This window comes from Hordeum vulgare, chromosome 2H (genome assembly GCF_904849725.1).
Source record: "Hordeum vulgare subsp. vulgare chromosome 2H, MorexV3_pseudomolecules_assembly, whole genome shotgun sequence".
Classification (NCBI taxonomy): Eukaryota; Viridiplantae; Streptophyta; class Magnoliopsida; order Poales; family Poaceae; genus Hordeum; species Hordeum vulgare.
Genome location: NC_058519.1, coordinates 641,881,620 through 641,953,708, shown reverse-complemented (window position 1 = coordinate 641,953,708; position 72,089 = coordinate 641,881,620). Strand labels below are relative to the sequence as shown.

The following is a 72,089-nucleotide window of genomic DNA, read 5'->3' as shown; positions in this document are numbered from 1 at the left end:
ACGCGGCACGATGCCGGCGGAGGAGGCGGCGCGGCGCGGTGCAGTGCGGCCTATCTAGATATGTTTCAGATTCAGACAAGCTGCCCAATACGTGTCTCCTTGCGGTCCCACCCGTCAGCAAGCAACGGTCAACCGAAGACTCGGCCCCACTCGTCAGCAATTAACGGTCAATTGACGGTCAATGGACGGTCAAGACAACAAACAGCCGCTATGAGCATTTGTGAGAGTTTCAGCTAAGGAAGAGGGGAAAAGTGAGCAAAAGTTTGGAGCGTGGGGAAAAGTGAGCACAACTAAGGAACCAGGGGCACTAATTTAAATATCCCTAGTAAGAACCAACAAATCTGGCATAAACATGCCCATCGCCAGCACGACATAATACATAGGAAGGATTGAGTTTGCCGGCTGTGTTAGTAGGAATGGTTTTGCCCTTCTTGACGTTACCATCGTCCACCTTGTTCCTGTTCACCTCCTGAGTCCCTTCGCCCTCTTTGACAAAGATGTCCATGAGGGTAGGGGATCGTTTGTTCCTGTTCCTCCTTTTTCCTTTTGACTTGGAGGTAAGTCCAAGTCCCTCCTTTCCTACAACACCCTTTCGATTGCTCAAGAGGTCGTTCAGGCTCTTCTCACCTTGTATGCATGCCACAAGGCCCTTCTCAAGTTTCTCCTTTAACTTGGCATTTTCCTCCACAAGATGTACATGCTCACAACAAGGATTAGTTGTACAAGCATTATCAATTAACACAAAGGGAGGACAAGTAGAGATCTCCTTGGTAAGCTTTGCTTGGAGTTGATCATGAGACTCTTTCACAGAGAAATGAACACCTTTCAAGACCTTGTGAGCCTTGTCAAGTGTGTCAAACTCCACTTTGAGTCTCTCATGGCCAACCCCAAGAGCATACTTTTCAGACTTAAGCATACGAGTAAGAACAGTATCATGATCTAGTTTCTTTTGCATTTTAGCGCAGTCATCGTTGTATGACTCCTCAAGAGCCAAACGAAGAGTGCGCTCCTTTTCTAGAGCAATAGATAATTCAGCAATTTCATCGGCATAGTCACGACTATGTCCCTGAAGCTCGGAGATGGTCTCCTCATGAGACTCGATGAGGTCATTCGCCTCACCCAGTTGTTCCAAGAGAGTAACAAAGTGCTTCTTGGATTCTCCCTTAATAGTGCACAGAAATTTGTCAAGATCATGCTCATTAAGTTCCCCAACATCACTATCATCAACACAATTTAACAATGAAGGAGCAGTAGCGATGTTGGTCTTAATGATGGGGGTTACCTGATTGATACCTTTTGCCATGAGGCACTTGGCGATGTGGTTCTCGTTGGGGGCGTTGAAGAGAGACACCTTCTTGGGAGAGGGGGTGGCAATAGCAACAGTTGTTGTTGCCACCATATCATCATCATCATCATCATCATTGGAAGGGTACTCTTCAAGGGCCACCATGCCCTTTGGGTGGGGTTTCTTCACAAAGTTGTTCTTGATTGGGAATGACTTGGTTTTGTCTTTGCGAATGAGCCTGCCCCCGTTGTCTTCCCTTTTCTCATAGGTACATTCGGCTACGAAGTGACTCACGTTACCACAGTTATAGCATGTCCTCACTCGTTGCTTGGGTTTGAACCCACTTGAGTTGTTCTTGGTGAAGGTGGGTCTTGAGTTCCTCTTGTTGCCCCAGAATTGCCTTGACGCAAGAGCCATGTGCTTATGATAAGCATACTTCGTGTCTTCAGGGCTGCTTTCCTCTTCCTCATCCTCTTCTTCTTCTTCAAAAGTTGCTTGAGAGAACACGAACAAGTGCATTGTCAGTTTTCTCGTTCATGATTGACATTGCAATGAATTCATCCAACACCTCACTGGAAGACAAGGAGTGGAAGTCTGGTCGCTGACGAATGACATATGACATGGCTTTATTGAAAGGCATGATGGCTTTGAGAAACTTGCGCTTGACCCATGTATCATCCACATCCTTGCTCCCATGGTCCTTGAGTGCCAAAGCAATAGCAGTCACCCTCCGATAGAGATCACGAGGGTCCTCGTCTTCCTTCATCACAAACTCATCGGCCTTATCAAGTACCACTTCATAGTTGGACTGTTGAATACTTGAGCTTCCCTTGTACAACACCATAATGTGCTCCCAACAGTCCTTGGCCAAAGTGAAGGGACGCAAGTGAGGAAGATCTTCAGGTGGCACTGCGGACTGGAGAATAAACAAACTAGAGTGATTATATTGATTGTCCGCTTCTTCTCTTGGAGTGAGGTTGATTGGATCATGGGGATAATATCCTTGCTCGATGATTCTCCACAAATTTGTTGAGTTGTGATTCAAATGAGACTTAATAGAAAATACCCGGTTAGCAAAATCACCTTTTACAAGCTTAGGAGGAGGACCAACAGGATTAAGACGCGGTGTGGGAACCGGTCCTCCATAGACTAAGGGTGGTGGAACACATGCATACGTCCCATTCCCATCATTTTCGAGAGGACGGGAAGGTTGCATACCTTTAGCCGTTTCCCTAACGGAATTAGCCTCTGAATCCCTCGTGGTGGGTTTAACCACCAGTGCCGGTTCAGGAGAGTTTTTAATTCCCTCAATTAACTCTTTAAGCATGGTCTTAACCTCGTTCGTCATGGACGTCTTGAGTGCGGCCATAGCCGTATTCAAGTCGTCCCTTGTGATCGAAGTCAAGTCCATGCCCTTGGTTTGTGCACGGGGAACTCCCTCATCATCTTCCATACTCTTCGGGTGGTTAAACCCTTAATAAAGAGACGTGGCTCTGATACCAATTGAAAGGATCAATATGGTTGACTAGAGGGGGGGTGAATAGGCAATGACCACTTTTTAATTAATCTTAACAAGTTAGGGTAAGCAACATACGGATTCACTAAAATAGCAACAACGAGGTGAACCTATATGATGCTAACAACAAGAACAACTAAGACAAGTAAGAGATAGACAACAACATAAGCATACACGAAGTAAAGGTTAGAAATAACCACAAGTTGAACCAATGAAGACGAGGATGTGTTACCAAAGTTCCTTCTCTTTGACAGGAAGTACGTCTCCGTAGGAGCGGTGTGGAGGCACAATGCTCCCCAATAAGCCACTAGGGCCACCGTATTCTCTTCACGCCCTCACACGATGCAAAGTACCGTGATTCCACTATAGGTGCCCTTGAAGGCGGCGACCGAACCTTTACAAACAAGGTTGGGGCAAACTCCACACAAAGCTTTGGAGGCTCCCAACAAGACCACGAAGCTTCACCACAATGGAATGTGGCTCCGAGGTGACCTCAACCGTCTAGGGTGCTCAAATACCCAAGAGTAACAAGATCCACAAGGGATTGGTGGGGAATCAACTTTTCTCTTGGTGAAGGTGTAGATCTAGGCCTTCTCAACAAATCCCTAAAGAATCAACAAGTTTGATTGGCTAGGGAGAGAGATCGGGCACTTTTGAGCTTAGGGAGCAACAATGGAGCTTGGGAGGGTCAAAGGTAGGGTTCTACAGCAAGAAGAACCCCTTATATAGTGGGGGGAATCCAACCGTTTTCCCACTCATAGCCCGAGCCTAGCGGTACTACCGCTGGCTGCAACGGTACTACCGTTAGCACTCCAGCGGTACTACCGCTGGCTGCAGCGGTACTACCGCTGGGCCCATGGTAGTGCAGAAGCACTACCGGGCCAACCACCGCCAAGAAAGTCTTCGCAAAAAGGTCCGACGAAGTACAACCGCTAGGAAGGCGGTACTAAGCTCCTGGAGCGGTACTACCGCTGACCAAGGGCGGTACTACCGCTAGGGCTAGCGGTACTACCGCCAGTTCCAGCGGTACCACCCCTAGGCACAGCGGTACTACCGCTCAGAGACCTTTTGCTTAGATGAGATAAAAACAGAGGCGGGAGCCACTCCAAATTTGCAGGTAAAGGGAAAGGAGATAAAATGTGTGCGTGCAAAATTGATTCCACCCAAACCTTTCCACTACGGGTCCCCTCTTAATAGTACGGCGTTCCTATGACTCAAAGAAGGAGAATCGTAGAGTACACCGTGCTTCTGTTCCATGGAAAGAGGGGACGACTCGTCTTGTGCCGTTGACATGTGTTATCTGAAATCTTAACACACACGATTAGTCCTTTGCGGTACTGTCATCAATCACCAAAATTACTTAGGCATAAAATATGCCCTAACAACATCCATACAACACAAATTACGCCAAGAACAGCGCGATAGTGAAAGGCATTTCGCCGGCTCGGCTAGCACAGAGGATGCAGGAGAAGAAGATAAAAAACAAAACCAAAGTGCACCTTCTTTGGTTCTCTTTTCTAGAGTGAGAGAAAGACACACCGAGAGTGGAAAAAATGTGAACTGAGAGGATAATCTTCTTTGTTTTTTTCTTTGGTTTTTTGCTTGTTTCTTCACTATTTTTCTTCGTTATGCTTCTATTTTCTTTTTCTTTTTTTCATTTTCTTTATGTTTCACTTTGTCGTTTCATCATTTGCTTCTCAAAACATGTCTAATGTTTCTTTTGGTTCTCATTATACTTGTACTGTACGTCAAGAACATTTTCTAATACATGTTTAAATATATCATTATTTTTTTAATACGTGGTGATCATTTTTTCTATAGACAATTATAAAAAATCAAATAGAAGATTAACATTCATTGGATGCTTGGTCAACATTATTTTTACATTCTAAACATTTTCAAATGCTTGTTTCCATTTTTTGATTTTCAGATAAATATTTTTTAATACATGGTGAACATTTTTCAATACACATTTACCCATTTTTCAAATGAAAGATTTTTTTTCTTAATACATGGTCAACAAAATTATATTATTATTATTTTGCATGGGTCGACAATATTATATATACATTTAACATTCTTCAATGCTTGATTAATGTTTTCTAAATACAAATTTAATACTCCCTCTGCCATATTACTTGTCTTACATTTGTATGAATGTATCTAACACTAAAATGTGCCTAGACAAATACTAGGCAAATCTAAAACTACTAATATAGATCTAAGGGAGTATTGTTTCAGTACTATACATGATTGATATTTCTTTAATAATTAGACATTTGTTTTATATATACATCTAACAATTTTCAAATGCTTGATTAACATTTTTCAAATACAAGTTTAACAATTTTTAATACACTACAAGATTACAAAAAATGAATACATGGTCAACATTTTTTCTATATTCATTGAATATTTATCAAATGCTTTATTGTTATTTTTCACATAAGTTAGCTTTTTTCCCAAATCCTTGATTAATATTTTCTAAATACGTCATCAATTATTTTCAATCATATATTATATATTTTTGTATACATGAGAAACATGTTTATATACACATTTAATATTTTTAAAATGCTTGGTGAACATTTTGTTTCAAAAAAAATATGTAAAGTGTTTTATTTATATTTATAATATTTGAAAATATAAACAAAAATAAAAAAATGGAAACATGAACATGAAAAAAATAATCAGCGCTCACCTGACGCGACGTAGGGGCGCCCAAAAGAGGGGAGCCTGTGGGAGCGCTGACTAGCAAAACCGGTGCTCACAGCAACTATTCGTAATGGCCCATAAACAAGAGCCGCGCTCACTCAGGTCGTGTCATCATTTGTTCATTCGATCGATCAGCCCGTTTGATGATTGCCGGTTGACGTTTGGACAAGTGACTGCTGGACTCTTCAGCTTTGCTTTTTTTTATAAAAAAAAAACTGAAAAACTTAAATTCAAAAAAGTTTGCAAAAACAGTAAAAACTCAATTTGAAAAATATATAAAACATGCAAAAAAATAAAATTCGTGAACACTAAAAGCAATTCAAAATATTTGAAAAAAATCGAATTTTGAAAAGGCTCATCAATTTTAAAAGGAGGCCGTTCATTTGAAAAAAAAATCATCCAAATTGAAGAAACAATTCATCAATTGTAATAGACATTTTAGTAGATTTTAAAAAAGTTAATCAAATTTGAAAAAATAAATGGCTCAAAGAAAAATTCAAGAAATTCGAAAAACATTCATTGAATAAAAAAGAAGTTCATACAATTTGAAAAAAGTTCGTCAATATTGAAAAAACAATCATCTGATTTGCAAAATGTTCATTGGTTTTAAAAATATCATCAATTCTGAAAACAATTCACGAATTTTAATAAAACTTCATGAATTTTCAAAAAATATCATAACTTTCGAATGAAAGGTTCACAAATTTGAAAAAAATATCATTGATTTTGAAAAAAAACAAACAAATTGGAAGAAAAAACGCTTTTGAGTAAATAAAAACAAGTAAAAATGGCTGGAGCTGACTAGAGAAAAATAGCGATCAGAAATACAAAAATAAGTAAAGAAGAAAGTTTGTACAAGTCGGTAAGGTAGCCTTGTGGTTACTCTGGTTGCCTTCGGACGCAGAGGTTACGAGTTTGAACCGTCACTTGCTCCTCTTTCTATTTTAAATAGAAAAAGTTTTGAAATGATAAATCTACATTCCGGTAAATTAAACATTTTTATGGCAACTTTATTTGCCGTGAGGATTGCATGATTAGTTGGCAATCATGGTAATTTCGTGGCAAAAACCAAACTGATGACAAAATGTCCATGCTATGAACTAAACTTTCATCATCGTGTGATTAAAATTTGCCATGTGCAAAGCCAGAAAGTACTGGATTCATCTGGGCTCGGAAAATAAGTCATATGGCCGGCCCAAAGCGAGGCGAGGTGTCTGCACCGGTTGATAGTCTGTACAGTAACCAGTGCCTGAAGCGGCAAATACGAAATACCGGAGCTTGACGTCAGGTTTTTTAAAGATAGGTGAGCTTCTGTTGGACCAGTCCAAGTAGCTCCGTTAAGGTTAGTTCATTTTTCTTCTATACTTGTACATTCCTTGGGTTTTTGGGTTTTTTTATAAATAATACAAAATCTCAGTTTACTCGACATTAAAAACCTTGTGAATTTGAAAAATCTTAACACATCGTAAAAATTTGTTGTTGTAATTCTTAAAATATAGTGACAATATTATAAAAACATCATGCGTTTTAAAATGGTATATAAGATTTAGCAAAACTATTCCACAATGGAAAAAAATCATGTGGTTAAAAAATAACATTTTTACCATTTGAAACAGAGTTCGTTACATTTTAAAAAGTATCACGTGCTTCCAGAAATATGCTCGTGATATTTTTTTCAAATATTTATACAATGGAAAAAAAATGTTGCCGAAGTTTCAAACATTGCAGCTGAATTAGAAAAAATGTTTAGCGCTTATTCAAAAATATGTATTTGAAAAAATATTAATCATGTAATTTTAAAATGTTAATCGTGTATAAAAATAGTTTGGATGTATATGAAAGAATGCACAATATGTATAAAAAAATAGACATCAAAAGATATATCGAAAAAATATTAATTGTTTATTTGGAGAATGTTAAACGTGTGTAAGAAATATTTCTGATGTATAGGAAAAAAATGTATGAGGTGTGGCAAAAGTCATGTGTTGAAGAAAAAAATAAAAAAAACTGTAAAGAAACATAAAAAACAAAACCAAAAAAGGAACCATTGAAAACTACCACAAAACATTGTTCAATTTGAAAACCAACACAGGAACGCGAAAGAAAAGGAAATAAAAAAAACTAGAAAACCAAAGAATGTTGCTAAAGAAACACATAAAATAAGAAAGATGGAACAAACATAGAAAATGTACGGTAAAAAAATTAAGCGTAAAAGATGATCTTGCAAGAACCCATATTAGGCTAGTGGCATGAAAATCCTTCTGGCAAGACAGAAGATACAGCCGCAACATGCAATATGGGTTACGCCTATGTATGATCTATGCGCTTTATAATGGGCTTGTTTGTGAGCCGAGGGAATATGTCGGTGGACTGTATGATTAGCACTTGTATGGCTCTTTAGTCCTGGGCTCCTGCACACTAGGGTGGCCCAAGGCATAAGAGCATGTACATCGATGGGTGATTGTTTTCTAAAAAGAAGTTCTGAAAAATGGTTTTCTAAAAAATGAGGTGATGATTTTTATCAAAATAAATAAAATGAGTGACAATTAGTGCATCTTAGATGAGGTGGAACAAAGAGAAATTGTTGATTGATACAGTTATAGTGATATGTTATGTTTTATGTTTTATCCATGTCATCCCTTGTCTTGCTATTTATTTTACTTTATTTTAAATTTTTGCTACCTCTATGGCTATTATTGTTTGTGCCACCATTCATAATTGGTGTTTACCATTGTTGTTGTGCCTCTATCGTGCACCTCCTTCTATAGCGGGGAAGGTGTTCGTCATTAATGTTGAACTAGAGCACGGTCAAAGGGGCCCGAGTGAGGGGAGATGTGAAGAGGTCGCGTAATGTTTATTCGTGGGGATGGATCGATCACATAACATAGACAAAAGACTAAAAAGGACTAATTAACAAATGATTGGAAATTTTGTCACAAGAGTAGCGGTCCAGCTCATGCAATGCGATATTCACATCAACAAAAACCCATGTAGGATTAGTTGAAGATCAAATGGTCAGAAACGCCCACAAATCAAGATGTGATGGTACAAATGATAATGACACTTAGGATTGATTAATGCATGATTTTAACGCCTCTAAAATGTGATATATCTTTGTTCATCGACCCTGACTTGTCCACACCTATGCTATGGTCGCACCACGCCTAGCTTCGGGACGTGGAGCGGGACCTGTCGATGCGGAAGAAACTAAGGGTGCAATGGGATTCGAGGAGTGCATGGAAGGTGCCAAAAACTAATTATGGAGGCGGGTGCGGAGTGATCTTGTGACGGAGGATATGTTAGAACCAAAGATGCCAGATCCATCTCATGTGTAAGACCGTTGAAATAACGGTGGGAGGGGCATGCTTGAGAGATGATTCATGTTAGGGGATATGAGTAGGGTATCGGTTAGAGTGGCATTTTTTCTCCTAGAATAGTTGCACAGGGTGGAGAGAGGATTTGAGCATGGATGTCCCAACATGCTCTGAGTCGAGAGTAAGAGCATGGTTATATGAGATATAATCTAGAAGAGGTTTGCAAGTGAGGTATTTTAGGAGACCCACCCCCTATATGTCTTGCTTATAAAATGATTCTCTCCTCCCCCCCCCCTCTCCCTCCTTCCCTTCCTCCCTCCCTCCCTCTCTCTCTCTCTCTCTCTCTCTCTCTTTCTAAACTAGCATACAAATGGCGCATAAATGCCTATGTAAATGAAGCGATGTCGGATGGGGGAAAGCTTGATGAGCGCAGAACGCACAACTCAAAGAGGAGGCTACGAGGCAGCTGACCCTATGTAAAGAGGCAAAGTAGGGGCAAGGCAGTCAAGCGATGCGCCATGGGCGGGAGTGCTGTCAGGAGTGGCGGTAGGACACTCAGTGGCGCGATGGGGTTGTTGTTCGACGTGGAGACTGATGTGGATGTAGGGGAAAACCGCGTACACTAAAAATAATATATGGTTCCCCCTAAAATGAGTTTGTACGAATATACAGTACAATTCATATGTGGGCACAACAAATCCCATGTAAAGCACTTGGATTTATAAAAAGGTTCATGTCAAATAGCACAAAACACCCTTACACATAAAAAAGGAATTGGATCCTCGAGCGGTGTGTGGCGGCAGGCGGCAGCGGTAGCTCGCAGCGATAGCCTGCTCGTGCGGACAACGTGTACCGCCACTTCCATTGTCTCCACCTAGGGTCCGATGATTGCCGGTGTCCAGGTGTTATGGCGAGGTTGCGTGGAGACACTCGAGGATGATCAAGCAGAGGCGACAGTGATGGTCAAAAGATCACGGGGGAGGGGGGGCTGAAAATGCCCTCCGCCAACTGTTTAATTGTTTTAAAGGTCATTGCAAAAAGTGAAATAAATATTGCAGATGTAACAAAAATGGCCCGGATTTTACATGATCCCTCAAAAAGAAATGGCGGAAAACAGATTTTATGGGATCCGCTTGGGTCAGATAAAATAACATTGTGTGCTAAATCGGCTACTATTTTACGAGATGATCTCTTTTGCGGAATCTACTGGAGATGCTTTTAGTGAAAGATTTACGGGAAGACTTTCTTCATCTAGATAGAGAATAGGTTGGACTAATTATACCAGTTCTCATTAAGAAAAGCATTTACGTTTTTTTCTAACACAACGTCCACGAATTCTCTTAGAGCAGTTTCGTTGGTTCAATGTTTTCGGAATCAATTTTTATACGGAAAAAAGATGCTCTCATCACCATTCTTGGCATGCCGTGAACCGTATCACTTAAAGCATCTTCAGTCGCTCGTCCCCCTCCCCCCTAACATGCACCCAGGGTGTCTTTTTTACTGCTGATGCCGAAAAAAAGCTCTAGTCACGCCCTCAGATCCTTGTTTTTCGCCGGTTTGCGTCGAAATTACAACCGGCGAACCCAAGTGGAACCTAGTGCGTCAGAGGTCACCTCGGGGCACCGGTTGAAGTGAAATGGCGTGTGCGCTCGTGCTGTCGGCAACACCGGTCGATTTTCCCGCGGTTTTCCCCTTTCCCTTCATTTTTCCATTACCGACCCCTCCTTCTCCCCCGCCACTCCTGTCATTCTCCTCAGATCCGCCCCGTCATGTCGCGAAAGAAGTATGCGCCCCCTCGCCTAGCCATCGATTCTGTCCAACAAAACCAGAGGAAGCCGAGGACGCCGATGCATGGCAAGGCTCTCGGGTTTGACGAACACCTAGTGGAAGGCCGACGTTGATCGTCGGGCAGCGGTCACCGTCGATCGACAGAACAGGCTCAACATGAAGAGGGCTGGGGACGCGGTGGCGGAGCAGGAGGTGGCGTATTGCGCGGGGATGGCGAACCTTCCGCCTCATCAACAGGTCGCCCAGTACCCACAAAGCGGGTGGGGAGCCAACAAAGTGTCGCGTCACCTTCCAACTTCTCGCCTCCACTCTAAGGGTACACGCCTCGCATGAGCACGTCGACGGCGATGCTTTTGGCGGTTTCAACCCCAACAACACCTTCCCACATGGCTCGCCCCTCCCCCCCATCTTCAACCCCGACCCGTGCACGCCCTCCTCACGTTCACCGCCGGCCCCAGCACCCAGTACAGCTACTCGTCGCCGACATACTCAGTCTCACCTGCGCCCACTCTGCGCCGTGTGAACCTACCCTTCGCACATGGCTCGACTCCACAGTTCAGCAGCATCGACACCGACACGGACGAGTCATCACGAACGGCTCAGTCACCACCGCTTCTTGCCCCCGGGTTTTGCACGCACGGTGAAACGCTGGACACCGTCGTGGACATGGAGGATGTCGAGCACGACGATACCGAGGAGGAGGTGAAGAGAAAAAACCGACAGAGGTGGATCCACCATCCAAAGGGAGAAAGAAGAAGAAGCGACCATCCAATGCCAGCCCAAGCGAGCCTCGCGTCAAGTGGACGCCAAAGGAAGACAAGTGTCATGCCGAAGCATGGAAGACCGTCAGCATCGACCCGATCATCGACGTGAATCAGAACGCCAACACCTACTCGAGTAGGATCAAGACACCGTTCGACGAGTGCAAGTTGGTCGACCCCGACTTCACGAGCATCCATATGGATCGCGGCAAGAAGGCCATGGCGAACCATTGCGCGACCATCTAGCAGGCCTACAACAAGTGGCATGAGTTTCAAAAGAAGGTCATGGCTTGCCCGGAAAGCGACGCCAACTTCAATCGCTAGGTATGTCCATCGCTCGCCAGCCCAATTCTTCGCTATGTACTTCGCCAACACTTGTTCTTCGACTGTGCAGATGGTTCGGATGTTCGACATGTTTCGCCGGGACAACAACGACCAAGAGTTCAAGTTCCTTCATGTGTTCACCATGATCGAGTCATGCAAGAAATGGACAGAGTGTCGGCTCGCTCTCGCCAAGGCCAAGGACGGTGTCTACAACCCAAACGTGCCTGCCTCGGCGGCGGCAAAAGGGCGTCTTGATGGCACCAAAAGAGCCAGGGCGACGAGGGACGCGACACCCACTGTCGAACGGCTACAATCGTTGATAGAACAATGCATCGCCGACGCCAAAAGGGAGGAGAAATCCGAGACGAGGTGGTCGGCTTTGACGACGAAGCAGGACGTCAAGCTCGACCTTCTCATGACTAACGTCGTCACAAAGAAGAGGAACACCAACCTGGCGTTTTTTATGAGAGCAGACATGTCGACGATAGACGAGCAGGTGAAGGCGTGGTACCTGGCGAAGCGCGATCTCATCTTGAAATAGATGCCGGGACCAGCGTCGACCATTACTCCTACGGCGAGCACTGAACCTGTGCCAACAACGCCGCCGACGACACCGACCTCTCCCAGCCCTACGGTAGAGGGGCATGCCGTTTGAGTTCCATGTCTATTGTTCCTACCATCTTGATCACCGGACTTTGGCTATGTTCAAACGTCAATCTTACGGCATGATGATCGTTAACATGTGACATTGATTTTCCGGTAACGAAAAAGACAACTTTAAACATTAATTCCTTGGGTACTGAAACTTGATTTCCTTAGACTGAAAAAACCGCCGACGCAAACGCCCGTCGCACTTTACCGGATGCGTTGAAGAGCCAAACGGCTGAAGATGTTGTTAAACCGGTCCCGATGACGATGAGCTCGGTAGGTATCCTCATCGGTTTATCAATTCGGTCCCGACCACGACGACCCGAGGTCGCGGCGCTGCCTGGCCAAGGAAGGGTCCGACGCAAGCACGCCGAAGCGTGTTGTTTTAATGCACTCACCTGTTTGTAGTTGGACGGACCCCCCCAAGATCCAGAACAGAGACCTCGTGGAAAGCAGGCGCGAGCAGAGCTTATTATTAACGCGGCTAAGCATCCATCGTAGCGCCGTAGTACGTCTCTATACCCCGAACGGATACGCAAGCGGTCCGTCCCGTGCCACCCACTCCACCGTTTCCATCTCCAGTCGCCGATCGCTGCCTGCGTACGCACGCAGTCGCGTCGTTGTAAGTGCCCGCGTCCGCGTCAACGAGCGTGTTTCCACTTGCCACTGCTCGCTCCGTGAGTGAGGGTGCACTTCTGCGGTGGTCGTACTGCTGCTACAGTACTAATCAATCAGCCCGGCGGTGCGGTGTTTCTGGCCCGAACTAACCATGGTCGCCGGTGCGGCGCGCCAACTAATTCGCAGCCTTTGTCGTCGATCGGTCGCTGCTTCTGCGCGCACGAGTTTCCTCCTAGGGATGAAAATGACTTTTCGCTTTTCTGGAGGAAAAATGAAAATAAAGAGGAAATATGAAAGTCAGGTCTTGATCCATCAGGTCTAGTACTCGACTCCCCAGTTCCCTGTGCAGCCATGATCGGTCGAGCCATATTGTACGCACACCTCACTGAGAATCGACCATGTCTATCCGGCTGCCATGCAATCTGCTGTCGAACGACGAGATGGTTTGATCTTTAGAATTTCCGTGATATCTGTTGGGACGAAGTGTTGCCTAAGAAGTGTGGTATTCTAGGACCCGTCGGTTGCGAGAAGATCAGAAACTCACTTCAGTCTACACCGACACTCCGATGTTATTGGTCTAAAGGTTGAGCCCGTTGGGATCCAAGGATCTCGCCAGATGCGAATGTCTGCCCCATTACCGACGCGCCATATGTAACCTTGCTTTACGATGTGTTTGGTTGAAGGGATATCCTCCCAGGGACAGGGATAACCATTTTTTTCTGTGGTTGCCATGCGTTTGGATCTGGGGCGAGGAGGGATAGACTCAACCAGATGCTGGGAATATTCTTCAAAAAAAGGATGTGGCCAACCGCCAAAAACGGGCGGGCGCTGGCAACCACTCTGGGGCGGCCGGCGCGGCAGGGCGCGGGAGGCGGCCGACGCGGGAGGCGCGGCCGGCACGGGAGGAGGCGGCCGACATGGGAGGAGGCGGCCAGCGCGGGAGGCGCGGCCGGCACGGGAGGAGGCGGCCGGCACGGGAGGAGGCGCGGCCGGCACTGGAGGAGGCGGCCGACACGGGAGGAGGCGGCCGGCGCGGGAGGCGTGGCCGGCACGGGAGGAGGCGGCCGGCGCGGGTGGAGGCGGCCGGCGAGGGAGGAGGCCGACGCGGGAGGAGGCCGACGCGGCAGGATCCCATCCTTCCAACCAAACAAAAAAAGGGATAACCCTACCCTTCCAACCAAACAAAAAAAGGCTATCCCCAGCCACTTGGTTGGGGATACCCACAGCCACCCTAGCCTATCCCTCCAACCAAACACACCCTTAGTAGCTCAATGCCATACTCAATAGCATTCCACGTCGAGGAGTCGTTGCATGTGAAGACCGTGTCTATGATTGAACGGGTCGGGTAGTACTTTAGCTCGCAAGACCTACTCTCTCCGTCCGGTAATAAGTGTATTTTTTTCTTTTTTGTCAGTCAAACTAGTTAAACTTTGACTAACTTTATTAAAAAAGGTGCTAACATTTATGATATCAAATTAGTATCAATAGATTTATCTTTACATGAAGTTTTCAAATATATCATTTTCATGTCATATATGTTGCTACTATTTTTTTATAAAGTTGATATCAAATTAGTATCAATAGATTTATCTTTACATGAAGTTTTCAAATATATCATTTTCATGTCATATATGTTGCTACTATTTTTTTATAAAGTTGGTCAATTTTTTTTTTTTTGACTAAATACAAATCTATATGTACACTTATTTATGGACGGAGGGAGTATGCACAAAGACTACCTGGGAACTGAATTGGACGCCACGCATGGCGTGCTAACAAGGCCTGATTGAACAATCTTAGATCTTTAAACCCCAGGCCCCCTCTTTCCTTGGGTCGCAACATACTATATGTCGAGGATATGACCCTGCAATGTAACCCGCCATTTGGGTCGGGTTATACCGTAGGCGGCTTAAGAAGCATATGCTTGATGGGTCGTACAGATGACAGAGGCAAGCAATAAGACTTACCAAGTAAGTTGTGTGGCGGCCCAGTACCTGAACATGACAACTTAAGGCACACGAGGTGGAAGACGCCAGAAGCTTTCCTAACTTGAAAAACTATATAAGGTAGAATTGTAATAGATCACGGGACATAATATGACTCGTACTCTTGTAAACCCGGGGGCCTCGACCTATATGTAAAGGAAGCCCATGAGGTCAATAGACAGATAAGAAACTCTCGAAAGCTAGGTTAGCTATTCGACACCCTTGTAATCGAGATCACCATCAATATATACACCAAAGCAGGACGTAGGCTTTTACTTCCATTGGAGGGGACGAACCTGGGTATATCCGTCTCTCATTCCCGGTCAACGCCTTCGAGTCGCCACACAGCGGCAATGGCCTCACACCTAAGTTCTTCGATGAGAACATCTGCCGTGACAAAACCACGACAGTTGGTGCCCATCATGGTGTTGTCGCGCGGTGGAGTTGAGTTCTTGGAGGGAGTTCTTCCAGGGTTCGGGAGCTATGTGGCAGGTCGTATGACCAAAAGTCGCCGTGACAAGCACTACATCGACGATTCATGTTGGGGTCCTAACACCGACTCAATCGAGTACGAGAAACGGGTCCCTTCGACAAGATCCACATCTTCATTAGCAAGATCAATGAAATGATACCCGAGCCGGACATCTACACCAACATCGTCGAGACGGCTCATCGCGTTCAACCCGGTCGGCGTAGGGCCAGCCAAAGCTGTATTTTCATGGAGAACACCGCATTAGGTCGTGGCAGTTTTTGTGCCGGAGTTGTCCTCCTGATTCTGGGTAAGCTGAAGTACCGCTGGGAGTAGAGCGGTACTACCGCTTGGGCGGAAGCACCGCTCGGAGTATAGCGGTACTACCACTCGGGTGGTACTGCCGCTCCCCACTTCCGACCTCACTTCCTCTTACGTTTCCCGTTTTTCGATTCTGCTTAGCAATTATTTTTGAGCGGAAGTTTGAAGCGGAAGTACCGCCATGAGCGGTACTTCTGCTCTGCCTCTCCTGTTTCTTGAGTGGCGGTAGTACCGCTCTCCCTTACGCGTGTTTGTTGGATGTCTGGCTTGTACTTCAGTGCAAGCGCAAGTACCACTTGTTGGAAATATGCCCTAGAGGCAATAATAAATTAGTTATTATTATATTTCTTAGTTCATGATAATCGTTTATTATCCATGCTATAATTGTATTGATTGGAAACACAATACTTGTGTGGATACATAGACAAAACACTGTCCCTAGTACGCCTCTAGTTGACTAGCTCGTTGATCAAAGATGGTCAAGGTTTCCTGGCCATAGGAAAGTGTTGTCACTTGATAACGGGATCACATCATTAGGAGAATCATGTGATGGACTAGACCCAAACTAATAGACGTAGCATGTTGATCGTGTCATTTTGTTGCTACTGTTTTCTGCGTGTCAAGTATTTGTTCCTATGACCATGAGATCATATAACTCACGGACACCGGAGGAATGCTTTGTGTGTATCAAACGTCGCAACGTAACTGGGTGACTATAAAGATGCTCTACAGGTATCTCCGAAGGTGTTCGTTGAGTTAGTATGGATCGAGACTGGGATTTGTCACTCCGTGTGACGGAGAGGTATCTCGGGGCCCACTCGGTAATACAACATCACACACAAGCCTTGCAAGCAATTTGACTTAGTGTAAGTTACGGGATCTTGTATTACGGAACGAGTAAAGAGACTTGCCGGTAAACGAGATTGAAATAGGTATGCGCATACTGACGATCGAATCTCGGGCAAGTAACATACGGAAGGACAAAGGGAATGACATACGGGATTATATGAATCCTTGGCACTAAGGTTCAAACGATAAGATCTTCATAGAATATGTAGGATCCAATATGGGCATCCAGGTCCCGCTATTGGATATTGACCGAGGAGTCTCTCGGGTCATGTCTACATAGTTCTCGAACCCGCAGGGTCTGCACACTTAAGGTTCGACGTTGTTTTATGCGTATTTGAGTTATATGGTTGGTTACCGAATGTTGTTCGGAGTCCCGGATGAGATCACGGACGTCACGAGGGTTTCCGGAATAGTCCGGAAACGAAGATTGATATATAGGATGACCTCATTTGATTACCGGAAGGTTTTCGGAGTTACCGGGAATGTACCGGCAATGACGAATGGGTTCCGGGAGTTCACCGGGGGGGCAACCCACCCCGGGGAAGCCCATAGGCCATAAGGGTGGCGCACCAGCCCTTAGTGGGCTGGTGGGACAGCCCAAAAGGGCCCTATGCGCCATACAAAGAAAAATCAAAGAGAAAAAAAAAAGGAAGGTGGGAAGGAAGGGAAGGACTCCCACCCACCAAACCAAGTCCAACTCGGTTTGGGGGGGTGAACCTTCCCCCCTTGGCTCGGCCGACCCCCTTGGGGCTCCTTGAGCCCCAAGGCAAAGTCCCCTCCCTCCCACCTATATATACGGAGGTTTTAGGGCTGATTTGAGACGACTTTTCCACGGCAGCCCGACCACATACCTCCACGGTTTTTCCTCTAGATCGCGTTTCTGCGGAGCTCGGGCGGAGCCCTGCTGAGACAAGGTCATCACCAACCTCCGGAGCGCCGTCACGCTGCCGGATAACTCTTCTACCTCTCCGTCTCTCTTGCTGGATCAAGAAGGCCGAGATCATCGTCGAGCTGTACGTGTGCTGAACGCGGAGGTGCCGTTCGTTCGGTACTAGATCGTGGGACTGATCGCGGGATTGTTCGCGGGGCGGATCGAGGGACGTGAGGATGTTCCACTACATCAACCGCGTTCTCTAACGCTTCTGCTGTACGGTCTACAAGGGTACGTAGATCACTCATCCCCTCTCGTAGATGGACATCACCATGATAGGTGTTCGTGCGCGTAGGAAAATTTTTGTTTCCCATGCGACGTTCCCCAACGGTGGCATCATGAGCTAGGTTCATGCGTAGATGTCTTCTCGAGTAGAACACAAAAGTTTTTGTGGGCGGTGATGTGCGTTTTGCTGCCCTCCTTAGTCTTTTCTTGATTCCGCGGTATTGTTGGATTGAAGCGGCTTGGACTGACATTACTCGTACGCTTACGAGAGACTGGTTTCATCGTTACGAGTAACCCCGTTGCTCAAAGATGACTGGCAAGTGTCGGTTTCTCCAACTTTAGTTGAATCGGATTTGACCGAGGAGGTCCTTGGATGAGGTTAAATAGCAACTCATATATCTCCGTTGTGGTGTTTGCGTAAGTAAGATGCGATCCTACTAGATACCCATGGTCACCACGTAAAACATGCAACAACAAAATTAGAGGACGTCTAACTTGTTTTTGCAGGGTATGCTTGTGATGTGATATGGCCAATGATGTGATGTGATATATTGGATGTATGAGATGATCATGTTGTAATAGAAATATCGACTTGCACGTCGATGGTACGACAACCGGCAGGAGCCATAGGGTTGTCTTTATACTAACGTTTGTGCTTGCAGATGCGTTTACTATTTTGCTAGGATGTAGCTTTAGTAGTAATAGCATGAGTAGCACGACAACCCCGATGGCAACACGTTGATGGAGATCATGGCGTGGCGCCGGTGACAAGAAGATCGTGCCGGTGCTTTGGTGATGGAGATCAAGAAGCACGTGATGATGGCCATATCATGTCACTTATGAATTGCATGTGATGTTAATCCTTTTATGCACCTTATTTTGCTTAGAACGACGGTAGCATTATGAGGTGATCTCTCACTAAAATTTCAAGACAAAATTGTGTTCTCCCCGACTGTGCACCGTTGCTACAGTTCGTCGTTTCGAGACACCACGTGATGATCGGGTGTGATAGACTCAATGTTCACATACAACGGGTGCAAAACAGTTGCGCACGCGGAACACTCGGGTTAAGCTTGACGAGCCTAGCATGTGCAGACATGGCCTCGGAACACATGAGACCGAAAGGTCGAGCATGAATCGTATAGTTGATATGATTAGCATAGAGATGCTTACCACTGAAACTATTCTCGACTCACGTGATGATCGGACTTGAGATAGTGGATTTGGATCATGTACCACTCAAATGACTAGAGAGATGTACTTTTTGAGTGGGAGTTCTTAAGTAATATGATTAATTGAACTAATTGTCATGAACATAGTCTACTGGTCTTTGCGAATTACGATGTAGCTTGCGCGATAGCTCTACTGTTTTTATATGTTCCTAGAGAAAATTTAGTTGAAAATTGATAGTAGCAAAACTTTGCAGACCGAGTCTGTAAAACCAAGGATTGTCCTCGTTGCTACGCAGAAGGCTTATGTCCTTAATGCACCACTCGGTGTGCTGCACCTCGAGCGTCATCTGTGGATGCTATGAACATCCGACATACACGTTTCTGATGACTACACGATAGTTCAGTGCAAAATACTTAATGGCTTAGAAGCAAGGCGCCGAAAACGTTATAAAACGTCACGGAACATAAGTGATGTTCTAAAGAGATGAAATTGTGATTTCATGCTTGTGCCCTTGTTAAGAGGTACGAGACCTCCAACAAGATTCTTTGTCCACAAAGTAAAGGAAAAAAGCTCAATCGTTGAGCGTGTGCTCACGTTGTCTGAGTACGACAATCACTTAAATCAAGTGGGAGTTAATATTCCAGATGAGATAGTGATGGTTCTCCAAAGTCACTGCCACCAAGCTGTGAGAACTTCGTGATAAACTATAACATATCAAGGATAGATACAATGATCCTTGAGCGATTCGCGATGTTTGACACTGCGAAAGTAGAAATCAAGAAGGAGCGTCAATAGTTGATGGTTTGTAAAACCACTAAGTTTCAAGAAAGGCAAGGGCTAGAAGGGATACTTCGTAAAAGGCAAAATAGTTGCTGCACTAATGAAGAGACCCAAGATTAAACCCAAACCCGAGACTAAGTGCTTCTGTAATGAGGGGAACAGTCACTGAGGCGGAGCAACTCTAGATACTTGGTAGATAAGAAGGCTGGCAAAAGTCGAAAGAAGTGTATTTGATATACATGATGTTGATGTGTACTTTACTAGTACTCCTAGTAGCATGAGGGTATTGGATACCGGTTCAGTTGCTAAGTGATTAGTAACACGAAATGAAAGCTACGGCATAAACGGAGACTAGCTAAAGGCGAGGTGACGATACGTGTTGGAAGTGTTTCCAAGGTTGATATGATCAAACGCCGCACGCTCCCTCTAGCATCGGGATTGGTGTTAAACCTAAATAATTGTTATTTGGTGCTTGCGTTAAGCAAGAACATGATTGGATCGTGTTTATTGCAATACGACTATTCATTTAAGGAGAATAATGGTTACTCTATTTTCTTGAATATTCACCTTCAATGGTTTATTGAATCTCGATCGTAGTGTTACACATGTTCATGATATTGGTGCCAAAAGATACGAGTTAATGATGATAGTACCACTTACTTGTGGCACTGCTGCTTGAGTCATGTTAGTATAAATTGCATGAAGAGGCTCCATGCTGATGGATCTTTGTACTCACCTGATTTCGAATCACTAGTGACATGCAAATCATAGCACATGAGCAAGACCTTGTTTTCATTGAGATGAAATAAGATAGTAACTTGTTGGAAGTGATACGTTTTGATGTATGCAGTCCAATGGGTGCTGAGGCACGTAGTGGATATCATTATGTTCTTACTTCACTGACAATTTGAGTAGATACAGGAGTATTTACTTAATGAATCACAAGTCTGAAATGTTGAAAAAGTTTAATTCCGTTTCAGAGTGAAGTTCGTCGTAACAAGAGGATAAACTGTCTACGATATGATCATGGAAATGAATATCTGAGTTACGAGTTTTGGTACGCAGTTAAGACAATGTGGAAATTGTTTCGCAGTTCATGCCACCTGGAACATCATAGTGTGATGATGTGTCTGAACGTCATAGCCACGCACTGTTTGGTATGGTGCATACTATGATGTCTCTTATCGAATTACCACTATCGTTTATGGGTTATGCATTAGAGACAACCGCACTCACTTTAAATAGGGCACCGCGTATTTCCGTTGAGATGACACAGTATAGACTGAGGTTTAGAGAAATCTAAACTGTCGTTTCTTGAAAATTTGGGGCTTCGACACTTATGTGAAAAAGTTTCAGTCTGATAAGCTCGAGCCCAAAGCGGATAAATGCATCTTCATAGGATATCCAAAACAGTTGGGTACATCTCCTATCTCAGATCCGAAAGCAAAGTGTTTGTTTCTAGAAACGGATCCTTTCTCGAGGAAAGGTTTCTCTCGAAAGAATTGAGTGGGAGGGTAGTAGAACTTGATGAGGTTATTGAACCATCACTTCAACCAGTGTGTAGCAGGGCGCAGGAAGTTGTTCCTGTGGCGCCTACACCAATTGAAGTGGAAGCTGATGATGGTGATCATCAAGCATCGGATCAAGTTACTACAAGCCTCGTAGGTTGACAAGGTCGCATACTACTACAGAGTGGTACGGTAACCCTGTCTTGGAGGTCATGTTGTTGAGCAACAGTGAACCTACGAGTTATGGAGAAAGCGATGGTGGGCCCAGATTCCGACAATACCACAGACGGCAAAGATTGTCACGGCCGGCAAAATTTCTGCGTCAGCCTACGACGGCATAGGACCTTCTTTGCCGTCTGCCCCCCAAAGCGGACGACAAAGTTCTTTGCCGTCAGCTTTCATTAGGAGCAGTCGGCAAAGCTTTTGAGACGGCAGCCGACAGGCGTTGCCTCCGTTAGGGGTTAACGGAGCCTTTGCCGTCTGCCTCCCCGTCAATCTTTGTCATCTGCCTCCCCGTCAATCTTTGCCGTCTGTCTTCTCCTCCCCTCCCCTCCCCTCCATCTTTGTCATCTGCCTCCCGTCAATATTTGTCGTCTGCCGGGTCCTCCCCCCCCCTCTGTCCACTCTTTGTCGTCTGCCTCCTCCTCCCCCTCCTCTGTGTTAATGTGAGGTTCATAATCCTGTTCATTTGGGAGAGGTGGTCTGACATGTGGCGGCACTTCATAAACAACATACCAACCTTCCAGATTCTTATCCGTTTGGCATGCCAACATAAATGGACTAATTATGTCATTGTTGGGGAAATTAAAGCAATTGCAAGGATAATATGAAAGAGGAGAAGAAAGAGGAGGAGGAGGAGAAGAAGAATAAATCAAGGAGGAGGAGGAGGAGGATAATGACTAGAAGGTCCTTGGCCTTCTCCTCCTCCTCCTCCTCCTCCTCCTCCTTCTCCTTCTTCTCTTCTTCTTCTTCTCTTCTTCTTCTTCTTCTATCTTTTCATTTTGCCTATTTCTTCTCCTCTTCTCCTCTTGTTGGAGCTAAATTATCTAATTATGTCTTTTTTGAGCTAAATGTTCCAATTATGTCATTTTAGAGGAAAACAAGCTAAGTATATAATATTAATGAGCTAACCAAGGTTCTTGTGCCATTTTGAGCTTATTATGGTATTTTGGAGCTAAATGGACTAATTAATTCCAAAAAACTAAATACCAAACATGTGATCTTCTTTTTGTCTTCTCCTCCTCCTATTCTTCTTCTTCTTCTTCCTATTCTTATTCTTCTTCTTCTCCTCCTCCTCCTCCTCTTCTCCTCTTCTCCTCCTCCTCCTCTTCTTCTTCTTCCTATTCTTCTTCTCCTCTTCTCCTCCTCCTTCTCCTCTTCTTCTCCTCCTCCTATTCTTCTTCTTATTCTCCTCCTCCTCCTCCTCCTCTTCTCCTCTTCTCCTCCTCCTCCTCTTATTCTTCTTCCTATTCTTTCTAGTAAGCTAACTAACTAACTAACCTAACTAACCAAGCTAACTAAACCTATCGCTAAACCTAGATAGCACTAAACAACAAAAAAATAATAAAAACAGAATCTACCACTAAGTAACTAAAAAATAATCTAGCTACCACTAAATAACAAAACAAAATCTACCACTAAACTACCTACTAAATCTACTAATTAACTAACTAAATCTACCAACTAACTAAACTACCACTAAAACTACTAATTAACTAACCTACCAACTAAACTATATATGCCACAACAAGTACAATAACAATAACAACTACAATAACAAGAACAACTACAATAACAAGAACAACTACTACAACAACAATAAAAAATCATGCCGGTAGTTATAATCTAATTCCAATGAACTAAATACCAAAAAATAAAAAATCAAGGGGGCGGGGGTGGATGGGCTTACCGGCAGTGGGGCTGCGGGGGCGGCGCCGAGGCCTGCGGGGCAGTGGCTGGGCCGGCGGCGCCGGCGGTGGGGCAGGGGGGGCAGCGGTGGCGCCGGCGGTGGGGGCGGCACCAGGGGCGCCGGGGGTGGGGCAGCGGGGGCGCAACAGGGGCACCACAGGGCGCCGGCGGTGGGGCTTGAGGGGCGGCACCAGGGGGCGCCGGGGGGGTTGTGGGGCTTCGGGGCGGCACCAGGGGCACCGGGGCGGCGCCGGGGGTGGCCGGGCGACAGTGGTGGCGGCGTTGTGCGTCGGGGGAGGAGAGAGAGAGAGAGGGAGGGGCCGTTTGAGAGAGAGAGGACCACGGTGGGGGCGGGACAGCCGTTACTAATTCAAGACCTTTGCCGTCTGCTGGCACACGACAAAGGGGTCTATACTCTTTGCCGTCTGCCTCTGGCATCTTTGCCGTCAGCCAGCAGACGGCAAAGAAGGGAGTAGGTTGACCTAAGGTTCCCCTGGCCAGATGAGCTTCTTTGCCGTCTGCTGGCGCCTTCTTTGCCGTCTGCCGCGGACGGCAAAGAGCTGACTGCTGGCAAAGACCTTCTTTGCCATTAGCCAGTTCTTTGCCGTCAGTTTTGCTGAAGCTGATGGCAAAGAGTGTCTTTGCCGTCTGCTAGCTGACAGCAAAGAATAGGCAGACGGCAAAATCTCTGATTCCAGTAGTGTATGGCGGCATCTCAACCCAACAAGGAGAAAATGGAGTGGGGGGCGGAGAAGGATGCAGCCAGTGAGGAGCAGCGGTTGATGGAGAGGGCTGCAAAGAAGTTGAGAGAGCAGGACGCAGCCGAAGCAAAGAAGATGGAGAGGGAGCGCCAGTACGAAGAGGACGCAGCATGGAGGAAGGAGGACCTCAAAATGTTTCTTGAGCACAAGGCTTATGAGAAAAGGATGGCGGACAAAGACAAGAAGGCGCTGGAGCAACGTCACAATGAATGGGCAACTAAATTTAAGATTGCTTACGCAGAGGGTGTAGCAAAGAGAGAGCGGGAGGAGGAACTTTTCATGGAGAGGGTGCTGGAAGAGGCTTCAAAAAATGCGCAAAAGGGAAGACGAAGAGGAGGAAGAGAGGAAGAAGAAAAAGGGGAAGGGGCCTTGCTCGACGCAGTAGAGCCGGAGGCTTCTATTTGTCATGCACGCTTTCATGTTTGAACCCTATATGTTGAACCTTGTTCCCTTGCGTGCTATTTGACTATGAAATCCACTATTATGTATTTTAAGAACCTATTATGCATCTATCGAGGTGAACTTTAAATGGGCTATGTATGATGTGTGTTGCATATGAGCTATGTATGATGTGTGTGTGAAAGTGCTAAATGAGATAAGTCTGTGTGAATGTGCTAAATGAGCTATGTATGATGTGTGTGTGAAAGTGTTGTCTGAGAAAAATAAAAAGAGAGAAACGCCAAGCCAGAGCTGAAACGCCAGAGGTGCTGGCGTTGCAGACCATACCAGGAACGCCAGGGTGCTTGGCGTTTCCTTAGTCCAGTACCGCGGTGCTGGGGTCCTGGCCAGCGTTGCACCCAGAGCTGAAACGCCAGAAGTGCTGGCGTTGCAGACCATACCAGGAACGCCAGGGTGCTTGGCGTTTCCTTAGTCCAGTACCGCGGTGCTGAGGTCCTGGCCAGCGTTGCACCCAGAGCTGAAACGCCAGAGGTGCTGGCGTTGCAGACCATACTAGGAACGCCAGGGAGCCTGGCGTTTCCTTAGTCCAGTACCCCAAAACAGGAGTTTGTCACTGTTTTTATCAACATACATATTTCATAGTTCAACATAGTTCAACAAACATAGTTCAACAGCACAACACCATAGTTCAACATAGTTCAACAAACATAGTTTAAGACCATAGTTTAAGACCATAATTCACAGCATAACACCATAGTTCAACATAGTTCAACATAGTTCAACATAGTTCAACAAACATAGTTCAGCAGACATCATATTTCATAGGACAACATCATAACATAGGTCATAACACTTCACTTCCTCCCTCTCTTCGTAGCCATCTTGCCCTTAGTAACGTAGCCCTCTGGAGTGTTCTGCCAGCCAGGACGTCTGATGTTCCTTGAGCTAGCTCGACGTGTTTCTTCCGTCGGCTGAGTGGGTTGACTTGGCTGAGGAGCATCGTCCATCTGCGAAGCCCCAAACTCAATGAAGTCTGGATCCGCAGCCTCGTTGTCGGACTCATCTTCTTCTTCAATCTCCTCTTCATGTGCTCGGCTAGAAGAAACATGTGCTCGACTCGAAGACGGACGAGCGGAAGAGGCCCGTGGCCGGCTGGCAGACGGACGAGCGGAAGACTGCACATCCATCGTGTACTGCGCACGTGCCCTCACATCGGTGGACGAAACACCGTGGCAAGAAAGTAAAGCCGCTAGTGTGCGGCACCGATTGGCGACCTTCTGCGCAACGAAAAGATAATGACATGTTTATATGCTAACAAAGGTACGACAAAACAGAGGTTAACAAGGAATCCAACCTGCAAAGTAGTTCTAACAAGCCCGTCCGTTTGTGGACATGGGGCACGGGCAAAGACCACGTTACTCTCGTTGATACATCTCCATAGCTCCGTGCCCTGGATAAAACACATGTGACATACCATCCACGAATAAATGAAACTTGTTTATATTTTAAAGGAGGGACGTACCACTCGGTCATGGAGAGGACCATAGTCAAGATGCGCTCCAACTGTCTCCCTAATTGAATTGTTGAATGCAGCATCAACAGCCTCACTCGGCAGTAAGTCCAAGCAATCGGAACGAGTCCAGGCAGCCTTATGGATAACTCTGTACTCTGTACGCATCCACTCCAGATGCCTTAAGTATGCCGCCTCGTCAGTGTCGGGTGTTTCATCATTTTCAACTCGATGTTGTCTTTGAGCATTCCACATGTCCACCCAAGTAATGTGGTGCTCCTCCCAATTGATTACAGTCTTATTGCTTTGTTGGTTTGTCCTACAAAGCATTAGAATACTACATCAGTTACATTTTTTTATGTTAGACATTGATCAACAGGAGAAACACGTGATACAAAAGACTTACTTATGTAGCTTCACACTTGTCTCGACGTAATCCGGCGGGGTGCGTTGTTGTACCCCGAACTGCTTAGAAACACGATGAGGAAGATGCCACTCCACCGCATAAAAGGATATCATCGGGCACCGCACACGCCAAAGATGCTGGTCACGAAGGCACGTGTTACTCAGAGGATACTGCCTATGTACCGTGTACGGCCTCCAATTAACCTACATAACAACAAGTCACTCAACCATCCATGAAAAAAAATCAGCAAATTTGATAAAGCATTTACCTGTTCATAAGTTAGCATGTCAAGCTCGCTTATGTATTCCTTATACCGCCCCATAGCTGCGATACTCGTCCATTGGACATTAGCCCATGTGTGTGCGATAGTGGGGTTTCACTCCTCGTCCCCGTCAAACAGGTACTTCCAGGGTTCTTCCGGAGCAAGGCTGAAGTTCCGGCCAACAGGGATACGCTCCCACATCCAAACCTGTAGGGCCCAGACGAAACCTCCAAGACAGGACGTCGGCTTACTCCTCATGCATGCTCCATCCAACTACAGATTTAATAAAATGAAAATGCATCATATCCCATTGAATAAAATGAAAATGCATGATATTAAGCCATACCTGACGGTACAAGAACGCTAGTGCCGCCGAACCCCAACTCCACTTCACATCCCAGTCACGAAGCGGATCCAAGAACATCCATGAGGCTGTGTCCCCAGTGCCATCAGGAAACACCACTTGGGTCAAAAGATTCCAGAGATAAGCTCTCGCGAACCTCTCCACAACAAGCGGACTAGCATCCCTTGGGCATCTGTGAAAATGTCTCTGTATCCAAGAAAACAACACACCGGATGCCCTAGGATCCTTCCTAGTTTCATCAGTCCATGGCTCGGGTTCAACACCAACCAATGCTGCAACCCGTTGTCGCCACCCGGCCGCCCTAACCTTCCCTGTAAGAACCCTGCCCTCGATAGGAAGCCCGGAGATCATAGCAATATCCTCCAAGGTTATGCTCATCTCACCAAGAGGAAGGTGAAAAGAGTGCGTCTCCGGCCTCCATCGATCCGTAAGTGCTGTTAGGGCAGTGGCGTGCAACCATGGTGGTGTGCCTTTAAAGTTGAACACAAATTGAAAAAGGTCCATTCTTCTAAAATATGGCTCGTAACGAGGGTCATATACAAGAGCTTCATTGGGGTTGTGCCCCCTCAAACGAAGTAGTGGAGGAACTTAAACAAACAAAGGCATAATTTGTTAATTGACTCAACTTGTCAAAATATACAAATCATGGAGTATATAAAAATAATCATCAACAAAATCATAATTACCTCTCCTCTTTCAACTAGCAGCGCACGATGCTTCTGCTCATAGTAGTCATCAAGACCCGGATATTGATCGGGCCGAAACATCCTACATAATAAGAAGAAAATTATTACCGGCCTCTTCGAATAATATGAACTAAACCTAGGCATAAACCTAATGCGGATAATATGAACAAAAGCTAGGTTATAAATATAGCCACCAAAAACTACACCTAGACACCTATTAACAATCACAAAACTACACCTATTAACAATCACAAAATAAATTTTTACTTCAAAACATACGTACACCTAGTGCAAAAGAAATCTACACAAATATAAATCATTGCAAAAACGAATTGGAGGGATTGGAGGAGCTTACCGGCCTCTTCGATTTGCCCCAAAGAACCAACAAAACGGTTGGGGGAGGAGGAAGATCGAAGGGGGGGATCTGGAGGAGGAGGGAGAGCTTTTTCGTGGAAGAGGAGGAAGAAAGAAGTGGAGGTGGACGAAGGGGCCGCGGGGCAGTTACTTATGAGGCCTGCAACGCCAACCACCTTGGCGTTTCTGGGAAGGGCCGCAACGTCCAGTAGACTGGCGTTGCACCCGAGGCCCGCAACGTCCAGTAGACTGACGTTGCACCCGAGGCCCGCAACGTCCAGTAGACTGACGTTTCATAACAGGGCTGCAACGCCACGGACTGTGGCGTTTCCAAAAGGGTCAAAACGTGAAATACTTTCGAACTGAGTTCGTTACGTGATGAACTTACGACTTAAGAATCAAAACAGTGAAAAAATCCTCAATAGACCGTGGCAGGCGCGAGCAGAGCTTATTAACGCGGCTAAGCATCGTCGAGCCGTACTACTAGGTCGCTACCCCGAAATACTTACCACGTACCTATCCACCCACAGCCACAGGCGGTCCGTCCCGTGCCACCCACTCCCATTTCCATTTCCAGTCGCCGATCGCTGTCCGCCTACGCGCGCACGCAGTCGCGTCCTTGTAATTGTACGCGAGCGCGTGGATACACACACACCTGACCCGAGCGCCAGGGCAGGCAACGGACGCGCTGCGTGCGTACGCGAGACGGCAGAACGTCCTCGGGCGTTTGAACCGTCGCCCCCGCTTGCCACTGCTCGCTGCGTGAGTGAGGGTGGTGGTGCCGTGGTCGTCCGACTAGTGCTCATCGGCCCGGCGGTGCGGTGTTTCTGGCCCGAACCAACCATGGTGGCCGGTGCGGCGCGGCAACTAATTCAACGGCTGTTTGTTCAAAAAAAGAAAGAACTAATCCCACGGCTGCTGCGCTTGTCGTCGATCGGTCGCTGCGTCTTTGCGCACGAGTTTCCTCCTGCTCGATCGTGTCCTCGGTACTAGATTCGATGGGTAGGAGCATCTCTATCCTTGACGTTAGACCCGTGTGGAGTTTGAAGTCGAATGTGCCGGTACTGCCATCGTAGTCCCGTTTCTATTTTTTCTTTTGACGAAATAGTCCCGTCTCTCTTGATTATATAAGTGCAGCAGTAGACAACTTGAGATTAAATAAGATAGGTTTTCATCCGCAAAAAGAAATAATACGGTAGGTTTTTATTTCATACAAAAGAAACCCTCACATTTGTAAAAATAAACTCAAAAAGTAGGGGAAGGACAGTAGAGCATCCGCACGAGCACGACAAACCCATGCCTCACATTTGCAAAAAGATCAAGTAAAATACAATACAGTCGGTTATAAAAGTATTTGAGGTTCAATTCAGTTTTCAAATGTAGTTGAGGGTTGTTAAATGGGTCATGAAATTCCAAAAAATGCACATTTGGATCGTATTTAGTTAGTATTTGTTAGTACGTGATTCGCGGTGGGTCACATCATCTACAACGGATCCTTTAAACCCTCCTCAAATGTCCACGCAGGCCGTCCAGTCACTGCCCGATCACAAAAAAGCAACCGAGACGGACCTCTCAAACCGGCCTCAAATGCCCGAGCTGATCGGCATCCCCTATTTCCATCTCAAATATGGGACGAATATGGAGGAGTCCGGACACGCCCGGGCACGTCCGTCTGGCCTGCACTGGCACGCATTGACCCCACATGTATTCGTCCTTATTCGTTGGTCGGACCAAACCCTAGCCACTTCATTCCACTGCAATATACACCCATCCGCCATCCACCTTACCTTCGGCATGGCCTCCAGCGGATCCAACTCTGACCAGTCCGGATGCATCGACTCCGGGCCGTCCTGTGCGGAGTGGACGAGGCAATGATGGTTCGCATTGCACTCCACCGCTTCCACGAGGACATCGCCCGGCCGACGGCATGATCTGTCCGCCGCGACCCCATAGCGTCCGCTCAAAGGACGCTCGGTTCCTCTAGGGGGATCCCACCAGGAATGGGCTGCCTGCCATGGAAAGGAGAGGATAAGGATCGTTGAGGCCTATCTCACGGAGGAAATGGCGGAGGCGGAGCTGGCGGCCATAGAGGAGGAAGCCATCTGCGCCCGCATTTTTGAAGAAACGGCAGCGGTGAAACACGCGCGCCCTTGTCCCACGAGCAAAATCGGGCGGTCCCTGAAAATGGTCGGACTGCCACCCAAGGAGGAGAAGGAGGTGAGTGGCGCGCGAGGACAGCTTCGGTGACAAGTAGATTCGGCTCGATCCGTACCGCATCTTCGGCCGGTACTTACAGGACAAGGACGACAAGGACCCCGAGAAGGACAAGTGCATCCGTAGATGATCTTCATCATAGCCAAACATGCCAAATTTTGATAGTCCGATGACATATTAGTAGTGATGGAGTAACCAGATGGAGTGTGTAATGCGTCGACGTAGTAGTTGCATGAGTTGTATGAATTTAAGATATGAAATTTGAGGTGTCCGGATATAAAATGCATCATTTAAGACGTGATCGGTCAATGGGTGCGGACACGTGGGGACGGATTTAATGTCCGCGGACGTTTGTGGGGGCAGATTTGAGGGACCCGTTTGTGGAGGCAGATTTGAGGGACCCGACACTAAATGCTCTCATATCCGCACTTGACCAAGCTAGGTGGGAGGTTGACTCACATAAAATGGACCCTACTTTCAAAAAACACCCTAGAAAATCATCACTTCGTCACTATCTTAGTTAACAACCTACTACCTCTATTTCCTTTTGTCATGATATAAAATTTATCTAAAGACAGACTTCATAAAATTTAACTAACTTTACAAAAAAATATCGACGTTCATAATGCGAAATCAACATCATTACATGCATCATAAATTTGTTTTTTACATTGTATAACTGTAGAATTGTAGATATTAATATATTTTCAATATAAATATGATGAAACATTATAAAATTTGAATGCAGACACATTTTATATGCCAAATTAAAAGGACAGGATGGAGTACTCCTTTTCACCTCTGACTCGTGCTAGCATCACATCTTTCTCTTCCACTTTTTTTTTCCAACGCCGAGACGACCTTCCTCTCCTCTCCTCATGGCTCGGCGCATCATCTGTCATACCAGGGGCACCGGTCCTTAAGGGCAATGTACGCAAGGATTTTTCGGTTGTCATCAACAAGATTAAGTCGGTTCCAACAGAGAAGCAGTGACAATGAGAAGTCGACAACTTGTTCCGGTGACAATAGTGGTCGGTCTTGAAATGATGTAGTTTTTATTATGTTTAAGATGCTTTATACTTCAGATAAACTTTTACAATAAGATCCTTTCCGCAAAAAACAAAACAAACACACAGAGACATGCCTTTTATAAAGCAAAGAACTACATTTACCACAAAAAAGGCAGCACTGGGCGTCGGCGCACCGACCCGAAAACTCGCGCCGGTCGCAGCGCAGTCGTCAGATTGGGGATCCCTTAACCGTCAGATCTCCTCTCTCATCCTCAACCTTGAGCCAACGAACGCGAACACCTCGCCGACCATCCTCGTCCAATGCGCAGCGGTGCTCCCCACCCCTCCCGTCTCCCCTGCCCCCCGGCGATCGAGGGGTCCTTCTCCCATCGCCCCCTCTCGCCGGGCGTCTTCGCTGCCGGTCGCCGTCCTTGCAGAGCCAACAAACGCGAGCACCTTGCCGCTCATCCTCATCCCAAAAACCGTAGCCCCCACCCCCCGGCTGTCGAGGGGTCCTTCTCCCGTCGCCCCATCTCACCATTATTGTCAAGCTCGTTGCTTGTAGCAGAGGTTGTCGGCGGTCAATTTTTTTTTCCCCTGAAGCTGGTTGAAGCTTTTCGCACATACGGCTGAAGCTTCCTTTGGAACGGTTGCAACTTTTATGATCGTGGAGTGTATGGTTGTAGCTTTCTCTCTTAATGGTTGGAGCTTTTTTCATCTCCGGCCGAAGCTTTTCTATCAAGGGTTGCAACTATTATCTTTTAGCAGCGCTCGGTTAATGCCCTCTCTATCGTTTTTGTTGCAGCTTTTTTCATCAACGATTCTAGCATTTCATGTCAATGGTTGTAGCATTCCGCCATGGCAATGACCGCTTGCAGTTTTTTATATATCTGGTTGCAGCCTTTTTCATCAACGTTGTAGCATTTTATGTCAACGGTTGTAGCATTTCGTCATGGCAATGACCGTTTGCAGCTTTTTATATGCCTGGTTGAAGCTTTTTCATCTGGGTTTGAAGCTTTTTTTGACAAGGATTGTAGCATGAGGGCGTGCAGCGGGTTTTGCGATGCCCCAGCCGTCGTCCAGTCAAGGGTTGTCGGAGTTGTGGTTGTGTGCTGCAAAGAAGGGGGAGCGGAGGAGCAGAGGAGCAGAGGAGCAGTGGACAGAGCGGAGGGCACCATGTGCAACGAGGGGAGAGAGAGAAAAAAAGATGCGGAAGGTGAAAAAAAGAAAAGCTGGGTCACATCATACGTGTCACCAGTTGGTTCGTTGAAAGGAGCGCGAGTGACGAGATCGGCTGAAACGTTCGTCCGGCAAGTCGAAGAGAAACATTTCCCATGAAAAAAAGAGACCACAGCGACTATTTGTCACTGCTATATATACATTTTATGGTATTTCCTTGTATAATAACAATACTTTCCGTATGGTTTACTCAGCCTAAAGGAAGCAAGTAAGAAAAACGAAAGGAAACAAAAGAAAAGGAAAGGAAAAGTCACAAGCGCAGCGGGTCACGCCGTCGAGCCAGTGGGACGTTGCGGACTTGGACAAATTGTATGACGCGCGCCTCCCCCACTCCATGATGAACCAACTGCACGCAGTCCGCAGGGGAGGGCAGGGCCGGGGGTCGCTTTCCTCCGCTCTTTCTCGGCGTCCTCGCCCGCCCGCTCGCCGCTCCCTCGCCACCACCACCATCCCAAGCAAGGAAAGCCCCAACCCCGAATCCACCCGCCCCCCTTCCCCTATTAGTACCCCCCTCACACCAAGAATCTCCCCCAACTCCCCTCCTCCTCGGTCTCCGGCCAGTCTACCGGCCAGTCCACCGACCACCGAATCCGCCGGACGCGCTGAGCCTCCCTCGCCCTCGACACCAGGTAAAGATCCATGTCCACCCACTGAGCGGCTTCTTGAATCTTGTGTGGGGATCTTTTGCCTGAAGATGTTTTCTTTCTTTTCTTTTCTTGCGTCCTTGTCCCCGCATTCCGGTCATCGGAATTCGATCCATGCCCGCCGCCGTCGGCGCTCGCCGCATCTTCCTCCAGATCCACGCGCGGCGGGGCGGTTACGTGGGCGATGGCCTGAATCTTGGCGGGCGTTGCCGTGTTATCGTGGGTTGGGGATCTGGTTCTTCCTCTCGCGCAGAGGTTACAGTCAGTCGACGGGCCTTTTCTTTTCTACATACACGGCACGACACGGCATGGCTCGCCCGCTTCTTTCAGCGGTTAGCGCCGATCGATGGTTCGTCCAAGGAATTGGGGACGGCTGTGCGCCTGCGGTGGCATTGTTTTCTCAAAGATGAACTGGTAGCGCCGTCGCAGCGGAATTGACTTCCGATCCTTCTTCTCTTCTGCAGTAATAGTATAATACAGTATCGCTTTTTTCGAGGGCAGTATTATATCGCCGGGGGAAAGCGCCCCTTGTTTAGTTGCCTCTAAGTTCTGTACCCGCTTCTTGTGCCATACTTTATCATGCTTCATGCTTCTTGTTACTTGGTGTGCTACCGCACTCTGCTGGCACAGTGCTGCACAATGCTAATTCATGGGATGCGCAAGGATATGCATATGAATTTCTTTTGCCGATATTGCTTGCTATCGTTGTAAAAATATGAATTTTTTCTGGCGATATTGCTTGCTATCGATGTAATATGGATTTCTTTCGGCGTTATTACTTTCTATGGTTGCAGGTGTCATTTTCGTATGGCACAAGGCTCCATTGTCATCCTCGCCTTGAATGATTTTCCAATTTTAATCTTTTCGACATGGTATTGAGATAATTTTTTCTGTCACTTGTGCCCACACTTTGTGGTTGGTAAATGCTACATGTAACTCTGCTTGGTTCATTTTCTGTTCTAGCAAATTTTCTTGTCAGGCAATTATATTTATTGATTTTACATCAAGAATCTCAATAAACTGCTACTAGCATGCTTTTATTGGAGAATGACTTGGTGTTGCAGTTCATTAATGGGGATGGCTATGGCACTTGGTTCTAAAAGATACTTTTTAACCACCACTTCTTTAATTTTTCAACTTCCTCCCACTCACGCAGTCACACTTCTAGAATGATTGGTAGACTGCTGGTCTAGAGAGTGTTCATAAGGTTTGTGTAAACTAAAATTGTCTACCATGATGTGCAGGATGAACTGCAGGGCGGACGGATGTGCAACTGGTGCTAACGATTATGGCAGCAAGTCATGCGGGCAGCTATCGGACTACCGCATTCCAGACTACATACTAAAGCCGGACTCTGAGCCAGTCATCGTTGACAATGCACCATCTTGTCCCGTGGTAGTCTTCATCAACTCTAGAAGCGGTGGCCAACTTGGAAGTGGTTTGATCAAATCATACCGTGAAGTTCTCAATGAAGCACAGGTACCTGACCCAGCAGTTGCAGAAGCTGTGATGCTGAAACAGTGCATTCCCTTGATCCCTTGATCCACAGTAGCTCTATAGATCATGTCCGAATTCTGGGGAGATTTACATCATTGACCTTTTCACAGGTTTTTGATCTCTCTGAAGAGTCCCCTGACAAGGTGCTGCACAGGTTGTATGCCAACTTCCAAAGGCTCAAGACCAACGGTGACACTCTTGCTATTCAAATTGAGAAGAGCCTGAGACTAATTGTGAGTGCCCTACCTTTATATCTTAATTGATGTACAAAAGAATGTCCTGTGTCTTTGTCTTACCTGAGGTGCTTTCAAACAGGTTGCTGGTGGTGATGGCACGGCAAGTTGGCTGCTTGGAGTAGTTAGTGATCTGAAGCTTACGCACTCACCCCCTGTTGCTACTGTGCCTCTGGGAACCGGAAACAACCTTCCTTTTTCATTCGGATGGGTAATGCTAGTGCCTATTTTTTGTTATGACTTATGAGCTCATATATTCTCTTGATGCGTGATGAATATGTCTCGTTATGTACTTCACATGTTTGCTGTTACTGACTGTTCCATGAGGAATGCAAGTTAATTTTCTTGTTTGACTGTTCCATGAGGAATGCAACTTTTCGTTTTAATGTACACGGTTATCAGTTTCCTTTGACATGTTCTTTTTACCTGGTTTGTGTACAGTGCAAGGCCTGGATTTTCTATACCTTACTTCCTCAGTTCACCAAGGAATTAAGTTTTTGATATTCATTTTAACTTGAACTGCAGGGAAAGAAGAACCCAGCGACTGACCAAGAGGCAGTGAAATCATTCCTTGGGCTTGTGAAAGGAGCAAGAGAAATGAGCATTGATAGGTACTGTCTCACTTATAATGTGCTTCTGAAAAGAAACTATCTCCACTATTCTGATTAACGTGCACAGTTTGGCACCAACAGTTATTTCACATATCTCATTCCAATGAACTATTTCTCTATTCCAGTTGTTGTCCCACCCGTCCGTTTTAATGCATGCGTAAAACATATCCTCTGTTCTGCTTATGACAGAAAACACTCAATCTAGATGCACTTTATTGTTTCAGTTGGCATATCATCATGAGGATGCGAGTTCCACAGGAAGGTCCATGTGATCCTATTGCTCCCTTAGAGCTGCCTCATTCACTGCATGCATTCCACCGTGTAACAGGCTCCGATGAGCTCAATGTGGTAGGACATATTTCTGCTGCTACTATTTATTGTTAATCTTTTGATTACTAATGTAATAGTAACAATGGACTATCACTTGTAATTGTAAATGCCATTTGTAGACTAAATAAAATCTGGAAATGTTGTGAGTTTATTAACCAGTTATGTCTTTGTTCAGGAGGGTTACCACACATTCCGTGGCGGATTTTGGAATTACTTTAGCATGGGTAAGAGTTGCTCTGCTTAATGCTTAGCTTATATTTCAGACAAAGGCTGCGTACCATTTTAGTATATTTGTTGGTGCATGCCTGTTCTAACTTATCACTACCATTGTATATGTCTCATTGTCCAAGATACATTTTCTAGTAAATATGTAAGCGTGCCCTGATTTTGAATCATGCAAGAATTATGAACATGATCATGATTTTACACACTGCAGGAATGGATGCTCAAGTGTCGTATGGGTTCCACTCTGAAAGGAAGAAAAATCCAGAGAAGTTCAAAAACCAGCTAACAAATCAGGTATTTTTTGTTGTGTTTGTGTGGGAAACAATTTTCTCTTATCCTTTCCTTTGGTTGGTAATTCAGAAATCAAAATTGCTAGCCGGCCCGCGTGATGTATGGATGTATGATGAATCTTGCAATGCATTTGTGTATGCAGGGTACATATGCTAAGCTTGGACTTAAACAAGGATGGTTTGCTCCTTCTCTAACCCATTCCTCTTCAAGGTAATTTATCACCAATGCAGCCATTGTGCTTCTGATCTTTGCCTATATCATCTTTGTTTTCCAATTATTAGCATCTTGATGTGTTATTAAGCTATCAAAATATCTATCAATTTAGATCTGTAGGTAGAATCCTAATAACCACGCCATCAGCTAAGAGTTCTTATATACCTTGACGTCAGACATGTATATGACATTTTGAGCTCGCATTTTCAGGAACATTTCGCAACTTGCAAAGGTGAAGATCATGAAAAGACCTGGTGGCAAATGGGAAGAGCTTAAAATCCCCAGCAGGTAAATAAATCCTTATTGCCTTTTGGCAGTATCAGCAGTATCTGTGTACAGTCAGGCAATTTCAGCAGTATTTGTGTACAGTCAGGCAATTTCAGCAGTATTTGTGTACAGTCAGGCAATTTCAGCAGTATTTGTGTATCTTAAATTTCTGCGCCTGCTTCTTGCAATCAATTTGCCACCTGCTAATTTCTTCTAGTTGAGGTGGCATATACTTGAAATTCTGGTTATCATTATTAGTAAGAATTGGATTACAGCCAGTGACAAAAACTAATATCAACAAACTTTCTCTTGTTTCAGTATTCGATCAATTATCTGCCTCAATTTGCCAAGTTTCTCGGGAGGATTCAATCCCTGGGGAACTCCTGGCACGAGAAAGAAACAAGATGTAAGTTCCCCTTCTTGCACAGAGTTGCCTTGTCCATTGTCATATTAATTACTTGCTTTCAGCAGAAATAACAAGCTTACCTGGCAATGTGTGCAGAGGGACCTGACTGCACCTTATGTTGATGATGGACTCATCGAGGTTGTTGGCTTCCGTGATGCTTGGCACGGTCTCGTCTTGCTGGCCCCTAATGGACACGGGACTCGTCTAGCACAGGTGAAGTACCTTGGTTCTTTCACCATTTGGTACACTTACTGTAGATTTGTTATCGCTGGCTGACTGACGGTAATGGCAATTTCACCATCCAGGCTCATAGAATCCGGTTTGAGTTCCACAAAGGAGCAGCCGACCACACATTCATGAGGGTCGACGGGGAGCCGTGGAAGCAGCCACTCCCCAGTGACGACGAGACCGTCGTGGTCGAGATCTCCCACCTCCGTCAGGTCACCATGCTCGCCAACGGCCATTGCAAGTCAAAGAGCGTCGAGGACCCCACGACTCCGTCAAGCCACGGGCACGAGAACGACGACAGCGACAGCCTGGAGGACGAGGACGAGTGGAAGGAGGGAAGGAAGAAGTTTGGGGCTGCGGAGACCTTCAAGTTACCTGACGAGGTCGACATTGCACATCTTAGCTGAGTGATTAGTTGAGGTTCCTGCGATTTGTTGATATGGTTCAGATTTCAGAATGCTCGCGACTGCTGGCAGTGATTATTGCCCTTTGTTATGTGTGTTAATTTCGGAGCTTGATTAGCACCCTTGTGTAGATCGGCAATATTATTCACTAACCGCTAAATTGGCAAGTGTTTGCATGCATTCCAATGCAATTGTTCTGTATGCCTGAATCGTCTAGTCTCAATAGCGATGTATCGAGGTGCGGCAGTTCAGATTACACTCCTTAGGCAGTCAGGTTCAGCTTGTAGTTGTTGAGGGCTTCTGGATTGTTAAAATACGTAAAGAGTAAATTTTCTAGCTAGATTGATTGGTTAGTATGATGGAATATAATATATTTTTCAAACAAAAAAAACCCTGGCTGGTCAAATCTCTTGCTAAAATTCATTCTTTCCTGGTGAAGCAATCAAACAATTTTTGGTGCCGACAAGTTCCTGTAGGAAGTGCGCCAAAAAAAGTCCCAGAGCAGTAGGAATGATTTTGTATTCACCAAAACGTATAACATTTAACATTGTTTGTTGCCAAATATGTTTTCTTATTTATATTGGTTTTACCGTTTACGAAGGTGCATTTGAGCTCGGGATCAAGGAGGCCCTTACGTTATTATGTGTTGTGAGAAAACAGCACACACAATACTCCCTCTGTTTCTTGTTACTTCGCATATGGCATTTGTTTAAGTAAAAAAACATAGTAATTGACCACATTTATCTGAACAAATATCAATTTTCACAATACCAAACCATTACATTAGATGCATTATGAAATTAATTGTCATATTGTATAACTTTAGTATAAATATAAATTTAGGCAGACTTTATGAAGTTTGATTCTAGGCAAAGTTTACATTAAAATGTAAGGAAGGGAGTACACCGACCTCTGTATCAAGTGAAGCATCTACTTCCTCAGTTCCTAAGTATAAGTCTTTTTAAAAGATTTTTATTACTCATTTTACATTTGTACATAGTCTTTTAATGAGATCTTTGAAATGGTTTATGTTTAGGGACGGAGGGGTAGAACACTTGAACTAACCCACCTAAGAATCACTTGGTGGGTCCTACTCGTGCCGTGTGCATTATCCTTCAAGTTTCCTACTCCCATCATCGTTTGCTCAGTATACGCCCGAGGGCTGAGGCTGAAAGCGACCATTGCGCCATCTCGTTGAAGCCTGGGCTGACAAAAACGCGCAATGGATCATTGGAAAAACGCGCAATGGATAACGTAGGTAGAATCGGTACTACTCCATCCGTAGGATAAGGACTTGGTGAGCGGTGACAAGGCAAGGCAAGGCATCTTCCAGAGTAGACCTCCCCCTCCGTCAGCGGCGCCCGCCGTTTCCCGGAAAACGCCACCAAAACCGTGCACCGCCGCAGGAACGGAGCCCGCTTTACGCACGCCAACACGCTAACCGCGCCCTGTATACGTACGTACTATATAAACGCCGGCGCGTCCCATTTCCGTCCACGTCGAAACCACAAGCAAACCAAACCAAAGCAAGCAACAAGAGAAAGAGGAAGCGATCGGTGGATGAGCCTGAGGTACATGATGAGCCGGGTGGGCGCGCGGGCGGCGCAGGCTGTGCGGGACACCGTCGGCAGGTCCGCCGTCAAGGTCGACAGGGCGCAGGCGCAGGCGCAGCAGCAGTCCATGGCAAGGGCGGGAAGGGCGCCGGCGCTGGGCAGGAAGGCGGCCGAGGAGCGGAGGCGGGCGGCGGCGCAGGAGGAGTCGCTGCGCACCCTCATGTTCCTCTCCATGTGGGGCCCCAACGCCTAGCAGCCAGCGCATGGATTAGCAGTAATCCCTTCGTCTATGTGTCGTGTCGTGTGTCCTCCGTGATCCGTGTGTACGTACATGGCCCAAAAAGTTAAGTAGGAGTATGTGGATATCAATATGCATATGATCTTCAGAAAAAAGAAAAAGAGTATGTTATGTGAATAGCATGCCTTTATTGATTGAAAAATATGAATGACATACGCTAAAAAGAATACAATATGTGAATTCTTGCCGTGTTGATCTACTGGTTGGTTATTTTTTTTATTATTTTTAAAAAAATACCTTCGGCCTCTGCATGGATGCATCCCTTTATTAATGAAAGCAATCAAATAATCTCTGGTTTCGAAAAATCTCAAAGGAACAACAAAGCAATTGAAAAAACAAATGTGCCATAACCAGTTGAAATAGGCCTAGATGCCTAACCATCTATCTTATTACTGGACCGTCATCCAAACCGGTTGTAGATATCGTGAGCTACCATCTCTCATTGGGTAGGCCGAGTAATCAAAGGCTTCCTGATTTCCGCAGGAGTGAGTAAGGACCATGTACGGATCAACGCGGATGGCCTGTGTAGTACCTGCAAAAATTTATATGCGTTTATCTGTTAAAAACCATGTCATTCCTGCAGTTCCAAATAGCCCAAAGAAGTGCACATCCTCCTATACGAACATGTCTGGCGTTGATCGTGTCAGCTCCATTTAGCCACGTACCAAACAACATGTCAATGCTATCTGAAGGTATCTTTCCCTAATAATAAAGCAGCTACTGCTTCTGCCGTACGTCATAGTTTTTACCCCTAAATTTGTCCTAAATTACCCACCATGCCATCCACAAGTTAAAAAAACGATTCAGATTTTCTTTCCTATCAAAATCGCCGTGAGGTTTCGTTTTTATAAGTTTGGACAAGAAACTGATACTAACACATGCGTAGCGTAGTGGCTGAAGCCGCATGCTGCTTGCATACTGCGCCTTTTCTCCAGTCTTTCTTTTTTCATTTTATTATAGCTAGCATGCACATCCTCCTTTCCAATATGTTTTCATGTCCGGCCCATATTTTTATGCCTTTTTTCTCATTAAATTTTTCCTATCTTTAAATTATTTCATAATTTCCGAAAAATCCAAATTTTAAAAGTTGTGAGTTCTAAAAAAATGTTCATGAAATCATACAATGTTTGTTATTCAGAAAATTCGGACTCCAGTCTCTCTTTTTTCTTTTTATTACAGCTAGCATGCACATCCTTCTTTTCAGTACGTTTTTATGGGCGGTCCATGTTTTTATCTTTATTTTTATGCCTTTTTTTCTCATTAAATATTTTATTTTTCCTATCTTTAAATTATTTCATAATTTCGCAAAAATCCAAATTTTAAAAGTTGTGAGTTCTAAAAAAATGTTCATGAAATCATACAATGTTTGTTATTCAGAAAATTCAAACTCCAGTCTCTGTTTTTTCTTTTTATTACAGCTAGCATGCACATCCTCCTTTACAGTACGTTTTCATGGCTGGCCCATGTTTTTATCTTTATTTTTATGCCTTTTCTTTATTTTTCCTATCTTTAAATTATTTCATAATTTCCCAAAAATCCAAATTTTAAAAGTTGTGAGTTCTAAAAAAATGTTCATGTCATACAATGTTTGTTATTCAGAGAATTCGGACTTTGCAAAAATAATAATGAATTTAAAAATGTTTACGATTTCTAATAATGTTCTTATTTCAAAAATGAATTGTGGATCAGACAAATGTTCAGTATTCAAAAAACATTCAAAAATTTGGAAGAATTTAGGAAAATGAAAAAGAAATAAATAAAAAGTAAACAGAAAAATTAAGAGAAAATGTGAAACCGAAAAGAAAACATAAAAACATAAGATAATAAAAAATAAAAACCAGGCAAAGAGAGATTCATTTTGGAAAAGCGATGGACACTAAACTATTGATATGAGGTTTATGTACGAGTGGTTTAATATTGATTTTCATATTGTTTGAAATTGTGCTAATAATGATTATTATTTTCATACTGTCATGTGGTCTGTTTTAGTAGTTCTCCATAAGATTGTTCTAAATAGCTTTAGAATCTGAGTGGTTAAGTCTTTTAGGTTTAGGTTTTACTTAGTTCTTGAGAAGTGTTTATATGCCTAGGGGTCGGGAGTAGTTTTTGATCGACGAGATTAGTTGTTAAAGTTTTAAAAATCTCATTGTGCTACACAATAACAAGTGTGGCGTGCAGTGGCTGGCTCATAGTCTTGAGATTTACCACGTCAAATGCATTGTAATTACATGGAGACACCGGACATCATTAAAGAGCGTGGAAAAAATAAAGAAGTGTCAACATGATGAACCACTGTGTTAAAATTAAAAAAATAGAAGACGCTCATACATCGAGGTATTGAGTCATACTTATTTGATTAGGGCGTAATATTTTGTCTCCCGTTGCAACGTACGGTCATACCTACTAATAAAGCAAGGTGATATTCTTGGTTTCGTCCCGCGTTTATTTTTTTCCGTTAGTTTTGGTTATATACGTGCGGCTACATTAGGTACGGCAGCTGTATCACATATGATGGTTGGACTATTGGGCAGTTTTTTTTATTGGTCCGATGATTTTTCTTATTGGGCTAATTTATGATGGTTGGACTTTTGGTTAACTCACATACGAGAACAGCTCCAATACGGAGTCATATGAGTGTCCCTTGATGGCGCAGAGTTGGCGTGACGGAAGAAGGCGAGGCGGAGGGCAACCAGACACGGGGGAGAATGGAGAGGCCAACTGCGGTTGTCGGGAGGCTCGCCGGGATGGCAGCAAGGTGGCGGCGTTGGGGTGTGAAGCGGCGGGCGGCGAACATGAGAGGTCAGACAGGAGGAGGCTTCTGCAGAGATCTGGAAGGAGAGGAGGTCGCTGGGAGGAGAGCGAGCGATATCGTGGTGGTCTTGCTGCTGAGCGACGACAGGAGGACGACGATATGAGGCAGAGGAGGTCGTGCAGGAAGCTTCCAGGCGGATTGGGGAGACAGTGCGAGGCCAGAGTGAGCAGAACTGTGCCGCCGCTGTTCCCCATCGAGAAGGACACAAGAGCTGGTGTTTTCTTTTCTTTTTTTACCCTTTCATGGACATGTGTTGTTCTCCAGCTAACTGACCCAGAATTGATGATGGGTTCTTCCGTTCCTTCTGAAGGTACACAAGCTTACGGGTGGGTCCACCATGCATCAGAACAGAGATGCCCGATCGATCGATTGAAGCGTTCTTTCTCTCCTTATCAAGGTACATACATAAGCTGATAGATGGTTCAACCAAGGCACTCACTTGTCATGAGAAGAGGGACACCCAATCGATGTTGCCGCAGCTCATCACCGTCAATAGCAGCTTTTGTCTACATTGCATTAGATGTTTTGGTTGATGTGCAAGGAATTATAGGGAAAGCTAGGGGAATGGAGTTGGGAGAGACGATTGTACAACAAGATCGTCTGCACTTTCCTTATGTTTAGTCCAAGCACAAACAATGCATCAAAATTAAAAAAATAAAATTTTAGTCATAGAAAAGTGAATTCATTATAAAATTATATTTGAAAAAATTAAATAATATTTTCAGAAATAAAAAAAATAGTTATGTTATTCTGAACAATTTGAAAAAAATAAAAGACAATTCCATACGATGTTAGGGAGTGTTTTACTGAAAAATGATACTCAAGGATACCCGTTTACAAAAGTTTGTCAACATTGAATATGGATATGAAAAATGTTGCAGAGAAATGCAAGACCGACTTGTACTAATATTATCGCTCATTGCAACGCACGGGCATTTGTACTAGTGATATTAAAGGTTGTACGAACTATTTGTCATAGAGTTCTTGCAAGCGGACATTGGAGAAAAAGGTGTTTGATGGTTTCCTGTTATCACAAAAGCTACATTGTGTATTTCTTTTCCAATTACGCTTTGCCAAATTATCCTTATTGAGAATCACCTTCTTGTAAACAAACCAGATGCAGACTTTGATTCTTAAGGGTACTTTGACTTTTCAAATATGAATTGATTTGGAGATTTTGTTTTATCAATAAGGTTCAAATACATCGATTTTACTGAAAAGATGTCATTAGTCGTTAGCTTCCATTGAAGTCTACCAGACTCGTCTATAACTGGACATTCATGAGTCTCCTTACTAGGTGTAACCAAGCCTCCCAACAATGACCTATCAATGCTCGTCGAAATTGAATATTTAGAGGATTTGACTGTAAAATTGTGGAAACATACGCCTCCTTACGTTGCACAATATTATAGAGATACATATATTGTATGGCTAAAGGCGTCTTCCCCAATGATAAATTTAATTCTATGGAAAAAGGCTACTTTTATTTTCATCACCCCTTTCTAGAATGGTGAATTATTGGGTCTGACCGTGACCCATGCCAAGTTTTTAGATTGTAGGTACTTATTACCCAAAATTTATACCCACATACCTTTTGTCTTCACAGATAGTCTGAACAACCACTTACTAAGCAGACATATGTTCTTTACCTCTAAATTCTCAATCCCCATACCTCCTTGGTCCTTGGGCCCACATATAATGTCTCATCTATTAAGTCTATATTTCTTCTTAACTTCATCACTCTGCCAAAAGAAACGGGATCGATGGAAGTCCAACCTTTTGCGCACCACTACTGGCACCTCAAAGAAGGACAGAAGGAACATAGGCATACTCGTAAGAACCGAGTTGATCAGAATTAGCCGACCTCCATAAGATAAAAGCTTACCCTTCAAGTAGCTTAGTTTTTTCTCAAAGCGATCCTCAATACACTTCACTCTTTGTCGGAAAGCTTACGACGATGAATGGTTATACCTAAATAACTGAACGGTAGGCTTCCCAATTCACATCTGAACAATTGTTTATAGGCATCTTGTTCATCTTTGGCTCTCCCAAAGCAGAATAACTCACTCTTGTGAAAATTAATTTTCAAGCCTGACAACTGTTCGAATAGGCAAAGTATAACTTTCATGTTTCTTGCTTTTGCTATATCATGTTCCACGAACAGAATGGTATCATCTGCATATTGTAGAATGGACACCCCACCATCCATTAGATGTGGTACAAGTCCACCTACCTGGCCTTCCTGTTTAGCCCTTCCTATTAGAATTGCCAACATGTCCGCAACGACATTAAATAGGATGGGTGACATCGGGTCCCCCTGCACAGACCTTTGAGCGTTTGGAAAATAATGCCTAATATCATCATTGACTTTAATTCCAACACTCCCTTTTTTGTATAGAGGATTCAACGTGTCTCCTCCATATGTGGTCAAATTCCTTTATACGTAATGGGTGTTATAGGAATGACCACTTGACCTTATCATATTGTTGGGGAACGTCGCATGGGAAACAAAAATTTTCCTACGCGCACGAAGACCTATCATGGTGATGTCCATCTACGAGAGGGGATGTGTGATCTACGTACCCTTGTAGACCGTACAGCAGAAGCGTTAGTGAACGCGGTTGATGTAGTGGAACGTCCTCACGTTCCTTGATCCGCCCCGCGAACTATCCCGCGATCAGTCCCACGATCTAGTGCCGAACGGACGGCACCTCCGCGTTCAGCACACGTACAGCTCGACGACGATCTCGGCCTTCTTGATCCAGCAAGAGAGACAGAGAGGTAGAAGAGTTCTCCGGCAGTGTGACGGAGCTCTGGAGGTTGGTGATGATCTCGTCTCAGCAGGGCTCTGCCCGAGTTCCGCAGAAACGCGATCTAGAGGTAAAACCGTGGAGATATGTGGTCGGGCTGCCGTGGCAAAGTTGTCTCAAATCAGCCCTAAAACCTCACTAGATATAGGAGGAGGAGGGGGGAGACTTGCCTTGGGGTCCAAGGACTCCCAAGGGGGTCGGCCGAGCCAAGGGGGAAGGTCTCCCCCTCCCAAACCGAATTCTACTTGGTTTGGAAGGTGGAGTCCTTCTTCCCTTTCCCACCTCCTTCCTTTTTTTTCCTTTTCTCTTTGATTTTTCTTCCAAGGCGCATAGGGCTCTTTTGGACTGTCCCAGGTGTGGCACCCCCAATGCCAATGGGCTTCCCCGGGGTGGGTTGCCCCCCCGGTGAACTCCCGGAACCCATTCGTCATTCCCGGTACATTCCCGGTAACTCCGAAAACCTTCCGGTAATCAAATGAGGTCATCCTATATATCAATCTTCGTTTCCGGACCACTCCGGAAACCCTCGTGACGTCCGTGATCTCATCCGGGACTCCGAACAACATTCGGTAACCAACCATATAACTCAAATACGCATAAAACAACGTCGAACCTTAAGTGTGCAGACCCTGCGGGTTCGAGAACTATGTAGACATGACCCGAGAGACTCCTCGGTCAATATCCAATAGCGGGACCTGGATGCCCATATTGGATCCTACATATTCTACGAAGATCTTATCGTTTGAATCTCAGTGCCAAGGATTCATATAATCCCGTATGTCATTCCCTTTGTCCTTCGGTATGTTACTTGCCCGAGATTCGATCGTCAGTATCCGCATACCTATTTCAATCTCGTTTACCGGCAAGTCTCTTTACTCGTTCCGTAATACAAGATCCCGTAACTTACACTAAGTCACATTGCTTGCAAGGCTTGTGTGTGATGTTGTATTACCGAGTGGGCCCCGAGATACCTCTCCGTCACACGGAGTGACAAATCCCAGTCTCGATCCATACTAACTCAATGAACACCTTCAGAGATACCTGTAGAGCATCTTTATAGTCACCCAGTTACGTTGCGACGTTTGATACACACAAAGTATTCCTCCGGTGTCCGTGAGTTATATGATCTCATGGTCATAGGAACAAATACTTGACACGCAGAAAACAGTAGCAACAAAATGACACGATCAACATGCTACGTCTATTAGTTTGGGTCTAGTCCATCACATGATTCTCCTAATGATGTGATCCCGTTATCAAGTGACAACACTTGCCTATGGCCAGGAAACCTTAACCATCTTTGATCAACGAGCTAGTCAACTAGAGGCTTACTAGGGACAGTGTTTTGTCTATGTATCCACACAAGTATTGTGTTTCCAATCAATACAATTATAGCATGGATAATAAACGATTATCATGAACTAAGAAATATAATAATAACTAATTTATTATTGCCTCTAGGGCATATTTCCAACAGTCTCCTACTTGCACTAGAGTCAATAATCTAGTTCACATCACCATATGATTCCAACGAATCCAACACCCATATAGTTATGGGGTCTGATCATGTCTTGCTCGTGAGAGAGGTTTTAGTCAACGGTTCTGAAACTTTCAGATCCGTGCATTCTTTACAAATCTTTGTGTCATCTTATAGATGCTGCTACTACATGCTATTCGGAAATGCTCCAAATATCTACTCTACTATACGAATCCGTTTCACTACTCATAGTTATTCGGATTAGTATCAAAGCTTGCATCATCGTAACCCTTTACGATGAACTCTTTAACCACCTCCATAATCGAGAAAAATTCCTTAGTCCATTAGTTACTAAGGATAAATTTTGACCGCTGCTAGTGATTCAATCATGGATCACTCTCTGTACCTCTCAACATACTTTGAGTCAAGGCACACATCAGGTGCGGTACACAGCATGGCATACTTTAGATTCTACGGCTAAGGCATAGAAGACGACCTTCGTCTATTCTCTTTATTCTGCCCGGGTCGGGTTTTGAGTCTTACTCAAATTCACACCTCACAACGCAACCAAGAACTCCTTCTTTGCTGATCTATTTTGAACTCTTTCAAAAACATGTCAAGGCATGCATCTTGTTGAAACTTCCATTAAGCGTTTTTGATCTATCTCCATAGATCTTTGATGCTCAACGTTCAAGTAGCTCAATCCAGGTATTCCTTTGAAAAACTCCTTTCAAACAACCTTGTATGCTTTACAGAAATTCTACATTACTTCTGATCCACAATATGTCAACCACATATACTTATCAGAAATTCTATAGTGCTCCCACTCACTTCTTTGGAAATACAAGTTTCTCATAAACCTTGTACAAACCCAAAATCTTTGATCATCTCATCAAAGTGTATATTCCAACTCCGAGATGCTTGCACCAGTCCATTGAAGGATCACTGGAACTTGCATACTTGCTAGTATCTTTAGGATCGACAAAACCTTCTGGTTGTATCACATACAATGTTTGCTCAAGGAAACCATCGAGAAAACAATGTTTTGACATCCTACGTGCAATATTTCATAAATAATGCATCAACAACTAACATAATTCTAACAGACCTTTAGCATCGCTACGAGTGAGAAAGTCTCATCATAGTCAAATGTTTGATCTTGTCGAAAACATCTTTGCGACAAGTCGAGCTTTTCTTAATAGTGACTTATCACCATCATCGTCTGTCTTCTTTTAAAAATCCATTTTACTCAATAGTCCTATGACCATCAAGTAGTTCTTCCAAAGTCTACACTTTGTTTTCATACATGGCTCCTCTCTCGGATTTCATGGCTTCCAGCCATTTGTCGGAATCTGGGCCCACCATCGCTTTCTCCATAACTCGTAGGTTCACTGTTGCTCAACAACATGACCTCCAAGACAGGGTTACCGTACCACTCTGTAGTAGTACGCGACCTTGTCAACCTACGAGGCTTGTAGTAACTTGATCCGATGCTTGATGATCACCATCATCAGCTTCCATTTCAATTGGTGTAGGCGCCACAGGAACAACTTCCTGCGCCCTGCTACACACTGGTTGAAGTGATGGTTCAATAACCTCATCAAGTTCTACTACCCTCCCACTCAATTCTTTCGAGAGAAACCTTTCCTCGAGAAAGGATCCGTTTCTAGAAACAAACACTTTGCTTTCGGATCTGAGATAGGAGATGTACCCAACTGTTTTGGATATCCTATGAAGATGCATTTATCCGCTTTGGGTTCGAGCTTATCAGACTGAAACTTTTTCACATAAGTGTCGAAGCCCCAAACTTTCAAGAAACGACAGTTTAGATTTCTCTAAACCTCAGTCTATACTGTGTCATCTCAACGGAAATACGCGGTGCCCTATTTAAAGTGAGTGCGGTTGTCTCTAATGCATAACCCATAAACGATAGTGGTAATCCGATAAGTGACATCATAGTATGCACCATACCAAATAGTGCGTGGCTATGACGTTCAGACACATCATCACACTATGATGTTCCAGGTGGCATGAACTGCGAAACAATTTCCACATTGTCTTAACTGTTGGAAATATGCCCTAGAGGCAATAATAAAATGGTTATTATCATATTTCCTTGTTTATGATAATCGTCTATCGTTCATGCTATAATTGTATTAACAGGAAACAGTAATACATGTGTGAATGAATAGATCACAATGTGTCCCTAGCAAGCCTCTAGTTGGCTAGCTCGTTAATCAATAGATGATCATGGTTTCCTGATCATGGGCATTAGATGTCATTGATAACGGGATCACATCATTGGGAGAATGATGTGATGGACAAGACCCAATCCTAAGCCTAGCACTAGATCGTATTGTTCGTATGCTAATGCTTTTCTAATGTCAAGTATCTTTTCCTTCGACCGTGAGATTGTGCAACTCCCGGATACCGTAGGAGTGCTTTGGGTGCATCAAACGTCACAACGTAACTGGGTGACTATAAAGGTGCACTACGGGTACCTCCGAAAGTGTCTGTTGGGTTGGCACGAATCGATATCGGGATTTGTCACTCCGTGTGACGGAGAGGTATCTCTGGGCCCACTCGGTAGAACATCATCATGAGCTCAATGTGACTAAGGAGTTAGTCGGACGATGACGTGCTACGGAACGAGTAAAGAGACTTACCGGTAACGTGATTGAACAAAGTATAGGTATACCGACGATCGAATCTCGGGCAAGTTCTATACCGACAGACAAAGGGAATCGTATACGGGATTGATTGAATCCTTGACATCGTGGTTCGTCCGATGAGATCATCGTGGAGCTAGTGGGAGCCACTATGGTTATCCAGACCCCGTTGATGGTTATTGGCCAGAGAGGTGTCTCGGTCATGTCTGCCTGTCTCCCGAACCCGTAGGGTCTACACACTTAAGGTTCGATGACGCTAGGGTTATAGGGAATTGTTATACGAGGTTACCGAAAGTTGTTCGGAGTGTCGGATGAGATCCTGGACGTCACGAGGAGCTCCGGAATGGTCCGGAGGTAAAGATTGATATATAGGACGGATGGTTTCGGACACCGGAAGTGTTTCGGGCATCACCGGTAACGTACCGGGACCACCGGGACCACCGGAGGTGGTCCCGAGGGACCACCGAAGGGGGGCAACGACCCCGGGAGGTAAGGTGGGCCAAGTGGGGGTGGGAACCAGCCCCTAGGTGGGCTGGTGCGCCTCCCCACTCAGCCCATGGCGCAAGGGAAAGAAAAAGGGGGGGGGGCAAACCCTAGGCCAGGTGGGCCTAAGGCCCACCACTGGGTGCGCCACCCCCTCCTCCCCCTCTGGCCGCCGCACCACCCATCTGGGAGGTCTGCCGCACCCCCTAGGGTGGGAACCCTAGGGGAGGCACCCCCTCTCCCCTTCCCCTATATATAGTGGGCACTTTTGGCCTTTGGAGGACACGGTTTTCTCTCTCTCTCGACGCAGCCCTGCTCCTCTCCCTCCTCCTCTCTGCCAGCGCTTGGCGAAGCCCTACCGGGAGACCTCGTCTCTCCACCGACACCACGCTGTCGTGTTGCTGGATTTCTTCCCCAACCTCTCCCTCCTCCTTGCTGGATCAAGGTGCGGGAGACGTAACCGGGCTGCACGAGTTTTGAACGCGGAGGTGTCGTTGTTCGGCACTAGATCGGAGTCGCCGCGAGTACGACTCCATCAACCGCGTTCTAGCAACGCTTCCGCTTAGCGATCTTCAAAGGTATGAAGATGCTCTTACCCCTCTCTCGTTGCTGGTCTCTCCATAGGAAGATCTGAACATGCGTAGGAATTTTTTTGAATTTATGCTACGTTTCCAAACATTAACTGCGTACCAAAACTCGTAACTCAGATATTCATTTCTATGATCATATCGTAGAGAGTTTACCCTCTTGTTACGACGAACTTCACTCCAAAACAGAATTGAACTTTTCGATATTTCAGACTTGTGATTCATTAAGTAAATACTCTAGTATCTACTCAAATCATCATTGAAGTAAGAACATAATGATATCCACTGCGTGCCTCAGCACCCATTGGACTGCATGCATTAAAATGTATCACTTCCAACAAGTTACTATCTTATTTCATCTCAATGTAAATAAGGCCTTGCTCATGTGGTATGATTTGCATGTCACTAGTGATTCGAAATCAAGTGAGTACAAAGATCCATCAGCATGGAGCCTCTTCAAGCAATTTATACTAACATGACTCAAGCGGCAGTGCCACAAGTAAGTGGTACTATCATCATTAACTCGTATCTTTTGGCACCAATATCATGAACATGTGTAACACTATGATCGAGATTCAATAAACCATTGAAGGTGAATATTCAAGAAAATAGAGTAACCATTATTCTCTTTAAATGAATAATCGTATTGCAATAAACACGATCCAATCATGTTCATGCTTAACGCAAGCACCAAATAACAATTATTTAGGTTTAACACCAATCCCGATGGTAGAGGGAGCGTGCGACGTTTGATCATATCAACCTTGGAAACACTTCCAACACGTATCGTCACCTCACCTTTAGCTAGTCTCCGTTTATGTCGTAGCTTTCATTTCGTGTTACTAATCACTTAGCAACCGAACCGGTATCCAATACCCTCATGCTACTAGGAGTACTAGTAAAGTACACATCAAACTCATGTATTTCAAATATACTTCTTTCGACTTTTGCCAGCTTCTTATCTACCAAGTATCTAGAGTTGCTCCGCCTCAGTGACTATTCCCCTCATTACAGAAGCACTTAGTCTCGGGTTTGGGTTTAATCTTGGGTCTCTTCATTAGTGCAGCAACTGTTTTTCCGTTTCACGAAGTATCCCTTCTAGCCCTTGCCTTTCTTGAAACTTAGTGGTTTTACAAACCATCAACTATTGATGCTCCTTCTTGATTTCTACTTTCGCAGTGTCAAACATCGCGAATTGCTCAAGGATCATTGTATCTATCCTTGATATGTTATAGTTCACCACGAAGCTCTCACAGCTTGGTGGCAGTGATTTTGGAGAACCATCACTATCTCATCTGGAAGATTAACTCCCACTTGATTCAAGTGATTGTCGTATTCATACAATCTGAGCACACGCTCAACGATTGAGCTTTTCTCCTTTACTTTGTGGACAAAGAATCTTGTTGGAGGTCTCGTACCTCTTAACAAGGGCACAAGCATGAAATCACAATTTCATCTCTTTAGAACATCACTTATGTTCCGTGACGTTTTAAAACGTTTTCGGCGCCTTGCTTCTAAGCCATTAAGTACTTTGTACTGAACTATCGTGTAGTCATCAAAAACGTGTATGTCGGATGTTCACAACATCCACAGACGACGCTCGAGGTGCAGCACACCGAGTGGTGTATTAAGGACATAAGCCTTCTGCGCAGCAACGAGGACAATCCTCGGTTTTACAGACTCAGTCTGCAAAGTTTGCTACTATCAATTTTCAACTAAATTTTCTCTAAGAACATATAAAACAGTAGAGCTATAGCGCAAGCTACATCATAATTCGCAAAGACCATTAGACTATGTTCATGACAATTAGTTCAATTAATCATATTACTTAAGAACTCCCACTCAAAAAGTACATCTCTCTAGTCATTTGAGTGGTACATGATCCAAATCCACTATCTCAAGTCCGATCATCACGTGAGTCGAGAATAGTTTCAGTGGTAAGCATCTCTATGCTAATAATATCAACTATACGATTCATGCTCGACCTTTCGGTCTCATGTGTTCTGAGGCCATGTCTGCACATGCTAGGCTCGTCAAGCTTAACCCGAGTGTTCCGCGTGTGCAACTGTTTTGCACCCGTTGTATGTGAACGTTGAGTCTATCACACCCGATCATCACGTGGTGTCTCGAAACAAAGAACTGTAGCAACGGTGCACAGTCGGGGAGAACACAATTTCGTCTTGAAATTTTAGTGAGAGATCACCTCATAATGCTACCGTCGTTCTAAGCAAAATAAGGTGCATAAAAGGATTAACATCACATGCAATTCATAAGTGACATGATATGGCCATCATCACGTGCTCCTTGATCTCCATCACCAAAGCACCGACACGATCTTCTTGTCACCGGCGTCACACCATGATCTCCATCATCATGATCTCCATCAACGTGTCGCCATCGGGGTTGTCGTGCTACTCATGCTATTACTACTAAAGCTACATCCTAGCAAAATAGTAAATGCATCTGCAAGCACAAACGTTAGTTTAAAGACAACCCTATGGCTCCTGCCGGTTGCCGTACCATCGACGTGCAAGTCGATATTAACTATTACAACATGATCATCTCATACATCCAATATATCACATCACATCGTTGGCCATATCACATTACAAGCATACCCTGCAAAAACAAGTTAGACGTCCTCTAATTGTTGTTGCATGTTTTACGTGGTGACCATGGGTATCTAGTAGGATTGCATCTTACTTATGCAAACACCACAACGGAGATATATGAGTTGCTATTTAACCTCATCCAAGGACCTCCTTGGTCAAATCCGATTCAACTAAAGTTGGAGAAACTCACACCCGCCAGTCATCTTTGAGCAACGGAGTTACTCGTAGTGATGAAACCAGTCTCTCGTAAGCGTACGAGTAATGTCGGTGCGAGCCGCTTCGATCCAACAATACCGCGGAATCAAGAAAAGACTAAGGAGGGCAGCAAAACGCACATCACCGCCCACAAAAACTTTTGTGTTCTACTCGAGAAGACATCTACGCATGAACCTAGCTCATGATGCCACTGTTGGGGAACGTCGCATGGGAAACAAAAAATTTCCTACGCGCACGAAGACCTATCATGGTGATGTCCATCTACGAGAGGGGATGTGTGATCTACGTACCCTTGTAGACCGTACAGCAGAAGCGTTAGTGAACGCGGTTGATGTAGTGGAACGTCCTCACGTCCCTCGATCCGCCCCACGAACTATCCCGCGATCAGTCCCACGATCTAGTGCCGAACGGACGGCACCTCCGCGTTCAGCACACGTACAACTCGACGATGATCTCGGCCTTCTTGATCCAGCAAGAGAGACGGAGAGGTAGAAGAGTTCTCCGGCAGCGTGACGGCACTCCGGGGGTTGGTGATGATCTCGTCTCAGCAGGGCTCCGCCCGAGCTCCGCAGAAACGCGATCTAGAGGTAAAACCGTGGAGATATGTGGTCGGGCTGCCGTGGCAAAGTTGTCTCAAATCAGCCCTAAAACCCCACTATATATAGGAGGAGGAGGGGGGAGACTTGCCTTGGGGTCCAAGGACTCCCAAGGGGGTCGGCCGAGCCAAGGGGGAAGGTCTCCCCCTCCCAAACGGAATTCTACTTGGTTTGGAAGGTGGAGTCCTTCTTCCCTTTCCCACCTCCTTCCTTTTTTTTCCTTTTCTCTTTGATTTTTCTTCCAATGCGCATAGGGCTCTTTTGGGCTGTCCCACCATCCCACTAAGGGCTGGTGCGGCACCCCCAATGCCTATGGGCTTCCCCGGGGTGGGTTGCCCCCCGGTGAACTCCCGGAACCCATTCGTCATTCCCGGTACATCCCCGGTAACTCCGAAAACCTTCCGGTAATCAAATGAGGTCATCCTATATATCAATCTTCGTTTCCGGACCACTCCGGAAACCCTCGTGACGTCCGTGATCTCATCCGGGACTCCGAACAACATTCGGTAACCAACCATATAACTCAAATACGCATAAAACAACGTCGAACCTTAAGTGTGCAGACCCTGCGGGTTCGAGAACTATGTAGACATGACCCGAGAGACTCCTCGGTCAATATCCAATAGCGGGACCTGGATGCCCATATTGGATCCTACATATTCTACGAAGATCTTATCGTTTGAACCTCAGTGCCAAGGATTCATATAATCCCGTATGTCATTCCCTTTGTCCTTCGGTATGTTACTTGCCCGAGATTCGATCGTCGGTATCCGCATACCTATTTCAATCTCGTTTACCGGCAAGTCTCATTACTCGGTCCGTAATACAAGATCCCGTAACTTACACTAAGTCACATTGCTTGCAAGGCTTGTGTGTGATGTTGTATTACCGAGTGGGCCCTGAGATACCTCTCTGTCACACGGAGTGACAAATCCCAGTCTCGTTCCATACTAACTCAACGAACACCTTCGGAGATACCTGTAGAGCATCTTTATAGTCACCCAGTTACGTTGCGATGTTTGATACACACAAAGTATTCCTCCGGTGTCCGTGAGTTATATGATCTCATGGTCATAGGAACAAATACTTGACACGCAGAAAACAGTAGCAACAAAATGATATGATCAACATGCTACGTCTATTAGTTTGGGTCTAGTCCATCACATGATTCTCCTAATGATGTGATCCCGTTATCAAGTGACAACACTTGCCTATGGCCAGGAAACCTTAACCATCTTTGATCAACGAGCTAGTCAACTAGAGGCTTACTAGGGACAGTGTTTTGTCTATGTATCCACACAAGTATTGTGTTTCCAATCAATACAATTATAGCATGGATAATAAACGATTATCATGAACTAAGAAATATAATAATAACTAATTTATTATTGCCTCTAGGGCATATTTCCAACACATATGCCTTCTAGAAATCCACCTTGAAGATAACCCCATCTAGTTTCTTTGAGTGAATTTCATGCAGGGTTTCATGAAGGACAACCACACCCTCCAGTATGTTTCTGCCCGTCATGAAAGCCGTCTGACTAGGTTGCACCACAACATGTGCAATCTGCGTCAACCTATTTGTCCCTACCATTGTAAATTTTTTGAAGCCGGCGTTAAGAAGGCAAATAGGTCTAAATTATTCAATGCGCACCGCCCCCTCCTTCTTTGGCAACAACGTCACTGTCCCAAAGTTAAGGTGAAAAAGCTCCAAGTGGCCATTAAACAATTCCTGGAACATCGGTAACAGGTCACCTTTAATGATATGCCAACATCTCTTATAGAACTGAGCCGGAAATCTATCTGGGCCCGGTGCCTTATTATTCTTCATTTACGATACGGCCTCAAACACCTCTTTCTCCGCAAATGGTGCGCTTAATATCTCATTCTCGTCAGTCTCGAGCTGAGGTATATCACCGATCACCTGCTCATCCATGGATACAATATTATCCTCTGGAGCCCCGAATAGTTTCTTATAATAATGAGAGATGTACGACTTCAGGTTTTCGTGCTCTACAATTGTACCCTCATCCTACTCAAGTTGATTTTTTGTTCTTTCTCTGTTTTCCATTAGCAATCAGATGGAAAAGCCGCATGTTGTCATCACCTTGTACTACCTATCGCACTTTCACTCTAAGTGCCCACTTCAACTCCTCCTCTTTAAGAGCAACTCTAGCAGACCCCGCATCCTGCCCCGACCCAGAAAATAACCGCCAAAATGTGGGTCGGGGTGGAAAAACCTGCCCGATTAGCCCCGCATCCCACCCCGGCCCGTAAAAAAAAATTTTTTGGGGGGGGGGGCGCGGCAAAATCTCGGCCCAACCCGCGTATTCGCGGGTTTCCCCCTCGTCACTGCGGTGCCCTGCATATAAGCGGAAGCGGTTGGTGGGGGCACATTTCAGCCCACGCTTTCCCTCACCAACCACCTCCCCTCGCCCCACCGCCACCCCGCCGCCCAAGATTCCGGCAGGAGCTCGCCGAAAGGCCACCACACGCACGAGGCCTCCCCTCCCCCTACGCCGGCGGGTCGTTGGATTTGCGGATCTGGGGACCTTCATCGCAGGGCCGTCGGATTTGGCTTTTGCCGGCAGCCGGTGGCGGCGTCAAGTGATGGAGTGGTCGGAAGCATCTCCCGCAGCCCCGACAAGGGCGCATCACCGCATGCACGGACGAGTCGTCCTCCCGGCGCCGCCGATGATCTGCGGGCATGGATTCGTCCGACCGTCCACCGGGCTCGGCCGACGATGTGGTGATGTCTTATATATCCAATGTTGTTGAAAAAGAAAAGAAATGCATTACGTTGGATCAAATTAAGGTGCAAATTTAGGTTTTCTGGGCCAGGAGGAGTTGCGCCAGATCAGACCCCACAAAGCCGACCCGTAAAAAAGCATATTCCGCGAATATGCTTTTTTCCGGGTCCGTTATGCGGGGTCTGCATTCGCGGCCGTGCGCGCCGGCCCGCAAATGCGTTTTTTCGCGAACTGCAAACACGTTTTGCGAGCCGGACGGATGCGAGGTCTGCTAGAGTTGTTCTAAGGAGTTGTTTGAGCTGTTGTTCCGCATCCGTTCTCAATGACCTCTCATTGTCATCTAATAACGCATATTTAACTTTTATATCTAGCTCATTTATAAGGTTGATAAGCCTTTGTTTCTCCTTCTTATATATGCCATTTTTATGATTTGCCCATCCCCATAGGAACTGCCCCAGGTGCCTTATCTTATTTTGCCACCTGTCAACATTCGAGCTTCCCCCCGTTTCCCTAGCCCATTCTCTAGCTATCAGGTCCACGAATCCTTCTCTTTCAGACCATGCCAACTCGAAAGAGAATAAATTTTTGTTTGCCACATGTGTTGCCTCCCCAAGTCAACAAACAATGGGGGTGTGATAGGAGATAGCTCTCGGCATCGCTTGCACTGTCACGCGTGGAAGTTTTTGCTCCCATTCCGCAGTCGTTAGAACCCGATCCAACTTCTTAAAAGTTGGGTTAGGTAAAGTGTTCGCCCAAGTAAATTTTCTGCCTGATAGCTCTATCTCTCGTAAATCTAGGCTCTCGATGATTGTATTAAACATGAATGACCATCTTCCATCGAAGTTATCATTATTTTTTTCTTCTCTTCTCCTGATGATATTAAAGTCGCGCCAACTATCAGAGCTAGGTTCATGCGTAGATGTGTTCTCGAGTACAACACAAAAGTTTTTGCGAGCGGTGATGTGCGTTTTGCTGCCCTCCTTAGTCTTTTCTTGATTCCGCGGTATTGTTGGATTGAAGCGGCTTGGACCGACATTACTCGTACGCTTATGCGAGACTGGTTTCATCGCTACGAGTAACCCCGTTGCTCAAAGATGACTGGCAAGTGTCAGTTTCTCCAACTTTAGTTGAATCGGATTTGACCGAGGAGGTCCTTGGATGAGGTTAAATAGCAATTCATATATCTCCGTTGTGGTGTTTGCGTAAGTAAGATGCGATCCTACTAGATACCCATGGTCACCACGTAAAACATGCAACAACAACATTAAAGGACGTCTAACTTGTTTTTGCAGGGTATGCTTGTGATGTGATATGGCCAACGATGTGATGTGATATATTGGATGTATGAGATGATCATGTTGTAATAGATAATATCGACTTGCACGTCGATGGTACGGCAACCGGTAGGAGCCATAGGGTTGTCTTTAAACTAACGTTTGTGCTTGCAGATGCGTTTACTATTTTGCTAGGATGTAGCTTTAGTAGTAATAGCATGAGTAGCACGACAACCCCGATGGCGACACGTTGATGGAGATCATGAAGGGTAACGTAGCATAAATTCAAAAAATTTCCTACCATGTTCAGATCTTCCTATGGAGAGACCAGCAACAAGAGAGGGGTAAGAGCATCTTCATACCCTTGAAGATCGCTAAGCGGAAGCGTTGCTAGAACGCGGTTGATGGAGTCGTACTCGCGGCGATTCCGATCTAGTGCCGAACAACAGCACCTCCGCGTTCAACACACGTGCAGCCCGGTGACGTCTCCCGCACCTTGATCCAGCAAGGAGGAGGGAGAGGTTGGGGAAGAAGTCCAGCAACACGATGGCGTGGTGTCGGTGGAGAGACGAGGTCTCCCGGCAGGTCTTCGCCAAGCGCCGGCAGAGAGGAGGAGGGAGAGGAGCAGGGCTGCGCCAATAGGGAGAGAAAACGGTGTCATCCAAAGGCCAAAAGTGCCCACTATATATAGGGGAAGGGGAGAGGGGGTGCCACCCCTAGGGTTCCCACCCTAGGGGTGCGGCAGCCCTCCAAGATGGGTGGTGCGGCGGCCAGAGGGGGAGGAGGGGGTGGCGCACCCACTGGTGGGCCTTAGGCCCACCTGGCCTAGGGTTTGCCCCCCCTTTTTCTTTCCCTTGGGCCATGGGCTGAGTGGGGAGGCGCACCAGCCCACCTAGGGGCTGGTTCCCACCCTCACTTGGCCCACCTTACCTTCCGGGGTTGTTGCCCCCCTTCGGTGGTCCCCCGGGACCACCTCCGATGGTCCCGGTGGTCCCGGTACATTACTGGTGACGCCCGAAATACTTCCGGTGTCCAAAACCATCCGTCCTATATATCAATCTTTACCTCCGGACCATTCCGGAGCTCCTCGTGACGTCCGGGATCTCATCCGGGACTCTGAACAACTTTCGGTAACCTCGTACAACAATTCCCTATAACCCTAGCGTCATCGAACCTTAAGTGTGTAGACCCTACGGGTTCGGGAGACAGGCAAACATGACCGAGACACCTCTCTGGACAATAACCATCAGCGGGGTCTGGATACCCATGGTGGCTCCCACTAGCTCCACGATGATCTCATCGGATGAACCACGATGTCAAAGATTCAATCAATCCCGTATACGATTCCCTTTGTCTGTCGGTATAGAACTTGCCCGAGATTCGATCGTCGGTATACCTATACCTTGTTCAATCTCGTTACCGGTAAGTCTCTTTACTCGTTCCGTAGCACGTCATCGTGCGACTAACTCCTTAGTCACATTGAGCTCATGATGATGTTCTACCGAGTGGGCCCAGAGATACCTCTCCGTCACACAGAGTGACAAATCCCGATCTCGATTCGTGCCAACCCAACAGACACTTTCGGAGGTACCCGTAGTGCACCTTTATAGTCACCCAGTTACGTTGTGACGTTTGATACACCCAAAGCACTCCTACGGTATCCGGGAGTTGCACAATCTCACGGTCGAAGGAAAAGATACTTCACATTAGAAAAGCATTAGCATACGAACAATACGATCTAATGCTAGGCTTAGGATTGGTCTTGTCCATCACATCATTCTCCCAATGATGTGATCCCGTTATCAATGACATCTAATGCCCATGATCAGGACACCATGATCATCTATTGACTAACGAGCTAGCCAACTAGAGGCTTGCTACGGACACATTGTGATCTATTCATTCACACATGTATTACTGTTTCCTGTTAATACAATTATAGCATGAATGATAGACGATTATCATGAACAAGGAAATATGATAACAACCATTTTATTATTGCCTCTAGGGCATATTTCCAACAGTCTCCCACTTGCACTAGAGTCAATAATCTAGTTACATTGTGATGTATCGAACACCCATAGCATCATGGTGTTGATCATGTTTTGCTTGTGGAAGAGGTTTAGTCAACGGGTCTGCAATATTCAGATCCGTGTGTACTTTACAAATATCTATCACTCCACTCTGGACATGGTCCTGGATGGAGTTGTAGCGGCGCTTGATGTGCTTCGTCTTCCGGTGAAACCTGGGCTCCTTGGCTATGGCAATGGCTCCAGTGTTATCACAGAAGAGTGTCATAGGACCCGACGCGCTTGGAACCACTCCAAGGTCGGTGATGAGCTCCTTCATCCAAATTCCTTCATGAGCCGCTTCTGAAGCAACTATGTACTCCGCTTCACATGTAGATGCTGCCACGACTTCTTGCTTGCTGCTGCACCAGCTCACTGCCCCACCATTCAACACATATACGTATCCGGTTTGTGACTTAGAGTCATCCGGATCTGTGTCGAAGCTAGCGTCGACGTAACCCTTTACGACGAGCTCTTCGTCACCTCCATAAACGAGAAACATTTCCTTAGTCCTTTTCAGGTACTTAAGGATATTCTTGACCGCTGTCCAGTGTTTTGCACCGGGATTACTTTGGTACCTCCCTACCAAACTTATGGCAAGGTTTATATCAGGTCTGGTACACAGCATGGCATACATTAGAGAGCCCACGGCTGAAGCGTAGGGGACAGAACTCATCTTCTCTCTATCTGCTGCCGTGGTCGGCGACTGAGTCTTACTCAATCTCATACCTTGCAAAACTCGCAAGAACCCTTTCTTTGAGTTTTCCATATTGAACTTCTTCAATATCTTGTCAAGGTATGTACTTTGCAAAAGACCTATGAGGCGTCTCGATCATCTCTATAGATCTTGATGCCTAATATGTATGCAACTTCTCCAAGGTCCTTCATTGAAAAACTCTTGTTCAAATAGGCCTTTATGCTCTCCAACATCTCTATATCATTCCCCATCAATAATATGTCATCCACATATAGTACGAGGAAAGCTACAGAGCTCCCACTCACTTTCTTGTACAGACAGGCTTCTCCGTAAACCTGTATGAACCCAAATGCTTTAATCACCTCATTAAAGCGAATGTTCCAACGCCGAGATGCTTGCACCAGCCCATAGATGGAGCGCTGGAGCTTGCACACTTTGTTAGCACCCTTAGGGTCGACAAAACCTTCTGGTTGCATCATATACAACTCTTCCGTAAGGTTCCCGTTAAGGAACGCTGTTTTGACGTCCATTTGCCAAATTTCATAATCATAAAAGGCAGCAATTGCTAACATGATTCGGACTGATTTCAGCTTCGCTACGGGAGAGAAAGTCTCTTCATAGTCAACTCCTTGAATTTGTCGAAAACCCTTTGCGACAAGTCGAGCTTTGTAAACGGTTACATTACCGTTTGCATCAGTCTTCTTCTTGAAGATCCATTTATTTTCTATGGCTCGCCGGTCATCGGGCAAGTCCACCAAAGTCCATACTTTGTTCTCATACATGGATCCTATCTCGGATTTCATGGCCTCAAGCCATTTGTTGGAATCTGGGCCCGCCATCGCTTCTTCATAGTTCGAAGGTTCACCGTTGTCTAACAACATGATTTCCGTCACAGGGTTGCCGTACCACTCTGGTGCGGAGCGTACCCTTGTGGACCTTCGCGGTTCAGTAGTAACTTGATCCGAAGCTTCATGATCATCATCATTAACTTCCTCTTCAGTCGGTGTAGGCGCCACAGGAACAATTTCCCGCGCTGCGCTACTTTCCTGTTCGAGAGGGGGCGTAATTACCTCATCAAGTTCTACCTTCCTCCCACTTACTTCTTTCGAGAGAAACTCTTTCTCTAGAAAGGATCCGTTCTTGGCAACAAAGGTTTTACCTTCGGATCTAAGATAGAAGGTATACCCAATAGTTTCCTTAGGGTATCCTATGAATACGCATTTCTCCGCTTTGGGTTCGAGCTTTTCTGGTTGAAGTTTCTTCACATAAGCATCGCAGCCCCAAACTTTAAGAAACGACAACTTAGGTTTCTTGCCAAACCATAGTTCATACGGTGTCGTCTCAATGGATTTAGACGGTGCCCTATTTAAAGTGAATGCTGTAGTTTCTAATGCGTATCCCCAAAATGATAGCGGTAAGTTAGTGAGAGACATCATAGATCGTACCATATCCAATAAAGTGCGATTACAACGTTCAGACACTCCGTTGCGCTGCGGTGTGCCAGGCGGCGTCAGTTGTGAAACGATTCCACACTTTCTTAGGTGTGTGCCAAACTTGTGACTCAAATATTCTCCTCCACGATCAGATCGTAGACATTTAATTTTTCTGTCACGTTGATTCTCAACCTCACTCTGAAATTCCTTGAACTTTTCAAACGTCTCAGATTTGTGCTTCATCAAGTAGATATACCCATACCTACTCAAATCATCGGTGAGAGTGAGAACATAACGATAACCACCGCGAGCTTCGACGTTCATTGGACCACACACATCAGTATGTATTATTTCCAATAAGTCGGTTGCTCTCTCCATTATTCCTGAGAATGGAGTCTTAGTCATCTTGCCCATGAGGCACGGTTCGCATGTGTCAAATGATTCAAAGTCAAGATACTCTAATAGTCCATCAGTATGGAGCTTCTTCATGCGCTTAACGCCGATATGACCAAGGCGGCAGTGCCACAAGTATGTGGGACTATCATTATCAACTTTGCATCTTTTGGTACTCACACTATGAATATGTGTAACATCACGATCGAGATTCATCAAGAATAAACCATTGACCAGCGGAGCATGACCATAAAACATATCACTCATATAAATAGAACAACCATTATTCTCTGACTTAAATGAGTAGCCGTCTCGCATTAAGCAAGACCCTGATACAATGTTCATGCTTAAAGCTGGTACTAAATAACAATTACTAAGGTTTAAAACTAATCCCGACGGTAGATGTAGAGGCAGCGTGCCGACGGTGATCACATCGACCTTTGAACCATTCCCGATGCGCATTGTCACCTCGTCCTTGGCCAGTCTCCGCTTATTCCGCAGTTCCTACTTTGAGTTGCAAATGTGAGCAACATCACCGGTATCAAATACCCAGGAGCTACTACGAGCGCTGGTAAGGTACACATCAATAACATGTATATCACATATACCTTTAACGTTGCCGGCCTTCTTGTCCGCTAAGTATTTGGGGCAGTTCCGCTTCTAGTGACCTTTTCCCTTGCAATAGAAGCACTCAGTCTCAGGCTTGGGTCCGTTCTTTTTCTTCTTCCCGGCATCTGGCTTACCGGGCGCGGCAACAGCTTTGTCGTCTTTCTTGAAGGTCTTCTTACCCATGCCTTTCTTGAAACTAGTGGTCTTGTTGACCATCAACACTTGATGCTCCTTCTTGATTTCTACTTCTGCAGACTTGAGCATCGAGTACAACTCGGGAATGGTCTTCTCCATCCCTTGCATGTTGTAGTTAAGCACAAAGCCTTTGTAGCTTGGTGGGAGAGACTGGAGGATTCTGTCAATGATAGCATCATCCGGAAGTTCGACTCCAAGTGAAGTCAGACGACCGTGTAACCCAGACATTTTGAGTATGTGCTCACTGACAGAACTGTTCTCCTCCATCTTACAGCTGAAGAACTTGTCGGAGACTTCATATCTCTCGACACGGGCATGAGCTTGAAAAACTAGCTTCAGCTCTTGGAACATCTCATATGCCCCGTGTTGCTCAAAACGTCTTTGGAGCCCCGTTTCTAAACTGTATAACATGCCACACCTGACCAGAGAGTAGTCATCACTCCGCGCTTGCCAGACGTTTAGAATGTCCTGGGCTGCTGCGGGAGCGGGAGGGTCACCTAGCGGCGCATTAAGGACATAAGCCTTTTTAGCTGCTTCAAGGATGAGCTTCAGGTTGCGAACCCAGTCCGCATAGTTGCTACCATCATCTTTCAGCTTGTTTTTCTCTAGGAATGCGTTGAAGTTGAGGTCGACGTTGGACATCTACAATATTTGTAAAGACAACTTTTAGACTAAGTTCATGACAATTAAGTTCATTTAATCAAATTAAGTATGAACTCCCACTTAAATCGACATCCCTCTAGTCATCTAAGTGATACATGATCCATGTTGACTAACCCGTGTCCGATCATCACGTGAGACGGACTAGTCACCATGGTGAGCAACTTCATGCTGATCGTATTCAACCATACGACTCATGTTCGACCTTTCGGCCTCTTGTATTCGAGGTCATGTCTGTACATGCTAAGCTCGTCGAGTCAACCTAGGTGTTTCGCGTGTGTAAATCTGGCTTACACCCGTTGTATGCAAACGTTAGAATCAATCACACCCGATCATCACGTGGTGCTTCGAGACAACGAACCTTCGCAACGGTGCACACTTAGGGGAATACGTTCTCGAAATTTTAAGAGGGATCATCTTATTATGATACCGTCGTTTTAAGCAATAAGATGTAGAACATGATAAACATCACAATGCAATCATATAGTGACATGATATGGCCATTATCATCTTTGCTCTTTCGATCTCCATCTTCAGGCATCGCATGATCATCATCATCACCGGCGTGACACCATGATCTCCATCATCATGATCTCCATCATCGTATCTCCGTGAAGTTGTCACGCCAACTACTACTATCACTACTACTACAGCTAACCGTTAGCAATGAAGTAAAGGTAGTAAGCACATGGCGTTGCATCTCATACAATAAATTAAGACAACTCCTATGGCTCCTGCCGGTTGTCATACTCATCGACATGCAAGTCGTGAAACCTATTACAATAACATGATCATCTCATACATCATACATGCAACATCACAACTTTGGCCATATCACATCACATGTCAAACCCTGCAAAAACAAGTTAGACGTCCTCTAATTGTTGTTGCAAGTTTTACGTGGCTGATTTGGGTTTCTAGCAAGAACGCCTTCTTACCTATGTGACAGACACAACGATGATATGCCAAAGCTATTTACCCTTCATAAGGACCCTTTTCATCAAATCCAATCTGACTAGAGTAGGAGAGACACACACCCGCTAGCCACCTTTATGCACGATGTGGATGTCTGTCGGTGGAACCAGTCTCACGTAAGCGTACGTGTAAGGTCGGTCCGGGCCGCTTCATCCCACAATACCGCCGGAAAAGAATAAGACTAGTAACAGCAAGCAAATTGACAAACCATCGCCCACAACTTTTGTGTTCTACTCGTGCATAGAATCTACGCATAGAAAACCTGGCTCGGATGCCACTGAAGGTTAACGTAGCATAAATTCAAAAATTTTCCTACGCATGTTCAGATCTTCCTATGGAGAGACCAGCAACGAGAGAGGGGTAAGAGAATCTTCATACCTTTGAATATCGCTAAGCGGAAGCGTTGCTAGAACGCGGTTGATGGAGTCGTACTCGCGGCGATTCCGATCTAGTGCCGAACAACGGCACCTCCGCGTTCAACACACGTGCAGCCCGGTGACGTCTCCCGCACCTTGATCCAGCAAGGAGGAGGGAGAGGTTGGGGAAGAAGTCCAGCAAGACGACGGCGTGGTGTCGGTGGAGAGACGAGGTCTGCCGGCAGGGCTTCGCCAAGCGCCGACAGAGAGGAGGAGGGAGAGGAGCAGGGCTGCGCCGAGAGAGAGAGAAAACCGTGTCCTCCAAAGGCCAAAAGTGCCCACTATATATAGGGGAAGGGGAGAGGGGGTGCCTCCCCTAGGGTTCCCACCCTAGGGGGTGCGGCAGCCCTCCCAGATGGGTGGTGCGGCGTCCAGAGGGGGAGGAGGGGGTGGCGCACCCACTGGTGGGCCTGAGGCCCACCTGGCCTAGGGTTTGCCCCCCTTTTTCTTTCCCTTGCGCCATGGGCTGAGTGGGGAGGCGCACCAGCCCACCTAGGGGCTGGTTCCCACCCCCACTTGGCCCACCTTACCTCCCGGGGTCGTTGCCCCCCTTCGGTGGTCCCTCGGGACCACCTCCGGTGGTCCCGGTGGTCCCGGTACGTTACCGGTGATGCCCGAAACACTTCCGGTGTCCGAAACCATCCGTCCTATATATCAATCTTTACCTCCGGACCATTCCGGAGCTCCTCGTGACGTCCGGGATCTCATCCGGGACTCCGAACAACTTTCGGTAACCTCGTATAACAATTCCCTGTAACCCTAGCGTCATCGAACCTTAAGTGTGTAGACCCTACGGGTTCGGGAGACAGACAGACATGACCGAGACACCTCTCTGGCCAATAACCATCAGCGGGGTCTGGATACCCATGGTGTCTCCCACTAGCTCCACGATGATCTCATCGGATGAACCACGATGTCAAAGATTCAATCAATCCCGTATACGATTCCCTTTGTCTGTCGGTATAGAACTTGCCCGAGATTCAATCGTCGGTATACCTATACCTTGTTCAATCTCGTTACCGGTAAGTCTCTTTACTCATTCCGTAGCATGTCATCGTGCGACTAACTCCTTAGTCACATTGAGCTCATGATGATGTTCTACCGAGTGGGCCCAGAGATACCTCTCCGTCACACAGAGTGACAAATCCCGACCTCGATTCGTGCCAACCCAACAGACACTTTTGGAGGTACCCGTAGTGCACCTTTATAGTCACCCAGTTACGTTGTGACGTTTGATACACCCAAAGCACTCCTACGGTATCCGGGAGTTGCACAATCTCACGGTCGAAGGAAAAGATACTTGACATTAGAAAAGCATTAGCATACGAACAATACGATCTAGTGCTAGGCTTAGGATTGGGTCTTGTCCATCACATCATTCTCCCAATGATGTGATCCCGTTATCAATGACATCTAATGCCCATGATCAGGAAACCATGATCATCTATTGACTAACGAGCTAGCCAACTAGAGGCTTGCTAGGGACACATTGTGATCTATTCATTCACACATGTATTACTGTTTCGTGTTAATACAATTATAGCATGAACGATAGACGATTATCATGAACAAGGAAATATGATAACAACCATTTTATTATTGCCTCTAGGGCATATTTCCAACAGATCATGGTGTGGCGCCGGTGACAAGAAGATCGTGCCGGTGCTTTGGTGATGGAGGTCAAGGAGCACGTGATGATGGCCGTATCATGTCACTTATGAATTGCATGTGATGTTAATCCTTTTATGCACCTTGTTTTGCTTAGAACGACGGTAGCACTATGTGGTGATCTCTCACTAAAATTTCAAGACGAAATTGTGTTCTCCCCGACTGTGCACCGTTGCGAGAGTTCTTTGTTTCGAGACACCACGTGATGATCGGGTGTGATAGACTCAACGTTCACATACAACGGGTGCAAAACAGTTGCAGACGCGGAACACTCGGGTTAAGCTTGACGAGCCTAGCATGTGCAGACATGGCCTCGGAACACATGAGACCGAAAGGTCGAGCATGAATCGTATAGTTGATGTGATTAGCATAGAGATGCTTACCACTGAAACTATTCTCGACTCACGTGATGATCGGACTTGAGATAGTGGATTTGGATCATGTACCACTCAAATGACTAGAGAGATGTACTTTTTGAGTGGGAGTTCTTAAGTAATATGATTAATTGAACTAATTGTCATGAACATAGTCTAATGGTCTTTGCGAATTACGATGTAGCTTGCGCTATAGCTCTACTATTTTTATATGTTCCTAGAGAAAATTTAGTTGAAAGTTGATAGTAGCAAACTTTGCAGACTGAGTCTGTAAAACCGAGGATTGTCCTCGTTGCTGCGCAGAAGGCTTATGTCCTTAATGCACCACTCGGTGTGCTGCACCTCGAGCGTCGTCTGTAGATGTTGTGAACATCCGACATACACGTTTCTGATGACTACACGATAGTTCAGTGCAAAATACTTAATGGCTTAGAAGCAAGGCGCCGAAGACGTTTTGAAACGTCATGGAACATAAGAGATGTTCTATAGAGATGAAATTGTGATTTCATGCTTGTGCCCTTGTTAAGAGGTAGGAGACCTTTGACAAGATTCTTTGTCCATGAAGTAAAGGAGAAAATCTCAATCGTTGAGCGTGTGCTCAGATTATCTGAGTACGACAATCGCTTGAATCAAGTGGGAGTTGATCTTCCAGATAAGATAGTGATGGTTCTCCAAAGTCACTGCCACCAAGCTGTGAGAGCTTCGTGATGAACTATAACATATCAAGGATAGATACAATGATCCTTGAGCGATTCGCGATGTTTGACACTGCGAAAGTAGAAATCAAGAAGGAGCATCAATAGTTGATGGTTAGTAAAACCACTAAGTTTCGATAAAGGCAAGGGCTAGAAGGGATACTTCGTGAAATGGCAAAGCAGGTACTGCACTAATGAAGAGACCCCAGATTAAACCCAAGCCCGGGACTAAGTGCTTCTGTTATGAGGGGAACGGTCACTTAGGCGGAGCAACTCTAGATACTTGCTAGATAAGAAGGCTCGCAAAAGTCGAAAGAAGTATATTTGATATACATGATGTTGATGTGTACTTTACTAGTACTCCTAGTAGCACGAGGGTATTGGATACCGGTTCGGTTGCTAAGAGATTAGTAACGCGAAATGAAAGCTACGGCATAAGGCGAGGTAACGATACGTGTTTGAAGTGTTTCCAAGGTTGATATGATCAAACGTCGCATACTCCCTCTACCATCGGGATTGGTGTTAAACCTAAATAATTGTTATTTGGTGCTTGCGTTAAGCATGAACATGATTGGATCGTGTTTATTGCAATACGATTATTCATTTAAATAGAATAATGGTTACTCTATTTGCTTGAATAATCACCTTCAATGGTTTATTGAATCTCGATCGTAGTGTTACACATGTTCATGATATTGGTGCCAAAAGATACGAGGTAATGATGATAGTACCACTTACTTGTGGCACTGCCGCTTGAGTCATGTTGGTATAAATTGCATGAAGAGGTTCCATGCTGATGGATCTTTATACTCACTTGATTTTGAATCACTACTGACATGCAAATCATACCACATGAGCAAGGCCTTGTTTTCATTGAGATGAAACAAGATAGTAACTTGTTGGAAGTGATACATTTTGATGTATGCAGTCCAATGGGTGCTGAGGCACGCAGTGGATATCATTATGTTCTTACTTCAATGACGATTTGAGTAGATACAAGAGTATTTACTTAATGAATCACAAGTCTGAAATATTGAAAAGTTTAATTCTGTTTCGGAGTGAAGTTCGTCGTAACGAGAGGATAAACGGTCTACGATATGATCATAGAAATGAATATCCGAGTTACGAGTGTTGGTACGCAGTTAAGACAATGTGGAAATTGTTTCGCAGTTCATGCCACCTGGAACATCATAGTGTGATGATGTGTCTGAACGTCATAGCCACGCACTATTTGGTATGGTGCATGCTATGATGTCTCTTACCGAATTACCACTATCGTTTATGAGTTATGCATTAGAGACAACCGCATTCACTTTAAATAGGGCACCGCGTATTTTCATTGAGATGACACAGTATAGACTGAGGTTTAGAGAAATCTAAACTGTCGTTTCTTGAAAGTTTGGGGCTTCGACACTTATGTGAAAAAGTTTTAGTCTGATAAGCTCGAACCCAAAGCGGATAAATGCATCTTCATAGGATATCCAAAACAGTTGGGTACATCTCCTATCTCAGATTCAAAAGAAAGTGTTTGTTTCGAGAAACGGATCCTTTCTCGAGGAAAGGTTTCTCTCGAAAGAATTGAGTGGGAGGGTGGTAGAACTTGATGAGGTTATTGAACCATCACTTCAACCAGTGTGTAGCAGGGCGTAGGAAGTTGTTCCTGTGGCGCCTACACCAATTGAAGTGAAAGCTGATGATGGTGATCATCGAGCATCGGATCAAGTTACTACAAACCTCGTAGGTTGACAAGGTCGCGTACTACTGCAGAGTGGTACAGTAACCCTGTCTTGGAGGTCATGTTGTTGAGCAACAGTGAACCTACGAGTTATGGAGAAAGCAATGGTGGGCCCAGATTCCGACAAATGGCTGGAGGCCATGAAATCCGAGAGAGGATCCATGTATGAAAACAAAGTGTAGACTTTGGAAGAACTAATTGATGGTCATAGGACTATTGAGTAAAGATGGATCTTTAAAAGCAAGACAGACGATGATGGTGATAAGTCACTATTAAGAAAAGCTCGACTTGTCGCAAAGATGTTTCTGACAAGATCAAACAGTTGACTATGATGAGACTTTCTCACTCATAGCGATGTTGAAAGTCTGTTAGAATTATGTTAGTAGTTGCTGCATTATTGAAATATTGCACATAGGATGTCAAAACATTGTTTCCTCGACGGTTTCCTTGAGCAAACATTGTATGTGATACAACCAGGAGGTTTTGTTGATCCTAAAGATACTAGCAAGTATGCAAGCTCCAGCGATCCTTCAATGGACTGGTGCAAGCATCTCGGAGTTGGAATATACACTTTGATGAGATGATCAAAGATTTTGGGTTTGTACAAGGTTTATGAGAAACTTGTATTTCCAAAGAAGTGAGTGGGAGCACTATAGAATTTCTGATAAGAATATGTGGTTGACATATTGTGGATCAGAAGTAATGTAGAATTTCTGTAAAGCATACAAGGTTGTTTGAAAGGAGTTTTCAAAGGAATACCTGGATTGTGCTACTTGAACGTTGAGCATCAAAGATCTATGGAAATAGATCGAAAGCGCTTAATGGAAGTTTCAACAAGATGCATGCCTTGACAAGTTTTTGAAGGAGTTCAAAATAGATCAGCAAAGAAGGAGTTCTTGGTTGCGTTATAAAGGTGTGAATTTGAGTAAGACTCAAAATCCGACCATGGCAGAATAAAGAGAATAGACGAAGGTCGTCTTCTATGCCTTAGCCGTAGACTCTAAAGTATGCCATGCTGAGTACCGCACCTGATGTGTGCCTTGCAGCAAGTCTGTTAAGAGGTACACAGAGTGATCCAGGATTGAATCACTGATCAGCGGTCAAAATTTATCCTTAGTAACTGATGGACTAAGGAATTTTTCTCGATTATGGAGGTGGTTAAAGAGTTCGTCGTAAAGGGTTACGTCGATGCAAGCTTTGACACTAATCCGAATAACTATGAGTAGTGAAACGGATTCGTATAGTAGAGTAGATATTTGGAGCATTTCCGAATAGCACGTAGTAGCAGCATCTATAAGATGACATAAAGATTTGTAAAGAACGCACGGATCTGAAAGTTCCAGAACCGTTGACTAAAACCTCTCTCACGAGCAAGACGTGATCACACCCCATAACTATATGGGTGTTGGATTCGTTGAAATCACATGGTGATGTGAACTAGATTATTGACTCTAGTGCAAGTGGGAGACTGTTGGAAATATGCCCTAGAGGCAATAATAAATTAGTTATTATTATATTTCTTAGTTCATGATAATCGTTTATTATCCATGCTATAATTGTATTGATTGGAAACACAGTGCATGTGTGGATACATAGACAAAACACTATCCCTAGTAAGCCTCTAGTTGACTAGCTCGTTGATCAAAGATGGTCAAGGTTTCCTGACCATAGGCATGTGTTGTCACTTGATAACGGGATCACATCATTAGGAGAATCATGTGATGGACTAGACCCAAACTAATAGACGTAGCATGTTGATCGTGTCATTTTGTTGCTACTGTTTTGTGCGTGTCAAGTATTTGTTCCTATGACCATGAGATCGTATAACTCACTGACACCGGAGGAATGCTTTGTGTGTATCAAACGTCGCAACGTAACTGGGTGACTATAAAGATGCTCTACAGGTATCTTCGAAGGTGTTCGTTGAGTTAGTATGGATCGAGACTGGGATTTGTCACTCCGTGTAACGGAGAGGTATCTTAGGGCCCACTCGGTAATACAACATCACACACAAGCCTTGCAAGCAATGTGACTTAGTGTAAGCTGCGGGATCTTGTATTACGGAACGAGTAAAGAGACTTGCCGGTAAACGAGATTGAAATAGATATGTGGATACTGACGATCGAATCTCAGGCAAGTAACATATCGAAGGACAAAGGGAATGACATACGGGATTATATGAATCCTTGGCACTAAGGTTCAAACGATAAGATCTTCGTAGAATATGTGGGATCCAATATGGGCATCCAGGTCCCGCTATTGGATATTGACCGAGGAGTCACTCGGGTCATGTCTGCATAGTTCTCGAACCCGCAGGGTCTGCACACTTAAGGTTCGATGTTGTTTTATGCGTATTTGAGT

At 45.2% G+C, this 72,089-nt stretch overlaps 2 protein-coding genes across 2 annotated transcripts; both read left to right on the top strand.

Moving 5' to 3' along the window:
• The first annotated feature begins 32,692 nt into the window (after positions 1-32,692).
• Positions 32,693-37,881, top strand: LOC123428248 (diacylglycerol kinase 5-like). The gene is made up of 13 exons (XM_045112439.1): positions 32,693-32,952; positions 34,212-34,446; positions 34,575-34,697; positions 34,780-34,908; positions 35,223-35,308; positions 35,533-35,656; positions 35,814-35,862; positions 36,075-36,157; positions 36,297-36,364; positions 36,578-36,655; positions 36,953-37,040; positions 37,137-37,253; positions 37,346-37,881. The coding sequence occupies exons 2-13, from the start codon at positions 34,213-34,215 to the stop codon at positions 37,673-37,675; spliced, it is 1,509 nt and encodes a 502-aa protein (XP_044968374.1). The 5' UTR covers positions 32,693-32,952; position 34,212; the 3' UTR covers positions 37,676-37,881.
• Positions 37,882-39,158: 1,277 nt separating this feature from the next.
• LOC123431141 lies at positions 39,159-39,657 on the top strand. Its single transcript, XM_045114976.1, has one exon. The coding sequence runs from the start codon at positions 39,233-39,235 to the stop codon at positions 39,476-39,478; it is 246 nt and encodes an 81-aa protein (XP_044970911.1). The 5' UTR covers positions 39,159-39,232; the 3' UTR covers positions 39,479-39,657.
• The last annotated feature ends 32,432 nt before the right edge of the window (positions 39,658-72,089 follow it).

Excerpts from the sequence above, each read along its gene's own strand:
- LOC123428248 (XM_045112439.1), top strand. The coding sequence starts at position 34,213 with ATGAACTGCAGGGCGGACGGATGTGCAACTGGTGCTAACGATTATGGC. Across the intron at positions 36,365-36,577 it reads CTAACCCATTCCTCTTCAAG|GAACATTTCGCAACTTGCAA; the intron begins GTAATTTATCAC and ends TCGCATTTTCAG. Across the intron at positions 36,656-36,952 it reads GAGCTTAAAATCCCCAGCAG|TATTCGATCAATTATCTGCC; the intron begins GTAAATAAATCC and ends CTCTTGTTTCAG.
- LOC123431141 (XM_045114976.1), top strand. The coding sequence starts at position 39,233 with ATGAGCCTGAGGTACATGATGAGCCGGGTGGGCGCGCGGGCGGCGCAG.